This window comes from Oncorhynchus kisutch, linkage group LG8 (assembly GCF_002021735.2).
Source record: "Oncorhynchus kisutch isolate 150728-3 linkage group LG8, Okis_V2, whole genome shotgun sequence".
NCBI classification, from domain to species: Eukaryota; Metazoa; Chordata; class Actinopteri; order Salmoniformes; family Salmonidae; genus Oncorhynchus; species Oncorhynchus kisutch.
The window spans coordinates 37,866,686-37,933,513 of NC_034181.2; the positions used below are offsets into that span (position 1 = coordinate 37,866,686).

Below are 66,828 nucleotides of genomic sequence, written 5' to 3' on the forward strand. Positions count from 1 at the left end.
CACTCAGATGAGACTAAATAAAGTGACGATTAAATATTAACTGCTACTGATGTAAAAGATTACTAAGTCTTTAAGAGTTTATTCAGAAGATAACAGCTCTATAAACATACCTTTCGTAGTGCCCCGACTTCCTAGTTAATTATTTACCTGATTAGCTTAATCAGGTAATATTAATTACAGAGAAATTATTTTATAGAATAGCTTGTCATATCACTCAATCCGGCATAGCCAAAGACATAACACTGTGTTGGGTTGCGAACACAGCTGTCCACTTCCCCCTCGGTGAGGCCAGTCCAGCCCCCTCCATCTGAGGCTCTCTTTGCAGGTTCAGACCCCCTGCTTTGTCTAAAAGTGGTTCCCATCGGCACCTGCAACAAGTGAATAAGGGGATCATTACTCCTTAGATTTCTTTCATACAGTGGCCTACATGACATTCCCCACTGGGCACAGACGTCAATTCAACATCTATTCCGCGTTGATTCAACATAATTTGATTGAAATTATGAAATTGATTCAACCAGTGTGTGCCCAGTGGATCAACTTTGCTGTCCAGAAAAGGGCAACAATTGTCCCTCATGCTTTCCACTACTCTGAAGCTATGCATCTAATATTTGAATGTGACATTGAAAACCATAATAAAACCATGAACATAAGCTAAGCTTGTACAAAAACACAGGATATCTGAAACCAGTATTCTGTGTTCAGTGTGCTTGGAACGGGATGATATGGATATGTCTTTAGCATGGGTAAACATCTGGTCTCTACAGCTGCAATAACACACTGCTATTTTCTCTGCTCAAAACATCATTGACTGATGATTACATCAGCATGTCAGTTTTAAAGTACATTGCAATGGGAGAAACAAATCAACCCAAGTCTAACATCTGCATCTTTAAAGTAGGTTATTCGTATCTTTATATTTGAAACTAGTAACTCCAGATAATTTCATTAAATCAAAAACATAGCATGCATTCATTGTGAAGTTGAGGTGACATTGACTGCTAATGTTCAGTGATGTACCACCATTTATTGCCTGCACAATTATAATGATCATGCTCTCCAGTAACAAATGATACAAAAGAAACTGGTAGTTACACAACATTTGTCCAACAACCTGCTATGAACGACTATCCTCATTTTCTATACTCATATCTTTGATTATGACTTATTGAGAGTATCTATTCCAGGTGTGTCTCACCGGTTCAGAATGATGACTGGAGCAGAGACGGTTGGAATTGCTTTGGGTTTCTACTCTGAGGATTTCAGAATGAAAGTTTCTGCCAGGGAACAGCTAGAGAGCTAGAACCATTCGATATCGCAAGATAATCATCTTTCTCTGCTGACAGATTGACATCCAAGTCAGAATCCAATCAAATATTTGGTGTGGTTCTTGTAGCCCTATTCAGAGAGGCAAAGGGTCTGTTGACTGTTTTAAGATGTGTTTGAGTGAAGTGATGGTCAGATCATTATGAATTGTGTGGATGATGAGTGACCTTTTCCCCGTCAGTGATTTAGCAGAGTACGTTTTGACATTCAACAGTCATGAATTGGAGACATTCACTAGAACAACACGTTTAACATAGCAATAAAGCCAGCTGGCTACCAAGTAGTGCCACACGAGAGTTGGGTTCAACAGGGTCTGGCTCCAGCGGATAAGTGGACTAGCTAGCTAGTGTTCTACTAGCAAGGGTGTACTAGCTAGCTAGTGTGCATGTAGTAATGCCAATGGGTGTCGTACTGTTACAAGTACCAGCGGGAACGGCATGTAGTTGGTGTGGTGTGTACGTAGTGTGCGGTTCTGTGTTATGAACTATAGCCCGTTACCATATCATATGTGATTGAATATTATCTGCTGTTGTCCTTTGTGGGTGTATGTGACTTGAGACATAGCTGACTTGAGACATTGTCAACAGTTTCAGGGCCATGGGCCTTTCTCGTGATGGAAAAATACAGAATAACATAAAAACAGGAACTGTACGGTCTTTTGTTAGATAACAGGAGCCAGGTGTGTGATAACTGTATCAAGAGTATGAGCGCATAGATATTCTACACAACTACAACGACTGACCGCCGAAGCGCCTAGGGGGCTGGGACCAGCTCGTGGGCCAACAATCAACGATAGGCTGAGTGAGTTTAAACCACGCCCAGTCTCTACTCTGACAGGCCGGCTCGGAAGCAGGAACTACTACTGTCAGAGTATTGTCAGAAGATATCTTTAGGGTGTTGGCCAGTTCTCGGTTCTACCCTGCGTGGTGTTACAGCGGACCCGTATATACGAAAATTGCATTTACCACTTATTGCTTAGCTAATAAAAAATACATAGTATACAATCGGTGACTCAGTGTCATATTTATCCTGATACCTGATTCGATTGACGCAAGCAACCCTTAACAGTAGTTACTGCAGTCCTCGGATATATATTATTGGGCTAGCAAGCCCAAATAACAAGATCAGTTACTATGGTGGCTAGCATCAGCAAAACGATTACTACTAGCTAGCATGCTAGCAACATAAAACAACAAAGTAAACAACACATTTTGCAACAATCACAAGTTCATCACAGTTTTGATTATATAGCTTCACATGTTTGTCTTTTTTAACATGTCATTTGCGGGGGATACTTGCCGATACAGACCAGAATTGAATTGACAGGAAAGCTTGATCAGATTAGTGTTTTGTTTTTTACTGCATTGGCTTCATGGGTAATGAAGCCAGGAGGCTAAGCTTCACCTCAGTGGATTCCTGGAGTAGCTGCACCCTCTACTGGACACTTGGTGACCCTAGCCAGACCTGTCAATTCACACTTTGTAACATCATTAACAAATCATACAAGCATAGCTAATTGCCTTCAACACACTATACATAATAATGAATACTCTATGCATCACATTGAAGAAATGTATAATTAGTGTGTGTATGTTGAAATAAATATTGACTCAGTAGCCTTCAAATTAGCAATAAAAAAAAAACCTGTCATAATCTTTGTAAAATAAACTGGTTTTGATAGTGTGTGGAACACAAGCCTAACAAATACAATACCACACAGAGGTTATATCATAAAACCACAGCTAATTGCCTTCTGAGGTCAAGTGTTAAAAATAAAACATATTTCAAAGAAAATTCCACCACTTTATAAGGTAACCGGTTATACTTTTACTCCCAGACTGTCAGAATAATTGTGTTTGCAACAATAACATCAAATATCTTAAACAACAGTCCAAAACAACATATAAGCCTGTCAGTGGCATGTATTCATGGATGCCAAGGGAAGCCAGGCTTCCCCAAAACATTTACCAAGAAAAAAACGAAATCATTTATCTTTCGTCTCTGTGTTTCATAATTTTCCTTCAATTCACAAGTCTGAATGTACAGTCGTGGCCAAAAGTTTTGAGAATGACACAAATATACATTTTCACAAAGTCTGCTGCCTCAGTGTCTTTAGATATTTTTGTCAGATGTTACTATGGAATACTGAAGTATAATTACAAGCATTTCATACGTGTCAAAGGCTTTTATGGACAAATACATGAAGTTGATGCAAAGAGTCAATATTTTTAGTGTTGACCCTTCTTTTCAAGACCTCTGCAATCCGCCCTGGCATGCTGTCAATTAACTTCTGGGCAACATCCTGACTGATGGCAGCCCATTCTTGCATAATAAAGTTTGTCAGAATTTGTGGGGTTGTGTTTGTCCACCTGCCTCTTGAGGATTGACCACAAGTTCTCAATGGGATTAAGGTCTGGGGAGTTTCCTGGCCATGGACCCAAAATATCGATGTTTTGTTCCCTGAGCCACTTAGTTATCACTTTTGCCTTATGGCAAGGTGCTCCATCATGCTGGAAAAGGCATTGTTCGTTACCAAACTGTTCCTGGATGGTTGGGAGAAGTTGCTCACTGTATGTGTTGTCTTGGGCGCCCTGAAGCCTTCTTCACAACAATTGAACCACTCTCCTTTAAAGTATTTTTGTGCAAAGCAATGATGATGGCACATGTTTCCTTGAAGGTAACCATGGTTGACAGAAGAAGAACAATGATTCCAAGCACCATCCTCCTTTTGAAGCTTTCAGTCTGTTATTCGACCTCAATCAGCATGACAGTGATCTCCAGCTTTGTCCTCGTCAACACTCACACTTGTGTTAACGAGAGAATCACTGACATGATGTCAGCTGGTCCTTTTGTGGCAGGGCTGAAATGCAGCGGATTTTTTTTGGGGGGGGGTGATTCAGTTCATTTGCATGGCGGACTTTGCAATTAATTGCAATTCATCTGATCACTCATCATAACATTCTGGAGTATATGCAAATTGCCATCATACAAACTGAGGCAGCAGACTTTGTGAAAATTAATATTTGTGTCATCTCAACTTTTGGCCACGACTTTCTCACAGGAGAAAGCATTTGAGTGAGCGAAACACTGCCCCTCTGTCTCTCTATGCGTAGCTCACCTATCCGATGCTGTCTGGTCAAAAAGAGTATGGCATTGTCGCCACCCTTAGCATTGAATGCAAGGAAAGCGAGTGAACACTTGACCTCCCTTGATAAAAAAAATAATAGCCAATCAGCATTGAGCTAAACTGTGAATGGTCCTGGCGCACCAAAAAAAAAGTGTAAAGGAAACCAGTTTAACATCAAGAGCCAAACATCATTGAGAGAATTTGTTTTGATTGCTGCATCACGTTGTGTTGTTATCCTTCGGTGACGTTTTATGAATTAGCCATGGATGGAGATAGGGATTTGGACTTCTCTGTACTGGCCGATGATCACAATGGTGATTCTGATCCAACCATAAATTCACACATTGTGCCCCTGGCTTGAGAGGATGGAAGTTCAATATGTAGCTAGATCTAGTAGGCTGATGTTAACTAGCTGGCTCATCATTGCCCATGAAAAGAAGTTAGGCTAGCGAGCAGGCGTTTTAGCCAGGTAGCCTAGGACAACAAACTAGAAGTGAGTACTGTATGACAGTCCGCTTTACACACTCTTGGAATTCTCTCAACCAGCTTCATGAGGTAGTCACCTGGAATGCATTTCAATTAACAGGTGTGCCTTAGAGAGATTAAAGTAGATGTCACGTGTCAAAATTTTGATTGATGACCCTATGTGAACCTATGTGAACTCTATGTGAACCCTATGTAGTGATGACGTGTGCATGTCTTCTGGTCAGGCAAGCCTGGTTAGGTGGGGGCTATGGGGTGAGTAAGGGTCCATTTGACAGGCCGTTAATGATTGATGACCCAAGCCTGATTTATGACCCTATGTAATGATTTATGACCCTATGTCATGTAGAAGGGTGCATGCCCAGGGGGGTTGGTGGGGTTGAGTAAGTGACCATGTGTCAGGTCAACCTGTTACTGTTTCTCACGGTTTGGGTTGGTTAAGGCCCCTTATAAAGCCGCTGAACAATACCTGTTTAAGAGTGCACAAGATCTTAAGAATAACCATGGAATTTGGGATCGGTACCAAAGCAGTGATGACGGTAACAACTGAAACAGGCCTTCGGGTTGCCCATAGAGCAAGGGCAAAGTATCAACCAGCAATATATGATGCGCCAAAAAAACGTTTTTTAAATGTGTATAGAACCCAAATACCGCCAGCAAATGCTCTGACAGATCAAGTGTTGATGTCTAATGGCCAGCAGTGGGGGTATCGGTTTGATTACCTGGCCTGTAGAGTGACCCTCTATACGGTAGATGAAGGAGAAGAATATACAGACCAGACTGTAGGCTTGGAATATGGTGTTGAAGACTGGTCGGTTTTTCGCAAGGTTGTGTGTCCTGAACTGAGCCTTATCACCAAGGGGTATAGTGTGTTCACGGGCCACGAGACCCGTTGGGAAGGTACCCCTGACTCCTCAGGACAAATATTTCACAGGGTGAAAATACAAAGAAAGAATGGCCGACCGTGCGGCAGCGTGGAGTTCTATATCGGCACCGAGGCAATCCGAAACCACAACCTTAGGGGTGGTGGCCTGACTGGGGATACCCGACTGCGTCTGCTTATTCCTTTTAAGAGTTGGGATGTACTGGAATTGAAAATGTTGCAACCGTTGGATGCTCTCTTTGTACAGAGCCAACAGCGTCAGAGCCTTGTTCATTTAAAGAAGTGCATAATATATACGAATCGTAAAGATTACGATGCAAAAGAGCCTCAAGAAGATACAGCGTCAGAAGAAAACTAAGTAAGCGGATGCTTTAACCCCGCCCCCCCAGATACCCAATGGCCTTGTTCTACAATAAAAAGAAAAAAGCAGCCAGTTCTTCATTTCAGCATACACCATGGATCTCCAGACCATCTACGAGGAAGCCACTACGTCATGGGGGCCCGACACTAAAGACTCTATGCCACGAAGCCCTACACTCTACGCACCCCTGGCAAGACCCGTGACACCCCCGACATTTACCCAGCCTGAGGATGTGTTTGATGGGGTGGCCAGTACTATTTTTGTGGATACAATCAAGGCCTCTGTAGCTACACTTTTAAACGTGGTGATTGGCGAATATATACGAGAAAAATGCATCGGCTGTGAGATCAATCATCCCAGCCAGCGTCGTCATCCTTGCCTCTACGACCCTCCTAGATACTACTTTTTCAATCATTTTGAGGAGCTGGTGAAAAGACTGTGGTCCTGCCGTTTTATACCAGCGCTGGTCATCGCCCTGGAGTCTATGGGTATTGCGCCGTCTATCCCTAGAGTTTACGGGGTAACCGAAGCCTTCCTACATGAACTGAAGGAGGCCATCTTCATCCATGAGAAACTCAAAGAAATCCGACACACCCTGGTGGACGACAACAAATACAGGGAAGCTGTGGTGGCTGATGTGATGCTTTTCTGGCTCAATAAATCCCAAGAGACCGAGTGACATTTTGTTTATTTAGAGCTATGGGTAACTATGTGTCTACGATGTTTGAGCGAATAAATACATTTTTTCTTTTGAGAGACCTTACAAATGTTATGCATCAGATTATTGAAAATAAAGTGAACAATGTAAAGTTCTACACAACCCACAATACAGGGGTTATTGTAGAGCGTGTGTTAAAAATGGAGCAAATCATGAAACATGTCCGACATACGGGCGAGAGTTTACAATGGTCACATATGGTATCAAGGCTTGTTGAGGATTCTGAAGAGTCTAGAAATAACTTTGGCTAAGATTTTACATTATTTGTTTGAACCACCCTTTAATGTGAATGTGTATCATATTTGTTGTTTATATACTTATATATCAGACGTGTGTGTTTTAAAAATTCAGCGAAACAAACCTGTAAATCTAAACAATATATACAGGGTGTTGCATGCTGTGATTGTTGAGAAAACGGGGACTTGTATCTTGCAACAAATCCTGAATTGTCTGTATACGTAATAATTGTTGCATTCTTAAAATAAAAATTCACAAACTGAAATGTTGTCGTTATATGAAAGTGGCTCATTACAGTTATTGTACCTCAGAGAGGCAAGAAGGATGGCTGAGCAGCTGTTGAAAAACATATATTATAATCCCTCTAACCCCGGGTCTTATGGGGGTAAAGAGCGTTTACAGAGAGCTATAGTCGAAGAAACAGGTAGTCTGTTAAGCGATGCTAAAGTGAATGAATGGTTATCAGAGCAAGATGCCTACACTCTACATAAACCTGTAAGAAAACATTTTCCAAGAAATAGAGTTTTTTCTACGCATCCATTATCCCAATTTCAGGCGGATCTATGTGACATGCAGTCCCTTGCCGATAAAAATGATGGAAATCGCTACATGCTAACGGTTATAGATATTTTCTCTAAATTAGCCTATGTAAGGGTGTTAAAAAATAAGAGCGGGGCAGAGGTGACCAGGGCCTTTGAATCGATCTTGAAGGCAGGAGGCGCACCCAAGAAAGTGCAGACGGATGGCGGAAAAGAATTTTTTAATAAAACATTTCAGAAGCTAATGAATAAGTATAATATAGTACATTTTGCTACAGGCTCTGATTTGAAAGCTTCGGTTGTGGAACGCTTTAATAGGACTTTGAAAGAGCGGATGTGGCGCTATTTTACAGCTCACAACACCAACCGATATACAGACATAGTTCAGGATTTAGTAAACGGGTACAACCACAGCTACCATAAGACTATACGTATGAAGCCCTCGGAGGTCTCTTCGGAAAACTCTTTTCAAGTCTTTAAAAATATGTATGGTTTGTTCCCACTTCGCCGTAAGAAAAAAATGACTTTTAAATTCCTAGTGGGTGACTTGGTGCGTATATCAAAGTTGAGGGGTGTTTTCGACAAAAAATACGAACAAGGCTTTAGCTCGGAGTTGTTTACCGTTACCGAATGTCTGCCACGCATTCCGCCGGTCTACAAATTAAAAGATTATGACGGGGATCTTATAGAGGGATCTTTTTATGAGAAGGAATTACAGAAGGTCCAGTTGGGTAAAGACAAAGTCTTTCACGTGGAGGAGATTCTAGATCAGAAGAGAGAAAAGGGAAAAAAATGGTTACTGGTCCGCTGGAAAAACTGGCCTCAAAAGTTCAACAGTTGGGTATTGGAGCAGGATGTGGTGGAGGCAACGGGGCTTAATTTAAACCCCTAGTCATGATAACTAGCGCATCATTCGCGTGTACACAGTTGGGCATCATGGAACACAGCGGCTTCTACCTGACTCTCCCCAGTAATGCGTCGGCACAGATATATCGTAATAATCAGAGTTCGAAGTATACAACCAATTTTCCAAAGCCTATAGAGTTATCAGAGGCTTGGGAAGTAGGTCTCAGCGAGATTACATACCCCCATAGTTGGTATAATATCAAAGCTAAGGACCGTGATTTTTATTGCAAAAGGTTCTCGGAACCTGCGAAACTTATTAAGCTTAAAAAAGGTTTCTATAGAACCGTCGACAGGATCGTCTCAGAGTTGAATGAACACCTAACCCTGAACAAGATGGAAATATTCCTATTCTACAATCCAATCCATAAAAGGATACAAATCTCAGGGCCTGCTAACGGAGGTATAAAGACCAGCGGTAATTTATCCTACATGTTGGGGATGGGTCCCAATAAATGGACGTATGTGAACGATAAATTATTCCCATTCCCTGCGGATATACATGCAGGCTTTTACAACATATTTGTCTATACCGACATCATAACCTATCAAAGGGTCGGAGACAGCTGTGTGCCCCTCCTGCGAACAGTTCATATAGACGGCAAGGATGGGGACATCGTCACTGTCAATTATGACAAGCCGCACTACGTACATGTCAGCAAGAACTATATTGAAAACATTCTGGTTGAGCTTAAAACGGATCAGAACGAAAACATTGAATTTACTTATGGTAAAACGATTGTAAAACTCCACTTTAGACCCACCAAAACCTCTCTACATATATAATAGCTGTATTATATTTATAAACATAATACAAATAAAAGTGTTATGGAGCACCATCAGCTCGACCCTAACCGTTATGTTTCATACTATGTGGATCAAGTGGGTAATGGACTACCAGGATATCATGGAGCGCCGACAATGTATGGTTCGGGGATAGGAGGTATATTCCGTAACCTCTTCAGGATGGTTTTACCGTTTATGAAGAGAGGCTTCAGCATAGCCAAACCACATTTAAAATCAGCGGCTAAAAATATAGTAAGTGAGGTTGTAGCCAATGCTATGACCCGAAGGGCGTCACCAGAGGTGGAGCATCAAGAAGGCTCGGGGCTTATGATATTGTCTCGAAGGCCAAAAAAGAGACCCCCTGGTTTAAGGCGTAGGCCGGCACCTAAAAAGCGGCGGTTAACTGTTAAAAGAACCTCAGTAAGTCAAAGACGGGGTAAAGTGAGGAGGTCTGTACCAAAACAGGCTAAAAGAATACTAGGAAGTATTTTCTAAAAGAATAAGTGACATGGCTCTTTTACATCGAATGTCCTCTGAAGCTATAAAGACAGAACTTGATCTTTTCACGGCACCGTTAACGCAGCATTCAATAGATAGATCCAGTTATGTGGAGATAGCCCCTCTCTCTGCTATTACCGATAACGGGCCTATCGAATTTTTCATACCAGGCCATGGTGACAACTATCTGGACCTCAACAACACCTTGGTGCATTTACGTCTAAAAGTGACCAAAAGAGATGGGTCTAATATTGCAGACGATGCCAAAGTGAGTCTCATTAATTACCCCTTGGCCACCATTTTCTCCCAAGTTGATGTGACTTTGGGTGAACGCCTAATCAGTCAAAGCAGCGCTACATACCCTTATAGAGCCATCATGGAGTGTTTACTAAACTACTCCGAAGACACTCTCAAAACCCAATTTAGCGCCGGGCTGTTTAGCAAGGATACTGCAGGAGCCTCTATGGAATCGACAGACCCTTCCACCGGTGCAAACAAAGGACTAGCGGCACGAGCTCGCTACTGCGCCGAATCTCGAGAGTTTCATTTGCTAGGCCCTATACACTCTGACATTTTCTTTCAAGAACGGTTACTCTTAAATTCGGTTGATTTAAGATTAAAATTAACCAGGGCCAAGGATGATTTTTGCCTGATGTCTCCCCAAGACGGGGATTTTAGTTTGAAAGTGTTGGGGGCAACCCTTTTTATTAAAAAAGTATCTGTATCTCCGGCCGTGCGCCTGGGTCACTCACATGCTTTGATGAAAGGAAATGCCCTTTACCCTCTCCAAAGAATTACCATGAAAACCTTTAGCATACCTGTGGGCAGTAGAATCTGCAGTCAAGAAAACCTATTTCTAGGCCCTTTACCTAGATATGTGGTTATAGGTCTGGTTGATCACGCCTCTAATACGGGCAGTTTAGATAAAAACCCCTTTAATTTTCAGCACTTCAATGCAGAGTATGTAGCGCTCTGTCAGGACGGACGTCAGGTTCCGGCGAAGGCTTTCCAACCACAATTTAATAACAACATATCTGTGCGAGAATTTTACAATCTATTCCTGGCTACAGGGCGACATCTAAAAGATCTCTCTTTACCTATTGACAGAAATGATTTTGCAGAGGGTTACACATTGTATGCTTTCAATTTATCACCTGATGATGACACCTCAGGAAATCTGTCTGTGGTGTCCCAAGGTAACCTCAGGCTGGAAATGCGTTTCCGTACACCTTTAGCCTGTACAGTTAGCATGATTGTTTACGCATGCTCTGATTCAATCTTGGAAGTGAATGCCCGAAGACAGGTCTTAGTGGATTATTATTAAGGACCTTTGAACAAAGACATGAATACCCAAGAGTTGGACGGGCTCATGAGCCGCTTGATTGGAAAACAATTTTGTGGAGTGTTGGCTTGTGATGAATTACCTATTGAGATATGGCCTGAGAGGCCTGCAATGTTTATTGTCAATACCCATCCTAAACACATGCCTGGTGAACATTGGCTAGCTATGACATTAGAACAGGAAGGTGGACGAAAAATCTCAACTTTTTTTGATTCCTATGGCTTTCCCCCCGGTTTTTCACATTTCCCTAAATCTATTAAAGATTTTTTGACCCTAAACGGTACAAAGATCTACTACAACATCAAACAAGTGCAAGATAACCTTTCCACTACATGCGGTCACCACTGTGTATTTTACCTGTGCCAAAGAGCCCGGGGAGTTTCTTTTGAAGATGTTATGTCTCTTTATAAGGATGATTTAAGAAGTAATGATAACCTTGTATCTTGTTTTGTTAGAAAATATCAAAAGTGTTCAAATGTGTGTCCTTTAAGAACGCGTAATCAAGGCGTATGCTCACGTCATATGTTTCAAGAATGCCACAAATGTTAACTTGCTTATTTTTCAAATAAAAAATTTATTGAATTTAATCATAGTCATTCAAAAGTCATTTTCAAAAGTCTAACCACGCCGAGAGATCGGGTTTAGGAAAAGGTCCTGAGACGTTCATGGGAGTAAATGAGTTAGCATCATCGCTTTCATAGGGGGACGGTGTCGTTGGGGCATCTTTAGGGGTGCTGTATCTCGTTGAAGGCTTTTGTTTTAAAGCTTGAATCTGTTGACGAAGCTTATGGTTGGGTACACCGGAGAGGGGGATGTTGAGGATTGCCAGGGCCTTAAGAAACTGACGCCAGCCGGGAGGCCTTCGGTCATCAGCAACCTTGTGGGCAGCCGTGGTACTTTTAAGCAAGTCCTGCATATGGGACCCCCTAACCACAGAGCCCTGAAGGATAAACTCTCCAGAGTCGTTCCAAGCAGCTATCCCCTTTGAGTCTTTTATCTTGTTCATAATGTATTTAACATTCTTCCTGTTACGTAAAGGCACATGTGTCAGTAGGTCATGCATAACTTTATCTTCAAATGGCATTTGAGCTTCACCCGACATATTATCTCCACTAGGTAAGATCGACGGTACAGGCCTTACAGGGGCATGGCTATCGTTAGGTTCGACATCTGTTAAAGGGTCCGGTAGGGAAAGGGTTAAATGGTTAGTCTCTCTCTCCCCTTGCTTTACCCGAGTCAAATACCTTTGCATTAGGTTTGTGTATTTTTGAATCTTATCATAGGGGTTCAATCCTTTTCGGTTCAAAACATCCTTCATGGCCGTATCCAAATCATTTTCCGCTGTTTGTCTGATATCTTCAGGACCCTGCATTTGTTTTTTAAGTCTATCCAACTCTTGTTGAGGCACCAAGTACATTTTAGTGGCCATCACACCACGTGTTCAACCCCCACGTCTGGCCGCAATAAGGCTGGTGATGAAGGGCACGGCTATACTGAGTAAAGGTAGAAGAAAACCCCCAGACTGTTGTATACTATGTCTTTTCTTTTGAAGACTGGCCCTTTTATTGGCAAAGAGTTTGATCGCTGTCTTTTGTCTCCTTAATTTTTTCAATTGGTTCAGGGTGAGTGGAATGCGTCCTTTGAGAAGATTCAAAGCAATCTCACATAGGGCTAATATGAGATCTGAAGAACAGCGACCCAAGATGGCCTTCCGTTCTTTAGCTGTAGAACCTACTAGCCTTCTCAAGAGGGGGAGGTTTCTTTTTAAACGCAGAGACATAGCGTTTACTTTTTAGGAAGGTATGCAGCAGGCCTCTCCCCCGGAAACAGCCCTGTACGTAGCCTAAGGTGTTCTGGAGTATTTGCTTTTAAATCCACGATTAAATAAGAAAATGGCTCTTTGGTAGCGTCCTCATAGCTCTCCATAAAGTATGATTTCCGTCCAGGGTACATCTGCTGAGCTAGAGTGCTAATTTGCAGTTTGTCTCTAGGATTTTTAAACAATACCATGTAGTTGGCATTCAAGCTAATGGTCCGACTATTTTTACCTTGGTGAAACACATTCTGGACCAAGTAAAGCACGGACAGGTTTCTATGATGAGTATATTGGGTAAAAGCTCGTGCAATTTCAGGGTGTTCGCTACCAGCAAATAGCATATCGTCCAAAACCAGCAGATTATTTACATGTGGGGGGAGAAGTTCATCATCAGACAGAGAATCGGGTATTCCTTCAACAAACTTGATTTTTATTGTCTTCAATAATTCATCATACAGAGGTTGGTAACATGAATAACACCATACAATATTGTCAGGCTTTTGAGATAACACATGTTCAGAATTCTCTAAAATACTTTTTACAAAAAAAGTTTTACCACTGTTTGAAGGGCCTGCAATTAATGCTGAAAAAGGCAATTGTAGACGGGGGTCAAAACCCTCGACAGCAGTCATAATATCTTAAGCTTTAAGACACACTGGGGCTTGTAGCATAAGTCAGTAGCCAAAGGGCAATGTGGTACCGTCAGGCAATAGCTGTCTCTTGTCATAGACTACCCTGAATCTTTTAGTGAGTGGTGCGTTTCTTAGATGGAACCCCTTTTTATCCCTCACTATTTTGTTGTAGGAGCTCAAAATCTCCAAGTCACTATTCTTGTCCTTTACGAACCCCTCGACCAAGCGCGTGATTGATTCCAAGTTTACACGCGGTGCATTTTCATAGTTTTGAGTCACGCCTTTGGCTTTCAACACCACGTGATTGGCTTTAGTCCTAAAAGCATAGCTTTTTGGACCACATGAGGACCATTCTGTAATATGGTCACCCTCTTCGAGTTCACTCGTTAAACCCCCAAGATAGTTGCTAAGTGGGGGGGTCCAATCCCCCGGTTTGCTTACATAGACCACAGAGTCTGTGTCGTGGTAAAGAACCCGCCTCTGAAGCTGTTCCATGAGGGTGTACAGTTCAAGGCGGCCATAGGCTGTGGTAAATGCTGCAAGAAACACATTTACATTACCCGGGGGTAGAACCCACTTTTGGTGGCGCCTCCATTGCACCAAGGCAATGTCTTGACTCAAGAAGGAAAAATGTGAAATTTCGTATTGGTCCGAAAAAACAAATTCCAAAAATTCTTCGGGGTCTTTAATGATCGAAGTTGTTAGCATATTGCATCTCTGCGCTAATTTCCCCCAAAGGGAGTTCAAGTACAATTTCGACACATTTCTTTTGGTTTTGTTGACCTCTATTCTGTCAGGGTCAAGAAGTATGCCTTCTCTGTCATGGTAGTCTTGAATGTACTGGTCTTTACTTTCTTGATCTGTGACCGATGCAGGATAGCCTGAAGCCATCTGCTTGCATCTCAAGAAGGTTTTGATGTACTCTTTAAAAAGTGTGTCTGATTTCCTGGAAAAGTTCCACACTTCAAAGATTTTGGCCACACGATACCCCTTCTCTAAAGCCTTAGAGAATTCTACAGTGACCCATACACCGGTCAGGGCTCTTTCTTGATCTGTGTGATCACAGGGGTTTTCCTGGTTGTGGTTTTCACAGCATGTGCGACAAAGGGGAAAGAAAAGTTTTCCTTTAGGACCCTTGTAAGGCAACACAGGTATAAACAGCCCCCTAGGAGGGTAGACAGTCGCTTTGATTAAACCAAAATAATTTTGGGGTTCGTCAAAGTCGCTGTGAATAATTTCAGGATGCCCTATAGGATAGAATGAGGAACTCATTACATGAGGATATAGGGATGTAAAATCTACATAGCCTATTGTCTCGTCGGGTTGAGCTACATAACGCAATGTCAAAGCATTGGTCCGGCCTCCAAACAAGGCCTGTCGCGGTTCCAGGGGCTCTGGAGGGTCATAATGGGTAAGGAAGGCCTTAACACTAGGATCTGCCTTTTTGAGGGCTGTCCATTCGTGCTCCCACAAAACCACAACTTTTAACCCGTAAGTAGCCTTTAAAGAATTCAGTTTGTCTTGAAACTCTTGGTACATTTCCCCAAAAGTATTTTGGGTTAGGACACACAAGGCATGGGGGACAAAGCATAATTTACAACCGTGGAAGAAACAACCGTTGTACTCATACACTGTCTCAACCCCGTCAATCTGTGTGTATCCATCTACATGGTAAGGCCCAAAAGCCTTCTCCCCCCGATTCAAAGCATGTTGGATAAAAATATCTTTATCCTGGGCCAAGTACTCCAACCATTGAATGGAACCACTAGAGTAGGCCTTGAATTGGCGTCGGTAGTTGTCTGGCGATGGGATAGCTATAGATTCAGGAGTTAGATAGTGTGTACGATAGGTTTTCATGCACGCTGATGCAATAGTTGTACAGCTCCAGGGGTCAATGCCCGCATCTTTGATTACCTCTTCTCTGAATCTGAGGCATCCTTCACAAAGTATAACAACGTCATTGTCACAGTATGATTCCATCTCTTTATGGAAATCAAAAGTGCCATGTCTTACGGTCTCGTACCATGTCATGAATCTCTCACGCTCTTTGGGAGACATTTGATCACACCCGTACATTTCGGGGGCTGGATAAGATCCTATATAATGTAGATTCTCCTCAGATGTGAAGAAATGAGGGAAATAGCCTTTGACAGAGTTTTCAAAACCCAAGGCCTCTGGCATTTGAGCCAATCTCATGGGTAAGAAGCTTAAGCTGTCAATGTATCTCTGTTTGAAGGTGGGGTCAACAAAGCATAATATTTTACTCCCTTGAGCTATGACACTGGGGGCCACGCCTTGCTGTATCAAAGGGTTCAGAAGCAGATAGGCGTCATAGGCCCTAGCATTGTGAGCTATAAACGTGAAGTTTCTGTACTGGGCTTTTCTAAAATGTTTTAGAAAGAGCCGGGCACAATTGGGTCCCTCGGCCGACCATTTTTCACCCTTGAAAGTCATGGTTGACACAAAAATAGGCAAATGAACCCCTGATTGCTGATTTGTCTCAAAATCATAAAACACATATTTCTCTGTATGTTCATCTTCAGCCAAGGGCTGAATGTAACACTCATGTGTTACTTCTTGAACCGCTTCCGCGTCTCTGCTTTTCAAAGGACCTTTACAGATTGGGCAGTGTATAATTCCACAAACATGAGGTTTAGGGCTATCTATTTTAAGGTTGTAATTGCAATGACATTTTGGACATTTCTTGTTAATGTCACAACTGCTTACAGATTTACATGCCTTGGGATGCCATGTTTCAGTTTTGTGTTTTTCGTAACAGTAGGCCGAACGACATGTGCGGTGACAATCCGCACAGGGGGTCAAGTTTAGCGGCTGCATAGGGCATTGTTTATCCAGACATACTGAACAGTTGTAACGGCACGAGTGCCCCCCCATGCGTGTGTAGCCGGTATGACAGGCTGGACAGACATATGGAGCGCCTAAAAAGGCTGTGATGTTAGTTACGGCATAGTAATGCTCATTTTGCACATAAAAGTACATAGTCTTAGGATGTGGTTCGGGTATATTTTGGAACTTGAGGAGAGCGTCATTAGCCCTACTGTGGTACAAAACCACAATCTTGATGTTCAGAAAGTTTTCAAATTTGACTATGTCTGAGAAAGCCACAGCATCCTGTATACCGAGACCCACCGCAGTTTGTAGCTCTCGAGCTTTTTGTAACGCGGCTTGATCAGTACATCCTGGGCTGAGTAAGTGGGCCAAACCTATGGCAAAACATAGCTTATTACCTGGATTGTGAACGTTTATGAGATAGGCCCTTTTATTGCTTATGATTTCGGACTGCATTAAACTCTCGAGCTTTCGTCTCTGACCCCCGCCCCCTTGTGGTTGTCGTACTAATTGTACTACAAGTTCGAGGGTCCTATCTGCTAGCACGTTTAAATTTGACTGAACAAGGCGTTCTAGCAGTTTAACAAATTGTTCAAGCTCTGCTTCACCATTCTGTAAAATAAGCGATACCTTGCTCTGTAGACTGTCTCCACAAATTTCCAACTGTAAGAGATCCCTAGGTTCGCTATAATCTCTAATCCTAGCTAACAGTTCATTCAAAGTGTCCATAAGCATTACGTAAAACACAGCATATTCCCGAATCTGACCCCCCCATGCGAAATTGAAAAACTGGCGAACCTCAATATTGCTGAATTTATTTCGACGCAAAACATGTACACTTCGATCAAGACCTCCCCCCTCCAGATTTGCTAGGCAATTGTCCAACTGTTCAAAAACATCGTATTGGGTTTCAGACTCTTCGGACATTGGTGTTAAAGGCTGATTTATAGGTGTCTGGGGTGCCGAATTAAACCTAGCGCTCTCGTTCTGTACACTGATCTCAAGACCGCCCCCCTCCAGATTTGCTAGACATTTGTCCAACTGTTCAAAAACATCATATTGACTTTCAGACTCTTCGGACAATGTTGTTAAAGGCTGTCTTAGAGGTGTCTGTGGGGCCGAATTAAACCTAGGGCTCGCGTTAAGCTGGGTAATTAGAGATATGATGGTTTCGGGAATCTGTGTTAACATGTTTTCCTCGGAAGGCCCTGACTCATTCATACGTGTAATAATGTCTATGAGTTCGGAGGGAATCTGTGATAATAGATTTTCATCTATTGTCATTATGTCAATTACCCCCGAATCATTCATATGGTTAACTATATCTTGGAGCTCTGTAGGGATCATGGCTAAGAGGGTTTCAATTGTCTCACTTTGGTCTATAGGGGGCGCCATCTGTCTAATTAAGGATGTGTGTGTGTGTGTGTGTTTACATGTGTGTTTTTTAACGGCGGTATTTGCTTGTTTTAGCCCTAATGTTTTTTAACATACGGGGTAGCTCGCTACGCCAGAATGACACATCCTGATTGTATTGATGCTCGAGTAGAATACACATGCGCCTCTGGAGTAGAGCCTTTCGTGATTTTAAACCCAGGGTAAACGCTTTGAAAAAACGTTCTTGGTCTATTTCAGAATCTGCTGTTTCCCCCACAGAATTGGCCGATTCAAGAAGGTTGGCAGCTTCACAGAACATCAAATCGTCTACCTCAGAAATGTCATTTAAATCTTTGAAATCATCAGGTTTCGCTGTTTTCTTGACTGGTGTCTTTGGAGCCTCCTCGGGGATGCTTGTCTGGGCATCCTCCGATGTTTGTGCGTTGTCTTTATAAGCCGGTGAGGAGTCTGAAATAAAAATAATACATACAAAAATAGGTTATTAACCCTAAAATATGTTAAAAATGCCAAATACATTTCAGATATAAGCCTATATATTAACAATACATTAATTAAATACCTCGGCTTTTTTGACGAGGGCTGTTCTGAAGAAGCTCTGAAACCAGGGGCTGATGTCTTTGTTCAACCTGTATTACAGCATCTGCAGGTTCGGTAGATGGTGAGCCTGAAAAAAAAAAAAAAAAAAAAAACAGCATTAGGCCTTGTTTTAACATATTCCGGCATAAAAAAAATATATAAATATTAAAATAATAATATATATAAATAATAATATATAATTGATTCATACCTTGTCCTTGGAACGACGTCTCGTGAATATCGGCCAAGTAGAATTGTTCGGGTGAAGCGGAACTGTGGATCTGAGCACTAATTATCCTTTGGTGTTTAGAAATATGGGGGACAACGTTGTCCTGGCCAAGGGGAGTTGACCTGCCGTTTAAAGTCTCTGTTCGCTGCTTTTGTGTAAATACATCCTGGGAGTAGGGCAGAATTGTCTCGTAGTCATATGCTTCGCAGAAACCGTTCAGGCTCCATAGGGCCTCGTTTAACCTTCTAGGCTTTAGGTCCTCTGTAAACATATAAAATAACTTTTAATATAAGATGCCCACACTTTTTGTTTTTAAGGTATAAATATTTTTATGTATGGAATTCTTGGAGCTTACTTACGTTTACAATTCAGGGTAGGCGTTTGTTTGTCTGCACTTTGTTCCGGAGCCCCATTGGATGGTTCGAGCTCAGTTATACCTCGGAGTATCTGCGTGAATGCTTCAGAATCTATAAAACATTCGACAATATTAAAGCTATAATCACTTTAGCTAATATTGCCTTGTTATACGGTAAGCATACTGATCCTAATGATTGTTTAATATTTCTATAACATCCCACGCTTTTCAAACAATTCCCCACAACAACCAAATCTAATAAAGATTTATTTCAAGAACTCACCTTGCGATAGATCCATTAGACTGTTTTCCCCGATTATCTTTTTTAACGCTTCAGTCCGATAACGATTCTTGGAGTTTCTGGAGGTGCTGTTTGCATCGGAACTAAAACGCTGCTAACATTGCCCATGGTTTCTAGCGCTTTTGTACCCTACGACCTAGAGAAAAACCCCTGAATGATTTTTACATAGCATTTGGGGTTTGTCGTTTTTTTCGGGCTATACCCCCGCCCATGGTATATTTGACACATTTCAAACACATGGTATTGGGTGTGTCTAAACATTAGGATCCTTTTGGATCTTCTAAAATCTCCGGGGTGCTAGCACCTAGATGCAGGGGGTGGGTTGGTCTCGACATCGCTGGGATGAATGACTTTTTAGCCCACCTAAAAAATAGTTTTATGAAAGGCCTTTAAGATTAGGAGTCGTAAGACACAATATTATTGTTGGGGGGTAGGCATCTGTTTTGCAGGCTAGTGTAAACCTTGGTTTCAAACGACTGCAAGGGTATTTTTTTAACAAACAACCCGCCCCCCTTTTTCTGTTTTTGAAACACACACACACACACACACACACACACACACACACACACACACACACACACACACAGCCACTACAGAAAACTCCCTCACGCACATACGCGCGCACATGGCTTTTTCCGCAAGTTTTTTCTCAGGGACAGACTGCGCTAAGAGTGAACAAACGCGAGAGTTCATAACGTGGTGAGATTCTGATTTTAAAACCATTTATTTCATTCAAAATATTTTGTACATACATTTTATATCCTTACATTCTTAAGGTATTTTACGATGCCTTTCTTACAGATCCTGGGAGCTTATGCAACCAACCGCCATTGTCCGTGTCGAGTTCGCCCTCAAAAGGCAAGGCTCTCTTGCTAGGTCCATCAACACTTGGTAAGTTTTCACTCCAGGGGTAGATCCTCCGTCGGGCCTTTTGGTCTTGACTCTGTCTCAAGGAAAGCCTCGCCCAGCGCTTTAACTGTTCCCCATTTTGGAAGAGAATGTCCAGCTTATTCATAAGTGTTGTGAAAATTGGATAATCCACCCATTTAAAACTAAACACAGGAATAAAAAAGTTTACATGTTTGCGTGCTCTGGAAGCTACAGGAGAATTGACAGACTTTGTAGCATTAGCCTTATCATAAAGGTCACAGGCTAAAATTGTCACTTTGTTGTCAGGGCTATAGTCCATTGAAGCAATTCTTAGAGCCTTGAGATCACTGCGGCCGCAGACCTGTTCTTCCAACGCATATCCTGGCACATTTGTACCACTCAGGACCTGTTCAATTTTACAAAGAGCCAGCCTGATGTTTAGCCATTCTCTCATCCCCAGAGCCGGGGGAAAACTCCCAGGTTTTGCAGGATAAAGGGGTTTGGGTCCACGGTCTGTGAATATCTTTACCGTAGAATCCTCCGGGTGGAATATGTAAGACATGTGGCCCTCACTCGTACCCAAAAATCCTTTAAAACATTCTGGAGCTTCACACAGAACTTCTTCAAGGCTTTGGTCACTGGGTTCATGACAAGCCGAGCATAACATCCCTAAAATTGGCATAGGTGTCATTTTTGTTTAATATTCAGGGGGGTTATCATGTACAGTCTTAAACAGGAATTGTTCAGCGCTTTATAAGGGGCATTAACCACCCCAAACCGTGAGAAACAGTAACAGGTTGACCTGACACATGGTCACTTACTCAACCCCAACAACACCCCTGGGCATGCACCCTTCTACATGACATAGGGTCATAAATCATTACATAGGGTCATAAATCAGGCTTGGGTCATCAATCATTAACGGCCTGTCAAATGGACCCTTACTCAACCCATAGCCCCCACCTAACCAGGCTTGCCTGACCAGAAGACATGCACACGTCATCACTACATAGGGTTCACATAGAGTTCACATAGGTTCACATAGGGTCATCAATCAAAATTTTGACACGTGACATCTACTTTAATCTCTCTTGCCTTGTTAAAAGTTAATTTGTGGAATTTCCTTCCCTGTTTGAGCCAATCAGTTGTGTTGTGACAAGTTTGGGGTGGTATACAGAAGATAGCCCTATTTGGTAAAAGACCAAGTCCATAATATGGCAAGAACCACTGAATTAAGCAAAGAGAAACAACAGTCCATTATTACTTTAAGACATGAATGTCAGTCAATCTGGAACATTTCAAGAACATTGAAAGGATAAGTTCATTAGAGTTAACTGCACCTCAGATTGCAGCCCAAATAAATGCTTCACAGAGTTCAAGTAACATATATATCAACTATTCAGAGGAGACTGAGCGAATCAGGCCTTCACAGTCAAATTGCTACAAAGAAACCACTACTAAAGGACACCAGTAAGAAGAAAAGACTTGCTTCGGCCTAAAAACACGAGCAATGGATATTAGACCGGTGGAAATCTGTCCTTTGGTCTGATGAGTCCACATTTGAGATTTTTTGTTTCAACCGCCGTGTCTTTGTGAGACACAGAGTAGGTGAACGGATGATCTCCTCATGTGTGGTTCCCACCGTGAAGCATGGAGGAGGAGGTGTGATGGTGCTGTGCTGGTGACACTGTCTATGATTTATTTAGAATTCAAGGCACACTTAACCAGCATGGCTACCACAGAATTCTGTAGCGATACGCCACCCCATCTGGTTTGCGCTTAGTGGGACTATCATTTGTTTTTCAAAAGGACAACGAGCCATAACACACCTCCAGGCTGTGTAAGAGTTATTTGACAAAGAAGCAGAGGGATGGAGTGCTGCATCAGATGACCTGGCCTCCACAATCACCCGACCTCAACCCAATTGAGATGGTTTGGGATGAGTTGGACCGCAGTGTGAAGGAAAAGCAGCCAACAAGTGCTCAGCATTTGTGGGAACTCCTTCAAGACTTCAACTCCTTCAAGCTTAACTGGGTGGGGGGTGTTGTTAAACCATGGGGGCTGTTTGAATTTCAAATTTGGGAGGTGTTAAACAATGGAGTGTTAATTAATTTACCTGCAAAAGTTATTACACAGGTGCACTTTGTGCTGGGGACAATAAAAGGCCACTCTAAAATGTGCAGTTTTATGCGACAGATGTCTCAAGTTTTGAGGGAGCGTGCAATAATATTGGCAGACGGAAGACAGGGTGGTGCGGCAGGTGCCGCTTCTCATACAAATGCTGTTATTTTATCTAAAACATCAGGTGTACGCCGACCCCAGCTAAGTAACTCATGCAAAGAGTTAAAGCGCAATTATATGTTTTATCTCCAGTACTTTGCCATGATTGTCAGTTATGTAGCTGCTCTACTGATAATCTCAGTGCGTCCTTGCTGGGATGACACAAATCTACTGCAGGAGAAGATCAACACCAAACACATTGGTTCACCGTTCCACGGGAGCGAACAGCACACAGCATACCATAATGTTCTGAATAATGGCCTCGTCCACTGATTGTCGCTGCTGTGGAAGTGGATGAGTGCTATGGTCCCATGGTTTCTCTCGACTCACCCGGCTCCAGGATAGACTTTGACTCTTCAAACATACCCAAGTCGCTATATGCGATCCCTGACTCTGCTTCTGGTACGCAAGCTGTTTTAATTAGTTCCCCGCATCCAGTGCAGGCGGGAGGGAGTGTTGATTGCACTACCGAACTGCCCCTAATCAAAACAGCTTAACACATAAAATTCGACTTTTTTCTATGTGTCAATCACTCTCGAGTCACCTGGGACCCACAAGCTAAGCCCAAGGGACTACTAGGGGGCGCACTTCAACATTTGTAGTGTCATTCCAAAAAGTGATCAAATTCAACATCTACTCACAGACTCCAACCTTGACTTCCTCTGCCTCTCAGAGACGTGGCTCCATAAAACCTCTCCATATGCTGCTTTGATTGTGATTGGCTACAATGTTTTCAGGAGAGACAGGATTGAAGGAAGAGGGGGAGATGTGATGATTTACATTAAAGAACATATCCGATGTAAACAAATTGAGTGGTCATGAGATAATGAACTAAAATGTATTGGCCTGAATGTTACACTGTCTCCCCAAATGTCTTTTACCCTTATTGGAATGTATAGGCCACCTTCCACCAAAAGTGTGTTTTTTGATCAGTTTAAGGTTTAACCTCTCTACTGTTAGAAAGCCTGATCAACTAAGAATACCTAAGAGTGAATTCAACTATTTTGAAAAGGCTATTAAGGGAATTAACTGGAATGATCTCTTGTCCTATACAGACATGGAAGCTGATAGTCAGGTTATTCTATCCACAATCCAGACTACAATAAATGGTTTCCAAAAGAAAAGAAAATCCAAACCTGGCCAAAAGAGCACTCTTTCTTGGCTAAATGGAGAAATCTGGATATTGATGAAAGAACGAGATTATGCTCTAAAAATAACCCTAAGATCCAAATTAGAGCATGATAGATGCAGGTTTACCATGTTGAGAAATAAGGTGATGAAATAAATTAGACAGGCCAAGGCAAACTTTTTTATTAACATAATTGGTGAAGCAAAATGAAATTCTAAATTGATCTGGGAGAATCTAAAAAAGTTAACAGGGAAAGACCATAGTAACACTGTAAAAAGACTATAAATCATGGTGTATAACAATCTAACACAGGATGCAGTCGAAATAGCAATAGCCTTCAATTCCTACTTTATTGACTCTGTCAGGGTACCGACACAGAACCCCTCCACTCGTTTCATGGGCTCAGTGCTAGTGAATGACGCTCAACCTGTCTTCATCATAAGGGAGGTTTCTGAGTCAAAGGTGATTAGCTCACTAAAGAACTCTAAAGCCAAAGATGTGTTTGGGCTGGACTCTACCTTTCTTAAAAACTACAAAGAGTCACTCATTGGCCCCATTACTAAGGTCACTGTTAGATGAATTTAGTTCTTATGTGTTCATTAACCAATTCAATTAAAACACTCTGTCCATTTCTAAGAATTTGTAAGGTTCTTATTTGCATAAAATGGACAGAGACCAGCCACCAAAATTAGCCAATAGCGTTTATTCTCGAGAGCTCTGGTCATAATACCATGTACATTGGTTTATATACCTCACATTTCATCATAAATGTCCCTCTCAGATACAATGGCAATATAGTTCACAAGCCTTCTCACATTGTTTAACAGGTGGCAGACAATCTACTACAAGCCCAAGGTCTCTCCCCTGGGTAGGGACAGAATGTCCTGTAAGGAACACAGTATTCCAGCCGGTCTGACGATAGCTCCATTTGTTTCTAACAAGGAACAGAAAGTCCTTGTTCTAATTCTTGACTAAAACTACCCACATTATATTCAGTATTATGATTATAATAAGATTTATACATTCATTCAGTAACAGAGTAATATTCTGTTTAGTTAAAGTTCTAAGTTAAATGTATACATCATTTAGTCATTATTCATAAAAATCCCATAACAGTCACCAACACATCTATTGGTCTCGGGGTGTTTCCAAGGGTATGGAAGTCGGTCATAATAACGGCCATTTTTTAAATCAGGCGACCCTGCTGACGTGAGTAACTACAGGCCCATTAGTATGCTACCTGTGGTGTCAAAGGTTGTTGAAAAGTGTGTAGCAGAACAACTGATTGCCCACCTCAACAACAGCCCCTTCACATTACACTCCATGCAGGAGTGTAACACTGTGGAGTGTTACAGAGTGAAACACTCCACAGAAATGACCAACTGCTTCCTTCTGGAAAATGTGAAGTCCAAGATGGACAAAGGCATTGTTGGGGCTGTGTTTCTGGACCTAAGGAAGGCATTTGATACTGTTAACCATGAGATTCTCATCACAAAATTGTCCAAATTCAACTTTTCCCCCGATGCCTTGAGATGGGTGAAATCATACCTTGAAGGCAGAACTCAGTGTGTCAGATTGAGCAATGAACTGTCGCCCACTCTTAGCTATGATGTGGGCGTGCCCCAAGGGTCAATACTGGGGCCCCTCCTGTTCAGCCTGTACATTAATGATCTGCCTTCTGTCTGCACTGGGTCTGAAGTTCAAATGTATGCAGATGATACAATGATATATGTGCATGCAAAGAGCAAACAACAAGCTGCACAAGAACTCACTACTGTAGTGGTCCAGGTTACAAAGTGGCTCAGTGACTCGTGTTTGCATCTCAATGTGAATAAAACTGCATGTTCTTCACAAAGAGGGCAACAGATGCTACTGAGCCAGATGTCATTGTGTCAGGGGAGAAGCTCCAGGTGGTATCTGATTTGAAGTACATTGGCATCATACTTGATTCCAACCTCTCTTTTAAAAAGCATGTGAAAAAGGTAATTCAAATGACCAAATTCAACCTAGCTAATTTCCGATTTATACGAAATTGTTTGACTACAGAGGTAGCAAAACTGTACTTAAAATCTATGATACTCCCCCACTTAACATACTGCTTGACTAGTTGGGCCCAAGCTTGCTGTACAAAATTAAAACCTATTCAGTCTGTCTACAAACAGGCTCTCAAAGTGCTTGATAGGAAAACCAATAGCCATCATCACTGTTACTTCCTCAGAAAGTATGAGCTCCTGAGTTGGGAAAATCTTGTGCAATACACCGACGCAGGTCTTGTATTCAAGATCCTAAATGGCCTGGCTCCCCCTCCACTCAGTATTTTTGTTAAACAGAAAACCCAAACATATGGCAGCAGATCCACAAGGTCTGCCATGACAGGTGACTGTATAGTTCCCTTTTAGGAAAAGCACCTTTAGTAAATCCGCTTTCTCTGTGAGAGTTCCCCATGTCTGGAAATCCATGCCATCAGACACACATAACTGCACCACATATCACACTTTCACAAAATGCATGAAGACATGGCTAAAGGTCAATCAGATTTGTGAACATGGTCCCTAGCTGTGTATTGCTGCTTTCCATGTTGTCTGTTGTCTGTAGCTTGTGAGGTGTGGAAACACTTTGTTGCTTTTATGAATTTTGTCTTGCTGCTTTTTGTCCTGTCTGTATGCTACCTCTTGCTTGTCCTATGTTGCCCTGTCTGTATGATATATCTTGCTTGTCCTATGTTGCTCTGCGTGTGCTCAATACTCATCGATTGTCTATATTGTAATTGTTTTAATAACCTGCCCAGGGACTGCAGTTGAAAATGAGCCGGCTGGCTAAAATCGGCACTTTTACTGAAACGTTGATTAATGTGCACTGTCCCTGTAAAAATAAAATAAACTCAAACTCAATTAGCATCCTGACTGCATGAATGTCCACCAGAGCTGTTGCCAGAGAATTGAATGTTCAATTCTCTACCATAAGCCGCCTCTAATATTGTTTTAGAGAATTTGGCAGGACAGCCAACCGGCCTCACTACCGCAGACCACGGGTAACCATGGCAGCCCAGAACCTCTACATCCAGCATCTTCACCTGCGGGATCGTCTGAGACCAGCCACCCGGATAGCTGATGAAACTGTGGGTTTTGCACAGCCAAAGAATTTCTGCACAAACTGTCAGGGAAGATCACCTGCGTGCTCGCCGTCCTCGCCAGGGTCTTGACCTGACTGTAGTTTGGTGTTGTAACTTACTTCAGTGGGCAAATGCTCACCTTTGATGGCCACTGGCACACTAGAGAAGTGTGCTCTTCATGGAGGAATCATTCTTTCAACTGTACTGAGCAGATGGCGGTTTGCTGATGTCAATGTTGTGAACAGAGTGCCTCATGGTGGTGGTGGGGTATTGGTACGGGCAGGCATAAGCTAAGGACAATGAACACAATTGCATTTCATCGATGGCAATTTGAATGCAATTGTGTCGAGATTCTGAGGCCCATTGTCGTGCCATTCATCCGCCGCCATCACCTCATGTTTCAGCATGATAATGCACAGCCCCATATTGCAAGGATCTGTAGACAAATCCTGGAAGCTGAAAAGGTCCCAGTTCTTCCATGGCCTGAATACTCAGCAGACATGTCACCCATTGAGCATGTTTAAGATGCAAAGGAGATGCGTCGTGATCCACGCCCCTACTTTTTTTTTTAAAGGTATCTGTGTCCTACAGATACATATCTGTATTCCCAGTCATGTGAACTCCATAGATTTGACTGATTTCCTTTCATGAACTGTAACTCAGTAAAGTCTTTGAAATTGTTGCATGTCGCGTTTCTCTTTTTGTTCAGTGTGGCTGGCTAGCCAGCTCATATAATTACCAGAACACATCTGCCAACGTTATTGCGTTTAACTCTAGCCTACTTTTGATTCAACATATAACTAGAAAATGAACGCATCACAAGTTAATCATTTACAAATGATTTACGAGAATGGCAAGCTGATAAGTTTTTAAGTTAACTTTCCTGTTGGAGGAATTTGCTGTTACCCCTACCTCTTTCAGATATACCAAGAAGCAGGCAAAAAGAAGCAGGCGTGGTACATTCGTGGGATCTTGGTCTGTGTATGAAAGGGATTTTACAGTACAAGAGTTAGTCGACTGAATCCGCCAATAGTGTTTTCAGAGTTCAGTATATTCTCATATGTTAGATCAAATCAAATGTCATTTGTCACATACACATGGTTAGCAGGTGTTATTGCGAGTGTAGCGAAATGCTTGTGCTTCTAGTTCCGACCGTGGCTGGTGATACATTTATTACATCCCATGTTTTATTATTAAAGTGGCTAGAGATGAGTCAGTATGTTGGCATCAGCCACTCAATGTTAGTTATGGCTGTTTAACAGTCTGATGGCCTTAATATAGAAGCTGTTTTTCAGTCTCTCGGTCCTCGCTTTGATGCACCTGTACTGACCGCCTTCTGGATGATAGCGGGGTGAACAGGCAGTGGCTCGGGTGGTTGTTGTCCTCACTACCCTCTGGAGAGCCTTACGGTTGTGGGCTGAGCAGCTGCCGTACCTGGCGGTGATACAGCCCGACAGGATGCTCTCGATTGTGCATCTGTAAAAGTTTGAGTATTTTTGGTGACAAGCCGAATTTCTTCAGCCTCCTGAGGTTGAAGAGGCACTGCTGCGGCTCCTCCTTCATCACGCTGTCTGTGTGGGTGGACCAAATCAGTTTGTCCGGGATGTGTACGCCGAGGAACTTAAAACTTTCCACCTTCACCACTACTGTCCCGTCGATGTGGATAGGGTATAAGCATTGGCTAAAACTAGTGTACTATTTAGGGAATAGAGTGCCATTTGAGACGCAAGCATGGTCTTCTCTATATCCCCTTATATCCATATACCAGTCATTTGTTTAATGTTGTATTTGTTTTTCTTATAATTCCCTATTGTAAAGTCTTTGGATCTGAAAAAAATGCTACTAAAAATATGCTGTATTATTTCTGTGATTAGATCCTGGACCTGCTGTGGAGTGACCCCATGCCTCAGAATGGCTGCGTGCCCAGCGAGGTGTGGGGAGGAGGCTGCTCCCAGATGTCACCCGCGTCTTCCTCAACAGACACAACATGCAGCTCATCAGCCGCTCCCATGAGTGCAAGCAGGATGGCCTGCCACAACCGCAGGGTGAGAACAGTCAGGCTGCAGATGTCTAAGGGTTTACATAGGATGGGTAAGACTATGGCCCATATTCAAAAAGTGTCTCAAAGTCAGAGTGTGGATCTTGTATCTCTTCCCACCTGTCAAAATAATCTTCATTCATTATGATCGAAAAGGCAAAACTGATATCAGATCAGCACTACTCTGAGCCGAGCCCAAGAGTTTTTCCTGACCATGTGACCGGATCATGAAAGATTCTAGACCCTCGTTATAAGCTATAACATTGGCTCAGAGTTTGTCCTGGGTCGGTATCCAGAAAGCATCTCAGAGTAGGAGCGCTGATCTAGGATCTGTCCATATAATATTACTCATTATGATCGAAAAGGCAAAACTGATCCAAGATCAACACTCCTACTCTGAGAAACTGTGGATATGGGCCCTGGTCAGGTTACAGTATGTAGCCAGGAAGAACCTCCTGGCCTTGGTAATGGGGTATTTTTAAAGCTAAATCTCTTTGGCCCACACTACGGTATTATCTCACTTGGTAGACGGGAGGAGTTGCAGAGTTAAGAGTTGTAAAGCTTATCACTTACCTGAGTCAACTTAAATGTGTCTGCTTTGGAAGTGCAGTACGAGAGGTTTCTGGTACATGTGCAACAAACTAAAACACTGCTTTACACTGTATGGTAATTATGTATTGTTTACTTCTGAACAACATGTCCTCACCCCGTTCTCTGCCTCCAACTAGTGTGAAGTGGGCAGCAACAGGGGGGCCTACACGAAACTGGGACTAGGCCTTGTGCCTTACTTGATTCAGTATCAGGCTAGCAGTATGACTTCGAGAACTCAACCTGAGGAAAAAGTAAGATGCAACAGACAATGGAAAACTACATTATCTAATAGTTTCCCTGAGAATGTTGCGCTGTGATATTTCACATCCAAGACTGTAATTATATGGAGATTGATATGGCACTACACAAGAGAACGCTTTGGTCTCTTTGTATTAAGGATTAGACAATAACTTGTACACAACTACGCATGCATACATGTTAACAAGATTGTTCACACAAAGTATTTCGATTATTCAATTGACAAGGAAAAAGTTTGATCTGCTCTCCCTGTCTGGCTTACAGTGTGCGGAAGGTGGGAACATTCAGCCCTCAATGTCCTGCTGGAACAGTTGTTTTCACACAAGTCGGACCTCGTCAGTGCCTTTCAAGAGTTTGACAAATACAAAACAGGTGTCATAACCTCAGTATAGCCATGATCAAATATTATTCCAATGGATTAAGAGTTTGTGGGTTAATCCAACCAACACCGGTTTGTGCTCATATTTCATAAGAAATAAACAGACTAAAACATTAAGCAATTCCCTCCTCCCAACACAGGGCAGGTGTCTCTGAATGACTCTGCCACGGCGGTAGAAAATGTGCCTGTCCTGGAGGATGCTGCTCTCCGGTCTGGTCAGCTGAGACCACGGGGGGCATGTTGGACTACCAGGAGTAGTTCTGGGAACTCTCCATAAAAAGCCAAATATGAATGTAATGGCATGTTAAATCTATCATGTAACTTGCATATTGACCCCACTGAGTAAAGATGGCGCCGGAGTGGATGGCTGCCATCTTATCGGCTCTTTACCAACCATGCAATTTTGTTCGTTTTTTCGCGTCGTTCGTTGTTTTGTACTGCACCCATCTCTGACCGAAAAGAGTTTATGGACATTAGAATTGCGATTACTCACCTCACATTAGACTAAGAGTTTTTCTTCAATGAGTCGGACGGGAGGGATATACTACAGACACCGACCAGGCCCAGATCCCAGTCATTCGCTGGAGAAGGAAAAGATCAGGGTGCCTTGTGAGGATCAGGCGACGAGTGGCTAATCTGCCTTTGCCTTCCATCCTGCTAGCTAACGTTCAATCGCTGGAAATAAATGGGACGAACTGAAAGCATGTATATCCTACCAATGGGACATAAAAAAATGTAATATCTAATGTTTCACCGAGTCGTGGCTGAACGACGACATTAAGAACATACAGCTTGCGGGTTATACACTCTATTGGCAGGATAGAACAGCAACCTCTACCTACATGTACATATCACCTCAATTACATCGACGCCGGTACCCCCTGTATATAGCCCCGCTATTGTTATTTACTGCTGCTCTTTGTTTGTTATTCTTATCTCTTACTTTTTGGGGGGTATTTTTCTTAACTGCATTGTTGGTTAAGGGCTTGTAAGTAAGCATTTCACTGTTGTATTCGGCACGTGTGACAAATCAAATTTGATTAGATTAAATCCTAATGAATGTACATACTCCTCTCCCAACAGGCTAATTGTGTTTATGTGTCCTGTCCAAGCATTCTGAGGGAACCCACCTATTATGTCATGACACATCTCTGTTTCAAAAACCTGATGCCATAGAAAATATTGTGTGTCACAGACAACCCTCTCCTTTTCTGCCCATTCAGCACGTCAAGCAGGGTTTGCTGGAGACCCTGTACCGCCAACGTGCAACCTTGGAGACCATCTTCAGAATAGTAGACTTAAACAACTTTGGTAACAATACTGTTTTACTCCACTTTCAGTCCATGTATCGTTTCTTCAGGTAAACGTTTTGATCCCACAAGATGTGACGTCAACCTCCTGTTACCGGTGTTGCCTCGGTAATTTGTTTGGGATGTGTGGTTTGCGTGCGTACACTCCGACGCCGTAGTTAGAAGACAATCACCCTTTAATCCGTCTGTGATGTGTTAAAGCTAATGTCAGCAGCATGTGGTGGCTGACTCTCCAAGTTGAGAATTAACCTACTGATCTCCTAGTGTCACATCCAGCCAACTGAAGCCATTCCTACTACATATCTCTCCCCTCCTCCCACTGGCTCTCGCTCGCTCTCATTCTCCCCCTTTCTCCTGCTTCTCCCTCCCTTCCTCCTCAGCTCTCTTCCCTCCAGGGTTTATCACAATGGAGGGCTTCTGTCAGATATGGGAGCTGCTGAGTGCCTACTTAAAGATGGAGATCACTGACGAGGCCATTTCGGACCTGTCCATCACCATAGACACTAATCGGGAAGGCAACACTGATGAGTTCAAGGAGGCCTTCCTGCTGACCGACAATAAGTCGGCTGGATAGGGGAGCTTCATGGGGACTGCCACTGACCTGACAAAACTGGAGGGGGCCCCCAATATGAGGGAGTAGTGGGGCTGGAGGGGGACCCCAATATGAGGGAGCAGTGGGGCTGGAGGGGTGCACCAATATATGAGGGAGTAGTGGGAATAAGTGAAAAAAGCAGACACTCAAGACCCAATACACCCCAGACCAGGAACTACTACTAGTGGGAGTAGTTCCGTATGGAGAGAGAGAGAGAGGATGGAAGAGACTGCTTGTTCATTACCTCAGGGACTAGGAATCGAGAACAAATCAACCAACAAGCTGCTTTGATCGTTGACGCACATTGAGATACTGACACTATGGAGTGTTACAGGCTAGAAGGTGAATAGAAGCCCATTCATCTCCTTGGTGGTGAGAGAGATGGATGGATATCATGTTCATCATAGGTTGACGGTCAAGAAGACACCACAGAGGGATGTGGTTTGCATTCATTTAGTCCACATGCAGAGGCCAATGAGCAATATACACGTCGTCGTCATTCCAAGCAGAGTAACTTACGCATCATTCTAAACTTTCAAAAATCCAATTGATGCCAGACTCCTAGAAATACATCTGGACTAACTGTGATTGGTGCTTTAGTGATAAAGCGGGGAAAGCCATCAATTTAGTGACACTCTTATTAGTGTACGGACTGTACGGTCATTACCAACAGACACCGGTTCACTGGATGTTGCAGTAGGATTATATCTCCATGGGGACATCGGTCCTTTCTCACAAGAGCAGAACTCCAGCTCAGTGTCACCCTCTGGTTTACTGTATAAACACAACTACAGGAGGACGACGCAGAACCTGCCTCTCCAAATGTTTGCACCGATCACTGTAATGGTCCTAACTTTTACTAAAGACCCATAATTCCTTCCATCATAAAGAAACAAATTTTTAAAAATGCAATTGTTGGGCAACCTTTAACTTTACCAGATGTTTGATTCACTTGTAATTACTGTAAGTTGCTGTTGAGTTATTTGGCATATCGGAAGGTAACATTGGGAATGCATTGGATGTAAACATAAGTGACATTACTTTGAATTAATCTTTTTAACCAAACATGCTAAGCTTGTGTACGTATGGGTAATGAATCCAAGAATATCAGGTAGAGTGTTTCTGTATTTTATTTGTGTGTGTGTGTGTGTGTGTGTGTGTGTGTGTGTCACACATAAAATCTTGATGACATGATAGCAAACTTGGTAATGTAACAATGGAAGTTCTGGAAATCATTTTTTTTTTAAAGTATGTTTGAAGCAACAATGATTTTCTTTTTAGAGGTACAATAGAATACAGGCACTGGAGATCAATAGTTGCAAGTATTTGATCATAATAATCATATAACAATACATTCAAATAAAAATGTCAAACATCCAAAAGGAAAACATTGGTATTAGTAAATAAGAAACACTGCAAGCCGCGCAATGCATTTACATTTTTTAAATATGAATACTGAGCTCTTTACTAGTAACCACCAGATGGCGCACACACTACTTGTTCACGCAGATATATCCAATCAGACAGAAGACAGTTTCAGTACTCGATTACTTCCTTTCCTTAATTATTACTGATAGGCCACACCTCTTTCACCTGTCATGTTCATTCATGTCAGCCGTCAGGAAGGAAATGGGACCATAAGACTTCAGATACAACCATGGGTAGAAGTGCACAATTTGCCCTACACTCCTCCTGCATGAGCCTTACGTGATGAATCAATATTGTTTTATTGCTTGCATGTATGATTTCTGAAGAAAAAAAGATTGATGTTCATTGAATTCCTACATTTGAATTACTAAACTCAACAGGAATAAAAAGGACATGAGAACACTAAAAAAGATAAGCTTACACCCAGGCATTGCAGACAGTGCCCAAACATACCTGAAATTCAGCATGGTGGTATGTCCATTGTCAAAACTATGGTAGAGGATATGGAAAACCATGCCATAAGTGTCCATTTTCAATGTATGTAGGAAGGATATGGATAGGATGGCCTATAGAAATTCTGAGCCTGAGGTCATGTTAGAAGAGGGACAAACAGCATTATTCTATGCTGGAAGCAAGGAAAGGCTTTTTAATGTTTTGAAACTACTGTGTTCCTTGGTTTCCCAGAATCCATATAAGGGCCTGTGGGGGTGGTGGCTGACTTCTAGAGGTAACACACATGGCACAGCCTGCCCGCCGACCCTATTCTCAGTCACAACCCCACAAAATTCTGGTATCTTTCCCTAAATTCCCTGGTTTTCCAGAAATCCTGATTGAAGGATATCAGATTTCCTGCTTATTTGCTCCCAATTCCGGGAATATTTTAACTGGGATTTCTGGAAAACCCAACATTTTTGGGAAAGCTAGAACAGTTTTGCAAGGTGTTACTAAGGAGGAAAACAGTACTATTTTGATAAGTTAAAGCTATAGTTTGTGACCATTTCTTATAGTTAGGATAAGCTGCACAAAGCTCTCCTAAATCCTCAATAACTGAAAGCAGATTCTAAACATACTATGTGAAGGCACCAATAAATACCATGAGCAGAAAAAAAAGTTTAACAACTAGTCTTAATTAAAATTTAAAACAGTATTTAATGGTAATGTTGGTATCGTGTTAAAAGCAAAACACAGCCATCAACTGTATTCTTTGCTACTTTATTTATTTTTTGGCAAATACACTAAAAATGTTTACAAAAGCATTGTATAAACATTTGTGCAGTGTAAATTATCAAAACTAATGTATATTACATTTGAAATAGTTTTTCACCCAACATGACGATTGTCATTTTCAGCAGCAAAAAACTTAAACTCAGAAGTAACATTAAAATGTCTGTTAGATGGTGACTGAGACCTTTAGAAATGTACACAAAATGAAATGTGAAAAAAATATATACAGTTGCCACACTGCTTAACTAAATTGGTTACTTGAAAGCAATTTAAGGAAATAAAAGGATGGTATTACCGTTGTTTTTCCATGAAGGAGGGCTTCATTCATCTATGGGTTAGATTGCTTGTACACGACCCTTGTACCCATCCAGGCACTAAGGCAATCTGCTTGTACACGACCCATGTACCCATCCAGGCACTAAGGCAATCTACCTCCACATGCATACACATTATCAGCCTTCCAATAAAAAAAAAATCACTCCAGTTTGACAAAACAGTACATTGGCTGTACAAAAATGTCTACATAAGCTTATCATCCAACACACACGACCAACTAGGAATTCTCTCTAAGAACATTTGAGAGACAGAAAAATTCAATGTTCAACTGAAATGTGCTTGATGACCAAGTTGAATATTACTAAACAGAAGAAGAAAAAAAATGTTAGGAAATGAAAACGGGACCAAACAAAAAAACATACAAATTCAGAAAAACAAAGACAACATTGAACATATGGATACATAAATTGTGTCAGATTAAAAAAAACATTTAATAAAATGTATTTTTACATAACATTATATTGTTGTGTCAATACATAAAACGTATTTTTTCTCCCGCACATTAGAGCAGCATTTGTGCATAACAAGCAATACAGATCACCCCAGTCTCTTGATATTAACAATAGTTATGGAATTCTTGTCTTGTTGGGAAAAGACAACTCAAACACTGTTGTAAATACACTGCAATTGGATCCTGGCACTGTTTTAGATGGCTTGCATCTGAAATGGCACCCTATTCCCTAAACCGTGCACTGCTTTTGACCAGAGCCCTTTGGGCCCTGGCCTAAAATAGTGCACTGTATAAAAGGTATATGGTGCAATTACTATTAGGTAGGCGGTGGCACAACCGTTATCTCGGAGGAGAGTAGACACAAGCTAGAACAGATCCATGTAGGTTATCTTTGGTCACGCACAGAGGAGCGAATGGACATGAATGATTGGGTACAAAGGTGAATGGGACTAGTCAGTCAGATAGTGTCTCAGGTAAGTGTGTGTGTGTGTGTGTGTGTGCACTGTTAAGCATACAACACACATGGCTCTGGTTCAAGGTCTTATATGTTAAAGTTTAAAAAAAGGATAGTATGATATACTGTGATGATTATACAAGTACAGCCATGCTTGCACAATGCAATAATTGCCTGATAAGTACAGTAGGTTTCAAACTGAAAAGGCCTATTGTGAATTGGTTCTTGATATATAATCATGATATATAAAAATCAGGACCAGTTTATCATAGTACAGCCCAAAGCCATGTCGGACAGACGTCCTTACTGGCACAACCAAACAAACTAATACTTGAACAACTCTCCTTCATTTGTTTACTAGAGTATCCATCTAGACCTCCAGAAATAGTTTCCAGTTTTAACAACCCAAGCCATCATCACCCACAGAAACAAAACTCTCAATATGGACAATTCTTCAGCCACAATGACAAGTGAGGTCAAGTCCTCATCAGTTAACATAAGTGGGTTTAAAAACCATTATACTTGATGTTACAATTTTGCTATCTATAGTTATCTGCTAATTCCAGTAAATGACAGCAAGTTTTGGGCATTGTATCCTATGCTCAAATATTCTTAAACATTTAAGGAGTTCACAGACCAGACTTAACAATTCAGAAGAGTGATCTCAGTTTGTTGGAACAACCCTAAACAGAATATGAGCATGGATGGTTTCTCCACAGAAAAATACAAGCCCATAGGTTATGGTAATTAATTGCAGCAATAATAGATAAAGAATATTCTATCTACCTAAAAGCAAGTAACAAAGGCAAAGTGTCCATCTAGAATTACACCTCAGGAACCAATGAAAAACAACCCTGGGTCAAACCACTGAAATACACCGAAGGACCATTGCATTTTACATAGTCCCCAAAAAATACAGGGCAAGTAATTTTTTTGGAAAGTGCAGGAATCACATTTTGAAGTTGACAATATTATGGACTTAGTACATTTTTTCCAGAAGCGACTGCCAAAAGCCTTGACACGACACAGAGACTAGTGACCAACGACAGCAACAAAAAACACCACATCAAAACATACAGTAAGACAAATAGTGATTCAAGTGTCATGTTTGTCTGAATACCTGAAGCTCCTTGGCTAGCCAGTTGACTCTGTTCGACATAACATGCACAGCAGAAGCAGTGTGCAGGGCCTGACCGTTTATTCTAGAACTTAGTTGTTTTCTTTACAGGGCACCCATCGGTCTTCAACGTGACATGCACCAAATACAACAGGTGTTGTATTACAGTGAAACGCCTACTTACGAGCCCTTTCCCAAAAATGCAGTGTTAAAACACACAACTGTAAATACAAGTAGTATAATATGCTTCTAGCAGGGTACAGTCTATGTGAAGACCTGTTACCTTATGAGGACTGTATTAGCAATCCAAATTGTGCTTATTCTAAGTATCAGTGCAGACACACAACGTGGGTCGACACTTAAAATTAAAAAGTGTTTTAGGCACACCTTTGACTACTTGCTGGATTAGGTCAGAGGTAGCCTAACATTTCCCCATTACGCATGTACAACTAAGATATCCAGCTTTTTACCACATCCACATGAAGAATCAACACACTGAACAATTGTAAGGCAGAAAGTAGGTTCAAGTCTCCCTTGTAATGTAGGTTTTTTCTTCCATTTTGAATATTAGATGAAGGTTTATGGTATATCTACTTCGGCTATAGGTACAATCCCCTAACACCACATAATGGGAAAAGCAGCTATCTACTAATGTCTTATCTTCTGAGGACATTGACATGTCTTCAAAAAGGCTTCCAAAAATGTCAATATGTAAAAAATAAATTAAAAAAAAGCGAAATCTCTCGGTTGTCATACTACACAGTGCCTGCATCAAGAAAATGTAACCCATAGTCCAATCAAAACTGGACACTACAGTGTAAGACATGCACACAGTCACAAATTCTGTTTGATGACAACTTGGGTATGTGATTGCTCAACATAATATGAATAGTTTGGCTCAGTTCATTTCTTTTTTTTTTTCTTCTTTCCCTTCTATAGTTTTTTTCTCTACAAAACGGATATGGTAAGGAAGTACACAGTTTTGTTAGCAAACCCACATTCTGAGTCACTGAAAACTCAGTTACAGGGAGGGAGGGAATAGTACTGGTCATACTATTTAACTTAAGGAGCAAAGGTTTTAATCTGTTGGCTTGTTTTGGAGGTAACCTCACAAACACCGTTACAAAGAAATGTTAGAGGACCTTCTGATCTTCATTGTTCAGGTAAATACTACGGTCAGTCAGTGCTCTTTGCGCCCTGTTGGAAGGCTGATAGTGGTGCCTCAGTGGTTGTTAATCATTGAGAATACTGACTAATATTCTACTTCAAAGTGCAGAAAATACTCACAAAACCTATTGTCCTGGCTGAGATAACTAGTGTTGGGTCATGAAATCAGCGGTGAGCTCGACAGAAAAAAGACAAGTGACATTAGTAGTAGACCGGAGATGTTGTTTTGCACTATGGCAGGAAGAAAGGCCATGCTCAGCAGGAGAGTAGGACAGTCCCCAAAAGTGAAACCCCATGTCCGCACTGCAAAACCCTGCCTTGGTTATAATACCGCTGCTCCACCAGGCTGCTCCACCTGCCCCTCCACACACTGCAGCCTCCATCAACACTTCTGAGCCTCCACAGGAGACATGGCGATGTAGGAGCCGTTCCTCATTGGCTGGTTGGTGTGGTTGTTTTCTGATGGTTCAACCTCTGGTTTGTCGCTGACTTGAGTGTAGGCAGTGTCGTCTTTTGCCGTCTGAAGAGGGAAAAACATTTTGTAAAGGTCATAATAATCCCACCATGAAAACAACACCCATTTATATACGTATAACTAAATTGGAAAAATTTTACACATGAAAATGAAATGTTTAATGCAATGTTATAGAATAAACTAATTGTGGATATATCATGAATCATATATCATAATGTCACTGTACAAACCAACAAACCCAAAATATTTTTCAACTTAAAGAACAAATATAATATGAAGCAGGAATGAGATAGATATACACTAAACAAAAACATAAATGCAACATGTAAAGTGTTGGTCCCATGTTTCATGAGCTGAAATAAAAGATCCCAGAAATGTTCCATACGCACAAAAAGCTTATTTCTCTCAAATGTTGTGCTCAAATTTGTTTATGTCGCTGTTAATTAGCATTTCTCCTTTGCCAAGATAATCCAGCCACCTGACAGGTGTGGCATATCAAGAAGCTGATTAAACAGCATCATTACACAGGTGCAGCTTGTGCTGGGAACAATAAAAGGCAGCTCTAAAATGTGCAGTTTTGTCACACAACACAATGCCACAGGTGTCTGAAGTTGAGGGAGTGTGCAATTGGCATGCTGACTGCAGGAATGTCCACCAGAGCTGTTGCCAGATAATTGAATGTACATTTTTCTATCATAAACCGCCTCCAATGTCATTTTAGAGAATTTGGCAGTATGTCCAACCAGCCTCACAACCATAGACCACGTGTATGTTGTTGTGTGGGTGAGCGGTTTGCTGATGTCAACGTTGTAAACAGAGTGGCCCATAGTGGTGTTATGGTACGGGCAATCTTAAGCTATGGACAACGAACACAACTGCATTTAATCAATGGCAATTTGAATGCACAGTGATACCATGACGAGATCCTGAGGCACGTTGTCATGCCATTCATCCACCACCATCACATGTTTCAGCATGATAATGCACGGCCCCATGTTGCAACGATCTGTAAACAATTCCTGGAAACCATCACATTACATGTCAACTTGGCACAGCCATTGAAGAGGAGTGGGACAATATTCCACAGGCCACAATTAACAGCCTGAGCAACTCTATGCGAAGGAGATGTGTCGCGCTGCATGAAACAAAATGGTGGTCATACCAGACAATGACTGGTTCTGATCCACACCCCTAACTTTTAAATTTTTTAAGTACTCTGATCAACAGATGCATCTGTAGACCGTCATGTGAAACCCATATTAGGGCCTTATGAAATCATTTAAATTGACTGATTTCCTTATACGATCTGTAACAACTTGAAATTGTTGCATGTTGCAATTATATTTTTGTTCGGTGTATGCATGCATATATACTTAACAAAATTATAAATGCTAAATATAAACAATTTTTGTTATCTTTTATTTCAGCTCATGAAAAATGGGACCAACACTTTACATTGCGTTGCGTTTATATTTTTGTTCAGTATATACACACAAAGCATGTGGACACCCCCTCAAATTTGTGGATTCAGCTAAGTCAGCCACACCAGTTGCTGACAGGTGTATAAAATTGAGCACACAGCCGTGCAAACCTCCATAGGCAAACATTAGCAGTAGAATGGGCTAACTGAAGAGCTCAGTGACTTTCAACGTGGCACCGTCATAGGATGCCACCTTTCCAACAAGTCAGTTCGTCAAATTTCTGCCCTGCTAGAGCTGCCCCGGTCAACTGTAAGTGCTGTTATTGTGAAGTGGAAACATAGCGCACAAAAATTGTCTGTCCTCGATTGCAACACTCACTACACAGTTCCTAACTGCCTTCGGAAGCAACGTCAGCACAAGAACTGTTAGTCGGGAACTTCAAATTAGTTTCCATGGCCGAGCAGCCTCACACAAGCCTACGATCACCATGAGCAATGCCAAGTGCTGGCTGGCGTGGTGTAAAGCTCGCCACCATTGGACTCTGGAGCAGAGGAAACATGTTCTCTGGAGTGATGAATCACGCTTCACCATCTGGCAATCCAACGGACAAATCTGGGTTCGGCAGATGCCAGGAGAACACTAGCTGCCCCAATGCATAGTGCCAACTGTAAAGTTTAATGGAGGAGGAATAATGGTCTGGGACTGTTTCAGGGTTCGGGCCCCTTAGTTCCAGTGAAGGGAAATCTTAATGCTACAATGACATTCTAGACGATTCTGTGCTTCCAACTTTGTGGTAACAGTTTGGGGAAGGCCCTTTCCTGTTTCAGCATGACAATGCCCCCGTGCACAAAGCGAGGTCCATTCAGAAATGGTTTGTCGAGATCGGTGTGGAATAACTTGACTGGCCTGCAGAGCCCTGACCTCAACCCCATGGAACACTTTTGGGATGAATTGGAATGCCGAATGTGAGCCAGGCCCAATCACCCAACATCAGTGCTTGACCTCACTAATGCTCGTGGCTGAATGGAAGTCTCCGCAGCAATGTTCCAACAGTGAAAATGCTTCCCAGAAGAATAGAGGCTGTTTTATGGCAGCAAAGGGGGGGGGGGACCAACTCCATATAAAATGACCATGATTTTGTAATGAGATGTTCAACGAACAGGTGTCCACATACTTGTGTGTAAAAATAATCCCTGAAGATAATTTTAAATTATAAGCAACAAGCAAGAATTGCTAACAGCTCAAAGAAAATAGCAAACGAAGCAAAATTAAGACTTACAGTAAAAGAATGAAAAGCTTCAGTAAAATCAATACGTTTTACTTCATTCTAAAACAGAAAGGAAAAAAAGGGGAGGGGTTACAGAAATGTTTTATCATAATACGTTAACTATACAGTTCTTACAGCTTTATTTGATAAAACAAGCTTTATCTGAATACTTTAAAATACCAATTCTGTCTGTGATGTGAACTCCTACTTTGTTCCTCAGCATGAACATGCCGGCAGGCCGATATCTGTTTTGTTGAACCACGTGGGGAAGATACTAAGATAACTCTTATCCGAGTCATGACTGATGGGTGGGGAATGGGGTCATGCACAAGGGGTCAGAACGACTAACCAAGACAAACACAGATAAGTGTTGAAAGTACACTGGCTAACCTACAGGATTACTAGAGTTCAGTGCCTGTACGTCACTGTAGACTGTCATCATTGTGACTTGTCTGCCAATGAGGAACTGCTCAATTCAGATGTATACTTCCTGTTCTGACCTCAGTGGTTTCAATTGTTAGAAAGGCCAGCCGGAATAACATTTGATACAGACATTATAGGAGGTAGGACATGCTGACCATGTGAGTTTTATCATGTAAGTAGTTAGAGGTTACCCCCAGTCACCAGACCAGTGATGTTAATATAGAAGTATAAATGGTCTATAAACAGATAAACATTGAACAAAGCTAACATTAAACCTTTGTTGTGACATTGCACCACTATAGACTAATAACCACTTATGGAATCCTTCACCACAACTGACATTGTGAGTGAAGTGCCCAATTTTAAATTAAAAATGTACAATTTACACTATATTTCAGAAGAAGCCAATGAATATTCTTGTTTGGGGTGTCCTGGGAGTAAGTGCAGGGGTAGAGGGGAGGTCTTACCTTCTTCTGGCGAGACCTGCAGACCAGGAGGACGAAGACTACGAGCAGGATGGCACCCATGCCCACGATGAGCAGAGGGAAGTTGGACACCAGGGTCACGATGAGCAGCAGGGTCCTCATCTGGGTAGCAGAGTCATCGTCGATAGTGGCCGTCTGGGGGAGGTCACTACGGTTATCAACCCGTCTTTACTATTTAATTAACTGGTGTGAGATGCTGCAAACCAGTTATTAACTAGTCTTAATAATAGACCAGTAATAAAGGATTTTCTCTGGCAAAATTTTGAAACTTCATTTGACATTCCTAGGCTGCACGTGAGGCAGACTGAATTTCACAAAATAATGGAGAGAGAGAGAGAGGGAGGGAGGAGATATGTCTTACCTCATTGACAAACATGATAGGGAAAATTGTAACGTTTAGATGTTTGGTTTTGCTGAGGAAGAGAAAATGTAATGAGGACAAGGTTCAACAATGGGTCTTCTCATCCTTCATACGAATCGAGTGGGAAAAGAGCAGGCTTCAAAGTGTGTAAAACTGTTCTGGTCTTTACTTACGGAAAGCCTGGAACTCTGTTCAAAATTATATTGAGCTGGGCTCTCTTGCAGGCACGGATGGGGACCCCAGTGGTCTAGAAATACAAAATAAAATATTCTTTAAAATGCAGTTACATCTTGTCCTTTCCGATATGGAGACAGCTTATTTTAATAATCCACTGGTACTTCATAAAACACACAAATGCAAAAAATGTCACATGGCTATTAAATACGGTCTATTTATAATCAGATTGAGACGATGTAATCAGTATACTCCGTGGCCAGTTTATTAGGTACACCAACCCGTTCATGACAATGGTTCGCTCCTACACAGTGAGTCACATGGCCGTGGTTTGCTATATAAAGCAGGCAAACAAGCATTCAGTTACTGTTTCGATTAAACGTTAGAATGGGCAAAACGAGTAACCTAGGTGACTGAGCGTGGTATGGTCGTCGGTGCCAGGTGCGCCAGTTCCAGAATCTCAGAAACGGACGGCCTCTTGGGATTTTCACACACGACAGTGTCTTGGGTTTACCGAGAATGGTGCAACAAGCTAAACACATCCAGTCAGCAGCAGTCCTGTGGGCAAAAACAGCTTGTTGATGAGCGAGGTCTAAGGAGAATGGCAAGAATCGTGTAAGCTAACAGGCGGGCCAAACAGGAACACAAATCCCAGTTGCTGTTGTGTCATGTTGATGGCAGAGTCAGGATTTGGCGTAAGCAGCGTGAGTCCATGGCCCCATCCTGCCTAGTGTCAACGGTACAGACTGGTGGAGTTGGTGTGGGGAGTGTTCTCCTGGCACATGTTTGGTCCCTTGATACCAATTGAGCAAAGTTTGAACGCCATGGTGCATCTGAACATTGTTGCTGACAAGATGCATCCCTTCGTGGCTAAAGAGGGGTCCGACCCGATACTAGATGGGTGTACCTAATAAACTGGCCACTGAGTTTAGGGCCCATAACAAATCCCACATATTGGCCTTATGACATACATACATGCATACATACGTTAGATAAAATGTTTGTTCATACTGGATTAAGGTCAAGGTAAGTCTCATGCTCCTCCTTGTTGGGGCTCAGTCCTTCAACAGCATTAATGTACATGGCATCGGCCTGATAGAAGTGAGGGAATGACACCACGATAGGGGCACCTATGGACAAGAGGAAGGAGATGGGGGTAAAACATGTGGCCCAGTGCAGTCAAAAATTGTCTGTGTTTTATATACATCTCCACTCTGAGGTTGGAATAATACTATGAAATTGTGAAAATTATGATAATGCCCTTTAGAGTAAGAGCTGTCTGAAAAGAGCACCTGAAATTTCAGCCTGTTTTTGTTGGATGGAATTTTGGCCTGCCTGGTGAAATCACCTGGTGCTAAATTTGTTAGACTAATAAGAGAGTTCCAAACCTCTCTACCAATAACAGCACCTTTTTTTTCTCTCCCCACTCAGACCACTACCAGACGGTCCTAGCAAAATTCTTGCTTGAGAAATTGCTCTTTGCCAAGAGGCTATTTGTTTCTTTTTTACCATTTTAATTGAAAACAAATTGTGTACAGTTGTGTACTTAATTGTTACCCAGAAATGATTTGACATTGAGAAAGGCTGTATTGGACCTTAGAGACAAAAATAAAACACGAGCAACCAATATGATCAACTAACCTATATCCTTATGGACTGCCATCAGGGAGGATTAAGCAAAACAAAGTCAAATGTTTGAAAACTGAGGAAAATGAAATATCTTAAAAGGAAATATCATGGACAGATGTGAGATATTGCTAATGTCTGCTATCTGATATTATAACCCAAGCACAGAGACAGCAGAACAGATAGCAAAAATATGTGTAGAGTTCTTCCTTGCTATTGGAAAGGCAGCCCATACCGGACAGGTTCTGATAAGCCATTGGAAAGGCAGCCCATACCGGACAGGTTCTGATAAGCCATTGGAAAGGCAGCCCATACCGGACAGGTTCTGATAAGCCATTGGAAAGGCAGCCCATACCGGACAGGTTCTGATAAGCCATTGGAAAGGCAGCCCATACCGGACAGGTTCTGATAAGCCATTGGAAAGGCAGCCCATACCGGACAGGTTCTGATAAGCCATTGGAAAGGCAGCCCATACCGGACAGGTTCTGATAAGCCATTGGAAAGGCAGCCCATACCGAACAGGTTCTGATAAGCCATTGGAAAGGCAGCCCATACCGAACAGGTTCTGATAAGCCATTGGAAAGGTAGCCCATACCGAACAGGTTCTGATAAGCCATTGGAAAGGTAGCCCATACCGAACAGGTTCTGATAAGCCATTGGAAAGGCAGCCCATACCGGACAGGTTCTGATAAGCAGACAGTGAAACCATGGCTGTTTTTCATAACCCAAGAGAAAAACCATTTCTTTGAGGTCATAATGACCATTCTGAAGTTCCACAAGGTACTACCTCAGAGACACAATAGAATGTGTTCCATTTCATTATGTGGCACAACTTGAGTGAGTTAACAACCCTCACTAAGGAATATGGAAACGACTCAAAACTGCAATATCTGACAAACGGAATTCAAACTGACAAAAGTAATTAACAAGGGCCGTAGTTCACTTCTAGGCCCGGAGATGACTCCGTCATAACAGCATCCAGACTGTTGAACTTTCTCTGCTGCACCACACCGTGAATGCGGATGTTTAACACATATACAGTACAGGACTTAAAAAGGCATCTACCCACGAGAATTAAGGGTTACAGCAGGGCATTTATATGCCATGTGTTTGTACATGGATTGTTTTAGGAGAGGAAATCATTTCGAGATTAGCCGTATCCTAACCCTGAAGTCCACAGCTATGCAGGCAATTCAAGTGTTTTATAGCCCTCATCCAGAGTTAATCATTCACCATCTACACAATTGTAAAATCTGGATAGTCAAACATGGGAAATTTCTGATATTTACTGCAGCTGGAAGCGCAACTAGAACTGGATTGACTGGGGTATTCTTTTCAGTCCAAAACAATAGGTTATGTTGTTAGTCAACTCAAACAGTGGGTAAGTGGGGGGGTGCATGCTTTGTTATGCAAACCAGGGTTGCAACAGGGTGATGAACCGTCTCGTACCTTCTCGGCAAACACTGACTTTAAGCACCCCGGTGCCAAGGCAGTCCCCAGCTGGTACACAGAAGCCGGCGTTGGTAGGGTTCTCCTTAGGACTCTGCAGGACATCATGTGGAGGGGCGAAGCGGTAGGCTGGGATGCCCTTCACTTCCACATCCTCAACATAAGCCAGGTGGATAGACCTGGAACACAGGGAGAAGTGGGAATAAGGATATGGACACAAGACGTGTAGTAGGACTTTCTCATTATATCAGCATTATGGCAGGAATTTGAAACTCTTCATTCAGTTCTACATGTCATTTCCAGAGAAGAGTGTGAGGTCGGAGGTCTCAAATGTGTCACATACCGTGCTGAGCAGTGGTTAACTATGAGAAGATAAAGTGCAACTGTTTTGACTGAGTCAAAGCTTCCTTTTCATATCATGTGCCGTTTTCCCAGTTTCTCCTCACGCATCGTGGTGTTGGTTGGGCCATGCTCAGCTCACACTTGTTTACCATGATCAGGGCGAGACGTCTTCTACAGTGGTTTATCAGTCTGATAGGGATACGAGTCTGTCGTTTCCAAGAATTCCTGGTTGTCACCTAAACCACAGCCCCTCTTTGTACTTGCTACTTTGACTGTAAACATAAATCATAGACTACCGATAATACAAGATTTGGAGATATGACTGTGACGTACCTGCAGAGGTCAGCAGCGAAGATGTACAGCAGCTCTTTCCTGGACAACAGAGGGTGGAACACACTGCCATCCGTGCCGTTTATCATGTTGCTCTGGTTAGAGGACCACCACGACATTTCACTGTTGATAGGGGAAAGGTAGGGGAAAGGTAGGGGAAATGTTAGACATCAAGAGGACGCATTTGTCTACATAAGGTTATTCTAACATAACGGAACCAAATATTGATTCCATTTAAACTGCCTGGAAGCCATTAAACATAACATTTTGCAATCTGCTCTGTCATGACAGGGAGCAACTGGGAATAACCTTGGACTTTGAATACTTGAATTGGACAGATACCAAGTCATCCCTGTTCATTGAGTAAACCCAATGGCCGGGGCAAGGACCAAAAAGCTAAATTATGACATGAGAAACTTTCTTGTTATCCATTAATCACAACAACACGAAGGAAGAAAAACAGAGGAAAAGGGTCCCTACGTCAGCCCGTTCCATGTGTCTATTCTGCCATATTCCATATAGTCCCGTTCGCCAGTCAGGAACACAAACTCTCCTTCGTCAGTTCCATTTTTCTGGGAGGATAGAGAGAGCAACAATAGTTCAGCGAGACTGTCTTATCAAAACAAACACATCCAACAAACAGGGGGACAGCAGACAGGTACAGAATTAGAAACAGACAAACAAGCAAAGTTAAATTTAGAACATCTTCCTTTATTGCTGTTAAGTGAATTGGGAAGTAATTTCTGTGTTTAAAGTGGCTGGTTGTCGTTGTTGGAAATGTACTGACGAGGAATATTGTGCTCTAGAGGCTCAAATAAAAATGCCACCATTACTGTAGCCTGCCCATCCAGTTCTGTTTTCTCTTTCTCATAATACAGTTTTCTAGGGAGTAGGTTTGGGCGATGTACCGTTTATACTGGGGTATTTCTAAATACGGTATGCTTTTCAATACCATTTTAAAAAACAGGGGGGGGGGGGGGGGGGGTGCTACGCCACTGCTTATAACTAGATTTATAACTATAAGAAATCTAAGATTTCTAAGTATGGAATGATTCATACCCTCATGTCAAATAAAATATATCCAGCTCAGGGCTCCAGTTTTGCATTTGATTTGCTAACTTGCTAGCTAAGTGGCTAGATGTCAAGATCAAGCTTCTTGGTTACAGCAGAGGCATTCAACCTCCTGGATCAAGATCCCCATTGCCTAAATTGTTTTGTGTGCACTTCCAGTAATACCCCGGTATGGTACAGAAACGATATGATAGTATGTAAATATGGACAGCGCCCAACCCTAATGGGCAACATTAAGACTCAGTAAGATTGCCAAACTAACAATAAGAAGTCCCTTCCAGATAAACGCTTTGACAGTTGAGATTTGAACGTTTAGGTCCAGGTAAAATTCTACCCGTCTACTTCTTTCTATGATTTTCCAAAAAATGCACTGAACTTGTTTATTAAATCGGACTGTTTGCTTTTTATTGAGTGAGGCAGAATAGCAGACACAAGTCTCCAAAGCCCCAGAAAAAGAGGAACTAAGCAAGCTTCCTCAGCATATTGTCATTTTCACTCTCATCATGTGATGACCCCACAATACCTCATCCCCGTCTCTCAATCTCTACTAACAGCCGTCAGGTCCGATGACTACAGGATTTATCGAGCAATGTCAACACTTCTATTAAAATCACAATTTCAAGACCGGCCATTAGCAAGGCTATACCTTTAGTGAATGACTGGATTAACAAGGACCAGCTCTGAACTGTAATCTGAGTGACCATATGGTTTATTACAGTATTTCAAGGTTTTTACTGAATACAAACAGTGCTTTACCTTCCACATCAGTCCAAACATCTCGTCCACCTCTGGCTTCATGGCGTGGATTTTGGAGAGCAGGGGGTCCTTGAAGCCCCATAGCACCTCATGAACGGTGCGGGTCATGAAGATTTCCACACCGATGGAGTTCATCCACATGGAGACGAAGGTGCGCAGCAGGAAAGAGTAGGAGTTCAGTTCGTTCATCACCGCCTGTCCAAGGAGAGGAGAGGAGAGGAGAGGAGAGGAGAGGAGAGGAGAGGAGAGGAGAGGAGAGGAGAGGAGAGGAGAGGAGAGGAGAGGAGAGGAGAGGAGAGGAGAGGAGAGGAGAGGAGAGGAGAGGAGAGGAGAGGAGAGGAGAGGAGAGGAGAGGAGAGGAGAGGAGAGGAGAGGAGAGGAGAGGAGAGGAGAGGAGAGGAGAGGAGAGGAGAGGAGAGGAGAGGAGAGGAGAGGAGAGGAGAGGAGAGGAGAGGAGAGGAGAGGGTTAGAGATCATAGGCACTATGCAACACAACCATCACCAACATTTGTAAGTCCATAGCTTTTGTTGCCATCTGGTCTGGTCCTTGTCATTGGAAATTGGATGAAGTCCACAAAAGTGTCTGTGATAAAGTAACAAGCTTATAGGAACAAGTCACCATGATGTCATAATACGGCGTTTAGCATAATGCTTGGAAAGTCTACTGGAATGATGCAGTAAAGCAGGGTTATCAAAATTTCATGGAGGCCCAAGTGTCTGGTTTTTATTTTTTCCTTTAAATTAAGCCCTACACATCCTGGTGAGGGGAGTTCCTTTCTAATTAGTGACCTTAATTCACCAATTAAGTACAAGGGAGGAGCGAAAACCCGCAAACACTCGGCCCTCAGTGGAATGAGTTTGATACTTCAGCAGTAAAGGAATGTCAGTACATTGTTATAGTGGGTATACTGAAACTCTCGAAAGGTTAAAGTTGACCAAAACAAAACAGCTGTGGAATGATTCACACCCTCATGTTTCTATGTGTTCTTAGAAAGGCGCTGCACCATAGTTTATAATAATGATTAGGTGGGTGCTTACATTTGTCCTATTTCACATACGTACAAGTGTGAATTGGAATGTGTTTTTTGCATATCCCACTCTCCCCTTGAAGACCCTCTCGGAGAGTGGGGTCATGGCCAGGGATCAGCCATTATTGAATGCGTCCCTGGAGCCTTGCTCAAGGGCACACCGGCAGATTTGTTTTACCTAGTTGGCTCGGGATTCGAACCAGCGACCTTTCAGTTACTGACCCAATGCTCTTAACCACTAGTTAATCTGCAGCCCAACACACTGTATTGCGGATATACCATGTCCATGGCAGCTAAGATAAAGTGCATATGTGAAGACTACAAGTATGTAGAGGTAACAAGCAGAGACCAAGAGACACACACACTAACTCACCACAGCTGGGATGTTGACTGTCCTCAGAATGTCGACCTCTGGATTACCCCGGGACTTCTCTGGGACGAAGACAAAGCTTTTGGGGTTCAGGGCATAAACCTTGGTTCCGTTTTCGAGGAAAGTCACATTTTCCCTGGGCCTGTATTCCCTGTTATGGAAAGGTGTGAGTAGAAAGGTTGTCATTCCAAACAAATATCCTCCCCCCTCCCCCATATGACTTTCCCAAGACCTGCATCGCCAGCTTCCCATGATCAAACAAACAGATCATAAAACAAATACATAGTGGACCGAATCTGAACTTGAGATATACACACGAAAAACAAATATTAGCAATAACCTTTCATTGGTATCGATATAGGAGTTCCACTGAAGTCTGAGTTACGAGTGTTGATCTCAAGCCCTTTGTGAACTGAGGCCATCTCATTTGAAAGGAGAGCAGTGAGTGTGTTGTCAACCTACCTGTAAGTATAAGGTCCAATCTGGGTGACAGCTGCCTTGCCCCCTGCTAAGAACACTTCAGGGTTGGTCACGTTGAAGAAGTAATACTCCATGTAGACTGGAGGTGGTGGGTTCTTCCACGACTCAAATACTCGGCTCGCCTCAGTCAAGGTCAATTCCTACAACAACAACAAAAAGAGAGAGAAATACAGTTAATGATGGAGGACAGACCAAAACAACAATGATATCTCCAAGCATAATTTGTTTACAGTAGTACATTCCACAGGGATAGAAAGCTATTTAGCCTAAAAATGCAATTTAAAACCATTTCATTCATTTCTTAACTAAGGATATTTTAAGCAATTACATTTTTGATTGCGGCAGCATCATCCACCAACAATCCTTCTCAGGTTATGCCAGGAGAGAGCACACACTGCAATTAATGTAGTGTACACCCTATGCCAACACACCAAAACAGGGTAAGGGGGGAAGGTCCTTCACAGCTGAATAACTGTCATTACAAGCAGAAAACCTGAGTGAAAACTGCCCAGGGGGAGTCTCTGTCGACTTCAGCAGGATGAGAACGATATTTGCATTTTGCTCAGGACAATCTTCAAAAAGCCTAAATTACTACCCACAATAGTGGCAGCATGACAGTTTGAATAGACAATATGGACTAGCATCACTGTCCTATTAGTCATCATCTGAATACAGGAAAGTGGTTAAAGTTAGCCATCATGCCTGGACTAGAAAAGACAGTAGCGTCAACAAGGTAATTCAACTGTAATTAAAACTAACGCAGTGACATTCAACACTTTTGAATGAATGAATGAAGCGTGTTGAAACATGGTTGTCAAATCTGAAGAGCAAATTACTGTTAAGCGGTCTGTTGATCCATAAAATACTGGTAAGTACTCGACGCCAATAGGGCCTACCGTAAAGAGATATCGGTATTACTAACTTCAAGTGAGAAATTTCTCACTTCCCCCGTCCTTTATGTAAGGGGTTCCTGATTGCTTTCTCTGTCCTCTGAGTAAAGTGAGGTGTACTTGGGAATGGCCTTTACCATCATTCACACAGCTCACTCAGCTGAAGTCTCAGAGAAGCTCAGCGAAGCTCGGTGATTGAAAGAGGATGTTTATTTTAAGGTGTGGCCCAACAGGGATGCACAAAAACTCTTGTTTCCTGTCAAGACTTTTGTGCAACCATGATATAAGATGGTAGAATGACTCATTACAATGGAGGTGCATACTCCCTATGGAGTCTTAAATGTTAGAACAGTATTTTGGCTCATACACACACACACACACACACACACACACACACACACACTATACAACTGGGCCAAAGGTGAGAACACCCTAGCTAGAGCACTGAACTGGGGGGCTTACTCCTCAGGGGAAAAACAGAAGCCTATTACTTCATTTAGACTCCAGTCAGTTATGATCATGTTTAAAAACTTTGAGCGGGCATATTGCAGCAGTGAAATAGGCTAGTTTCCAGCACAAGTCTTGTAAACAGGGTTCTAATAAAAAGTTAGGAGCACAACTAGGGATGCACGATATATTGGTGAACATATCGGAATCGGCTGATACGAGCTACAAATGCCAACATTGGTATCGGCGCGACATCAGTTTAACGCCGATGTTAAAAACCGATGTTAAAGCAACTGTGCATTCCTATATAACGTAGGTACATGACGTAATGACGGCACGTAAAATGTTGTGCTACACGTGCAGCACAGCATTCTTAACCGAGCCCACAATGTCTGCTGTGTGGATCAAGCAGTCAACAGTCATTTGAAAGAGTAATAATTTTTCAGCGAGACAACTTAAAGGCGAAATCCATTAAAGCCAAGATAATGGAATTCATTGCCCTTGACAATCAACCGTTCTCTGTCTGGGTGATGTTGGCTTTCGCCAACTGGTCAAGCACCGGTACACACACTACCAAGTGCGCTATTTTTCAGATGTTGCCCTACCGGAGTTACACAGTAAATAATTAATTATGCTTTATTACCAGCGCGGTATTGTAAACGCGTAATTCGTGGCCGGTGTTTGCTTGATTGCCGACTTTTTTGTACAGCTTTGACTGCTACTGTATCTTTTTTGACACCAAAGACCCAAATGGCGTTCCATAGTATGTACAGTGCCTTGCGAAAGTATTCGGCCCCCTTGAACTTTGCGACCTTTTGCCACATTTCAGGCTTCAAACATAAAGATATAAAACTGTATTTTTTTGTGAAGAATCAACAACAAGTGGGACACAATCATGAAGTGGAACGACATTTATTGGATATTTCAAACTTTTTTAACAAATCAAAAACTGAAAAATTGGGTGTGCAAAATTATTCAGCCCCTTTACTTTCAGTGCAGCAAACTCTCTCCAGAAGTTCAGTGAGGATCTCTGAATGATCCAATGTTGACCTAAATGACTAATGATGATCAATACAATCCACCTGTGTGTAATCAAGTCTCCGTATAAATGCACCTGCACTGTGATAGTCTCAGAGGTCCGTTAAAAGCGCAGAGAGCATCATGAAGAACAAGGAACACACCAGGCAGGTCCGAGATACTGTTGTGAAGAAGTTTAAAGCCGGATTTGGATACAAAAAGATTTCCTAAGCTTTAAACATCCCAAGGAGCACTGTGCAAGCGATAATATTGAAATGGAAGGAGTATCAGACCACTGCAAATCTACCAAGACCTGGCCGTCCCTCTAAACTGTCAGCTCATACAAGGAGAAGACTGATCAGAGATGCAGCCAAGAGGCCCATGATCACTCTGGATGAACTGCAGAGATCTACAGCTGAGGTTGTCCATAGGACAACAATCAGTCGTATATTGCACAAATCTGGCCTTTATGGAAGAGTGGCAAGAAGAAAGCCATTTCTTAAAGATATCCATAAAAGTGTCGTTTAAATTTTGCCACAAGCCACCTGGGAGACACACCAAACATGTGGAAGAAGGTGCTCTGGTCAGATGAAACCAAAATTGACATTTTTGGCAACAATGCAAAATGTTATGTTTGGCGTAAAAGCAACACAGCTCATCACCCATCCCCACTGTCAAACATGGTGGTGGCAGCATCATGGTTTGGGCCTGCTTTTCTTCAGCAGGGACAGGGAAGATGGTTAAAATTGATGGGGAAGATGGATGGAGCCAAATACAGGACCATTCTGGAAGAAAACCTGATGGAGTCTGCAAAAGACCTGAGACTGGGACGGAGATTTGTCTTCCAACAAGACAATGATCCAAAACATAAAGCAAAATCTACAATGGAATGGTTCAAAAATAAACATATCCAGGTGTTAGAATGGCCAAGTCAAAGTCCAGACCTGAATCCAATCGAGAATCTGTGGAAAGAACTGAAAACTGCTGTTCACAAATGCTCTCCATCCAACCTCACTGAGTTCGAGCTGTTTTGCAAGGAGGAATGGGAAAAATGTTCAGTCTCTCGATGTGCAAAACTGATAGAGACATACCCCAAGTGACTTACAGCTGTAATCGCAGCAAAAGGTGGCGCTACAAAGTATTAACTTAAGGGGGCTGAATAATTTTGCACACCCAAACAGTTTTATATCTTTATGTTTGAAGCCTGAAATGTGGCAAAAGGTCGCAAAGTTCAAGGGGGCCGAATACTTTCGCAAGGCACTGTATGTCTTGAAGATAATAGCAGTGACATACATACTATGGAACGCCATTTGGGTCAAAAAAGATACAGTAGCAGTCAAAGCTGTACAAAAAAGTCGGCAATCAAGCAAACACCGGCCACGAATTATGCGTTTACAATACCGCGCTGGTAATAAAGCATAATTTGTTTGACCACAACTTCTGTGGTAGCTAGCTTTAGCTTGGTACCTAGCTAGCACCAATACAACCAGCCTGAAAACAATGATCAGTAGAAACTGCAGTCATTTTCACTATTCTTATCAATGATTTAGGAATCCTTGTGAGTAAGCATTAGCTAGATTGCCACTTGTTGTTCACCTATTGAAATTTAACTTAATTTAATGAAAAGAAATAGCCAGCTACTTAACCCTGTAGCCCAAAGCTAACGTTATAATCAGCCAGCTAACTTCATCTGGCTAGTGAAGCTCGACCGGACTGGGTTATGTGTTGTGAAGCTAGCCACAATAAGGAACAATAATGGAATTTGCGGTTTGCCTTCAAACTAAAAGTATGTCAATGACAGGTTTGCAAAAGAATACAAATAGTAGAATTATGTCATACATTTATTTTGAAGGCTAACTGCAAAGTCCACTATTGCGGCTAATACTTATTGTGGCTAGCTTCACATAGATGGGTCAGACCACCATTAATCAAATAAGAATGGTCTTATAAATTAGGGTTATTTTAGACGACACCTAGCTATATAGTTCATTTAAAAATATAAAAAAATATTACATTTATATAAGTATTCAGACCCTTTACTCAGTACTTTGTTGATGCCTTTGGCAGCGATTACAGACTCAAGTCCTATTGGGTATGACGCTACAAGCTTGGCACACCTGTATTTGAAGAGTTTCCTCCAGTCTTCTCTGCAGATCCTCTCAAGCTCTGTCAGGTTGGTTGGGGAGCGTCGCTGCACAGCTATTTTCTGTTCTCTCCAGACAAGTTTGATCGGGTTCAAATCTGGGCTCTGGCTGGGCCACTCAAGGACATTCAGAGACTTGTCCCAAAGCCACTTCTGTGTTGTCTTGGCTGTGTGCTTAGGGTCGTTGTCCTGTTGGAAGGTGAACCTTCACCCCAGTATGAGGTCCTGAGCGCTCTGGAGAAGGTTTTCGTCAAGGATCTCCTGACTAGTCTCCCCGTCCCTGCTGCTGAAAAACATCCCCACAGCATGATGCTGCCACCACCATGCTTCACCGTAGGGATGGTGCCAGGTTTCTTTCAGAAGTGATGCTTGAGATTTAAACCAACAAGTTCAATCTTGGTTTCATCAGACCAGAGAATCTTGTTTCTCGTGGTCTGAGTGCGCTTAGATGCCTTTTGGCAAACTCCAAGCGGGCTGTCATGTGCCTTTTACTGAGGAGTAGCTTCCGTTTGGCCACTCACTGTACCATAAAATGCCTGATTGGTGGAGTGCTGCAGAGCTGGTTGTCCTTCTGGAAGGTTTTCCCATCTCCACAGAGGAACTCTGGAGCTCTGTCAGAGTGACCATCAGGTTCTTGGTCACCTCGCTGACCAAGGCTCTTCTCCCCCGATTGCTCAGTTTGGCCGGGCGGTCAGCTCTAGGAAGACTCTTGGTGGTTCTAAACTTCTTCAATTTAAGAATGATGGAGGTCACTGTGTGCTTGGTGACCTTCTATACTGGAGACATTTTTTGGTACCCTTCCCTAGATCTGTGCCTCGACACAATCCTGTCTCGGAACTCATGGCTTGGTTTTTCCTCTGACATGCAGTGTCAACTGTGAGACCTTATATGGATAGGTGTGTGCCTTTCCAAATCATGTCCAATCAATTAAATTTACCACAGGTGGACTCCAATCAAGTTGTAGTAACATCTCAAAGATGATCCATGCAAACAGGTTGCACCCAAGCTCAATTTCAAATCTCATAGCAAAGGGTCTGAATACTTATGTAATTAAGTATTTGCAAAAAAAATCTTCATCTGTTTTCGCTTAGTCATTATGGGGTATCGTGTGTAGATTGATTAGGGGGGAAAACTATAACCCATTTTAGAATAAGGCTGTATCATAACAAAATGTGTAAAAGGTCAAGGGGTCTGAATACTTCCCGAATGCACTGTATGTAGCATATTTGGTCTATATAAATTCTAGCTACTTTTTAAGCAAACGTTGTACTCTAGAAACTAATATTTAACCCTGTAAAAACATTTGTTTACTATAAAAAGCTAAAATGTTGATACAAAAACAGGTCATTGAAATTAAAGTCATTTGTGGAATATCACATTTCTACACGGTGTAAGAGAGCAACCTATTGAGATACATTAAATTCTACACTGATGTTAAGAGGGTACATTTTGAGTGACGACATGAGCTCTGTCGTTCATTCAATGGTATTGTCATTAATCTTCTAAAGAAGCTATCCTTTTTGCTTTCCTTCTGTGCCGCCAAATGTTCAGATGTACTGGTAAAGTAACCAGGTTGTTAGCTACAAAAGCGAGCTAATGAGGTAACATTACTGGACAAGGTGTAAACAAATGCCCATGAAGAACACTTGAGGTCTAGGGGAAGAAAAAATATATATATATATTTTGGAGGGTATTGTTGCCCTTTAAATTTCAATTGCACACCTCAAGAGGCTGGTGTTTGGCTGGCAGTGTTTCTGTACTGCATGCGCAATAGCAGAGTTTGCAACAAAAAAAAGACGACCTGATTGATACAGATCTTTATGATATAATCATTCAAAAAGGTAAGCCGACTTTACAATTAACATTTAATTTGTTATGTTTTATGAGAAAGCCTTTAGAAATGACTGTTTCAGCATCACTAACTTGCTACACAAAGTGGTCAACAGAGGCATTCTTAAGCCATTACCACTTCAGAAAGTTACAAGAAATACAGGCCGTCTTTAAAATCTAGGCTTTTGACTGAACAAATCTGCACTCACGTTTTTTTTCTCTCTAGGTCACTCGGAAACAACTGCACAGTGAAGCCTATCATTACAATAATTTTTATCTGGGGGGGTGGGATCTTTCACTGGTACTCCCAAAATAAAACATCTCGGAGCATATGTAACCAACATGGTCACACTTTAGAGCCTTGAATGTGAACCAACTCTAATTGAATAATCAATGCTGTACAGCAAATTATGATTGCTATAGAGTCAAATATCGCATTGCATTCAAGAAAAAATATCCAAGTTATTTAGGAACAAGCAACAAAAAGCCTATTTGATACTTTGAAGACATTTCCTTTTATTTTACAAGATCATTTGAGTCACCTGAATGGTGTGAATTAAAAAGTCAAGCCAAAGTAAGCTAGCTATTCCAATGCTGTGTGTTGGATTGAATGTGTTTAAAGCCAAACACTGATTGCGTACAGGATATGAGAGAGTGAGGGAAACACTAACACGCGATTCAGTCATCAGCAGTGTTCTACCAAGTTTCCAAATTTCGCAATCAGTGAAGTTTGTTCTGTTTTCTAGATTAAACTGAGTCCCTTTCAAACAGATACAATTCAAGAGTGACAGTTTCTGTGTATACAACATTTTAACTAAAACCAAGGTCTAGATTAGAAGAATTCTTGTGTTTACCAACCTTGAAAAAAAGAAGGCCACCTAAAGGCTTCCATAGACATCATGTCTACATCATTTATCTCTTAGAAATGCTTAAAGCCTTGATCTCACAAGCAAGCAGGGACAGAGGGTTGCGGTTTATCAATCTTATCATAAATCAAACTCACTATGTGCATGTAGTTGGTGGGTGGGGGTGGGTCACATGATGAGTGGTAAGGACATGAAAGCATAACAACTGTTAGGGTCACTCACAAATAAATTAAAACTTAAGCCAAAATATATGCAGGAGTTGTGGTTAGATAACTGTTCAAGATAATATGAAATTACATTCAGTGCCATATTTCTCTGGTTTTCCCCATCTATGAATTATGAAAGAAACCTGTTTGAATTCAAGTAAACAGGTTTGTCACCCATGAATTTGTTGTGAAGTTTTTTTTACTCTACCCTCCAAAATATAGTGAGGAGCAGCTGAGGGTTTCTTCCTGGAAGAGCAGTCCTCTAGACCTAGATCAGGCCAGGGCTGAAACAACAAGTTAACAGATGACTGCTGTTTGACCAAAAAATATCCTGCCGCCAGGCCAAGGAGTCCGTCAGATTCCATACGTGAATTAAACACTCCTCTCCCATCCACGCCCTTTTACCAGAAGTCCTCTAGGTAGGATACTGGGAAGTTGTTCTAAAAGTGCACCATGACATGAAACAACATCAGATCAGTTTTAGAAGTGGTACAGTTGTGGATGGACAGAACTTCTTTATTTCTTATTTCTCATTTATCTTTTCAGTCACCGGCAATGTCCACATACAACTCGGGCACTCTATTGAAAGTAAAGCGCCTGGTAGGCTGATATTTGATCATTTTTTGTTTGTTTCATTTCTTGATGTTATGTATCCTAGGTCTAGCATGACACTACCATATCCGAAATAAACACAGACGCGAATTTAACAACAGCAATTAAACTGTGGCAGGGAACATTGGGCTGTTTGTGTCTGTATACTCTCCCTGCCAGTTTGACATTTCTGCTGAGGTTCGCAGTTCCAGAAAAATAAATTGAACCTGTTCAGATCTCTAGGACATTTTTGGGGGAGATTCTTTTATAGTGTGGTATTCAACCTTGTCAGCAAAGACGGGGAAGAATGAAATGCAAAGTATTCCAAAAGGAAGCTTGACTCCGAGCCTTCACGAGCTCTCTCCCTTCCCCCCACCAATGCGTTTCCACGCACACGCCTCCCTACCCTCCTCTGACAGGATTCCTACCCTACTACAACCCCTGACTGATAAACCCAATAAGCCACTTGGGAAGCTCATATAAAACTTTAAATCCCAAATCAATTATATTGTGAGACACACATGTAGATAAGATGAATACACTGCAGTTGAAGGTGCAGCAGTTCTAATTCAAATCATCTGTATCGTGTATAATAAAGCTTGGCTAAGTATGATTTAAATGTTATTTATAGTGTGTTTATTGTACGGATGGAATAAAGCAGGTTGCTTGCTCTGAGAGCACCCATCCATGGTGATGGTCTTACCACGACGCACTGTGACATGAGCATACCCCGCATTGTAAATCTGCCAGAGATTCCATCCATAGGCTACTACAATACACTGAGTTTACATGCAGAGCTGTTCAAGAGGTTTGAATCAATGTTGCGGATTTATGAATGATAAAATGTTGCGATCCTACCACAAAAACCATCACTGGTTGGTGGTAAAAAAAAAAATGCAGCACATAAATTGGCGACCTTGGAATGCATGGTATGTTGCACTGACCCATGTTGGGTGGGCTAATGACTGGAGATGGGGATTGAGTGAACTCAATGCTGTAGCTAGCTAGCAAACATCACATTTAAAGCTCCAGCCTGGTCTCAGACTATACGTAGCATAGTAAACCGGGACACTGAAATTTGTATGATGTGTTACATTTGGTATGGTTACATAAGACAGGAGGTATAACTTCAATGTCTAGCAACCCAAAGGTTGCGTGTTCATATCTTATCACAAACAACTTTCCTACTACTTACTACTTTTTAGCTACTTTGCAACTACTTGGAATGGGAGCTAATCCATCCTCTAACCAAACTCCTAACCCCTAGCCTAGTTAACGTTAACCACCTTGCCACCTAGCGAACATTAACCACAACAAACTAGAATTTGTAATATATAAATTTTTGCAAATTCGCAACATGTACGAATTGCAATCCGTAACATATCGTACAAATTGTAATTCATAACATATCACACGAAATAATGATAAACTCCCATAAAGGCACGTTTACTATGTTACGTCTATTCCTGAGCCCAGGTTGAAAACTAGTAACGAGAAGGGATGGGAAATGTGACTCACCGTCTGCTGTTCAGTGCAAAGACAACAGACGTTAACAAGTTAAAGCCACCAGACAACAAAAAAACTATAAAATGCATGTTTGAAGTGGGAAAAAGTTACAACTCACCTTTTTAAGCCGATTGTAAATCATTGTTTGGAAGACTTGAGCCACGACCAATGCGATGCCCACTATCAGTAGATGGGCGCAGAGAATCCCAGTAGCGTAAATTGCACATGATCTCCGAGTCATGATGCTGGCCAGCTATCAAACTAGCTAATTTGGCAAATTTGAAATTATTTATAACACTAACGATAATACTGTATGTAGGTTCTGATCTTTATTTTGACTTTCTTTCCTCGAAGATAGCTGCTACTTCTCACTTTGCCTCATACTCACTACAGACAACGCTTGAAACGAATATAAAACTGCTCGTTGATATGTAGCTATCTACTCGCAAACTGTCTTCGATAATAAGAAATACTTCTACTTAGTGCTGTCAAAAAAAACTGTTATTCTGCCCATACAGTCGGTGCCTAACGGAAATCGACTGTGTTGTTCTGAGGCAGCGGGAGAAATAGCAGCTCACAGTGCAGAGGACGGGCGGAAGACCTCCACTCCCTCCTTGCCAGATTCAAATTAACTCGAACAAGGCGTCGTTTTGGTCTCTGGTGGGCGGTGGGTGTGTTAAAATCAATGACGGTATATGATGTTAAAATGTAGCGTGCTTTCCGTGTGGCTGAGGTCAATGTTTTACTTTAAAGCACCATAATAAGACAGCACAAACTAAAACACGTTCGATATGTTTGCCGTTGATTTTCTCTACATAGTTGGCTAATGATTTGTATTTGGATACGTTCAACCATGCAATGATTTTAAAGTAAACTTAAGATTCTGACAATTTTATACCAGTTCACTTTCATATGAAACTGCAAGTAATATTATGAAGTAGTGAGGCTAACAACGTGAATGTGCTGAAGGGAGCTTGTGAATGAATTGGCGTCGCATGCTCATTCACATATCACCAGCTAACTTTATAAACTGAGTGTTGAGTGTAGCCTAGGCCTACTAAAGCCACTGTTTAGCAGGGTGGCATATACTATTGCGACACTATGAAACATTTAAATAAAAAAAACAGTGCATCTGAATTGAGGAGTTAGCCAAATGAATGTATACACGATACTGCCTTCATACATGTTTAGGAGTAACCGACTGTTACTTCTCAAAATTAAATTCCGCTATATCACCTCATCGTGTCTCTTTAAATAACTACAACATAAACATGAATAATGTCTGGTTCAGAGAACCAACGATAGTTGACGTGAACCGTTAGTTCACTGAGCAGTAAATCCTATTGGCTAACAACCTCCCGGACCACCATCCTAAGACCACCCCCAGTGGGTTATGATTGGACAGACGAGGTTGAGTTGTTGCAGAATTTGATCGACTGATTTCGGGGCGGGGCTCGTTTAAAGGGGGAATGGCAAAGTGAATCAGATGTGCTCAGAGAGCTGACTGGAAAGTCTCCAGACTACTCAGTCAAGCTAATGTCGAGAGGGAAAGAGAAAATGCTAAATAAGTACAGACACATATCTTGCAATAATTCCTACCTTCAGCAAATAGTTATCCTCTGGTTCTCCCTTGTTAAATGTTATACAATTTCCCCCATCTGTACAATCTGTACTATGCTTCCCATTGATTATTGCCTCTGCACTAATGACAAAATGCAGATACATTTACACTACCGTTCAAAAGTTTGGGGTCACTTAGAAATGTCCTTGTTTTTGAAAGATAAGCACATTTTCTATCCATTAAAAGAAAAGAAAATTGATCTGAAATACAGTGTAGACATTGTTAATGTTGTAAATGACTGTTGTAGCTGGAAACAGCTGATTTTTTAAATGGAATATCTACATAGTTGCTGATAATTGGCCTCTGTAGCCTATCACTCCTGTGTTCCAAAGGCACGTTGTGTTAGCTAATCCAAGTTTGTCATTTTAAAAGGCTAATTGATCATTAGAAAACACTTTTGCAATCATGTTCGCACAGCTGAAAACTGTTGTGCTTATTAAAGAAGCAATAAAACTGGCCTTCTTTAGTTGAGTATCTGGAGCATCAGCCGGTTCAATTACAGGCTCCAAATGGCCAGAAACAAATACCTTTTTTCTGAAACTCATCAGTCTATTCTCGTTCTGAGAAATGAAGGCTACTCCATGTGAGAAATTGCCAAGAAACTGAAGATCTCATACAATGCTGTGTACTACTCCCTTCACAGAACAGTGCAAATTTGCTCTAACCGGAATAGAAAGAGGATTGGGAGGTCCTGGTGCACAACTGAGGAAGAGGACAAGTACATTAGTGTCTAGTTTGAGAAACGGACACCTCACAAGTCCTCAACTGGCAGCTTCATTAAATAGTCCCCGCAAAACACCTGTCTCAACGTCAACAGTGAACAAGCCTTTTTGAGACTGCTGGAATTATATTTTGGACAAACGTGTTCATTTGATTAATTGTTCAGCAGTCTTATGGTTTGGGGGTAGAAGCTGTTAATTAGCCTTTTGGATCTACACTTGGCGCCCTGGTACCGCTTGCCATCCAGTAGCAGAGAGAACAGTTTATGACTTGGGTGACTGGAGTCTTTGACAATTCTTAAGGTCTTTCTCTGACACTGCCTAGTATATAGGTCCTGGATGGCAGGAAGCTTGGCCCCAGTGATGTACTAGGCCGTACACACTACCCTCTATAGCGCCTTACGGTCGGATGCCGAGCAGTTGCTATACCAGGCGGTGATGCAACTGGTCAGGATGCTCTTGATGGTGCAGCTGTATAATTTTTTGAGGATCTGGGGACCCATGCCAAATCTTTTCTGAGCTAGCCATTAAAAAAGTATGGTCCGCAGATCTAACTAAATCTGTACAACCCTTTAACTGGAACAGAATATGGCATCCCGTAATCTGAACCATCAATTTATAACTTTTACATTTGTTCACAGACTGTATTTAATACCAAGGAAACGTTTTACGATGAAATTGGCCCCATCTCCCAACTGTTCACTGTGTCCCTACATCAGGTAGGCACATTCCTTCATATGTGGGAGTGCCCTGCAGTTAAACGCTTCAATACTTTGTATCTACTATGTTATTTAACGATGATAGCCCATTGAATATCTCAATACATTTTTCCTTGTCCCTGTGGGGTAAAAGCTAAACGGTGATTACTTTCACATTGCCCACATTTGGAAACTCCAGCGAGAGTGGGTTGTGGAAGGTCTTCAATTATTTGTCAATTAAACACATTTTTATTTGTAACCTTCATTTACGGCCTACCCCGGTCAAACCCTCCCCTAACCCGTACAACGCTGGGCCAACTAAGTCAATTAAACATATGACAAAATATGTCAGCCAGATATTAAAGTATGACTGTAATCACTATAACAAATGCAACACAGTGCTCTCTATTAACGTTAGCTAGCTACGGTGGGAGTGGCTAAGGACTTAACCGTAAACTTAGCCCAAAGGCCGGCAGCTGGAGATATTGAGTCAGATTGTCAGTCATATTGGTATAATTTATAATGTATAATTTTTTGAGGATCTGGGGACCCATGCCAAATCTTTTCACTCTCCTGAAGGGGAAAAGGTGTTGTCGTGCCCTCTTTACGACTGTTTTGGTGTGTTTGGTCCATGATATTTTGTTGATGACGTGAGCACCAAGGAACTTGAAACTCTCAACCCGCTCCATTACAGCCCCGCTGATGTTAATGGGGGCGTGTTTGGCCCCCCTTTTCCTGTAGTACACGATAAGCTCCTTTGTCTTGATCACATTGAGGGAGAGGTTGTTGTCCTGGCACCACACTGCCACGTGTCTGATCTCCTCCCTATAAACTGTCTCATCGTTGTCGGTGATCAGGCCTACCACTGTTGTGTCGTCAGCAAACTTAATGACGGTGTTGGGGTCATGCTTGGCCACGCAGTTGTGGGTGAACAGGGAGTACAGGAGGGGACTAAGCATGCACCGAATGAAGGGCCCCCGTGTTGAGGATCAGCATGGCAGACGTGTTGTTGCCTACCCTTACCACCTGGGTGGCAGCCCATCAGGAAGTCAAGGATCTAGTTGTAGAGGGAGGTGTTTAGTCCCAGGGTCCTAAGCTTAGTGATGAGCTTTGTGGGCACTATGGTGTTGAACGCTGAGCTGTAGTCAATGAACAGCATTCTCACATAGGTGTTCCTTTTGTCCAAGTGGGAAAGGGCAGTGTGGAGTCCGATTGAGATTGCGCCATCTGTGGCGCAAGCCTTTCAAAGCACTTCATGGCTACCAACATGAGTGCTACGGGGCGGTAGTCATTTAGGCAGGTTACCTTCGCTTTCTTGGGCACAGGGACTATGGTTGTCTGCTTGAAACATGTAGCTATTACAGACTCAGTCAGGGAGAGGTTGAAAATGTCAGTGGACCAACTTGCCAGTTGGTCCGCACATGCTCTGAGAACATGTCCTGGTAATCTGTCTGGTCCCGCGGCCTTGTGAATGTTGACCTGTTTAAAGATCTTTCTCACATCAGCTACAGATAGTGTGATCACACAGTCGTCCGGAACAGCTGGTGCTCTCATGCATGCTTCAGTGTTGATTGACTCGAAGGTTGCCTAAAAGGCATTTAGCTCATCTGATAGTCTCACGTCACTGTGCAGCTCGTGGATGGGTTTCCCTTTGTAGTCTGTAATAGTTTGCAAGCCCTGCCGCATCCAACGAGCGTCAGAGCTGGTGTAGTAGGGTTCAATCTTATTCCTGTATTGAAGCTTTGCCTGTTTGATGGTTCATCTGATGGTATAGCAGGATTTCTTATAAGCGTCTGGATTAGTGTCTCGTTCCTTGAAAGCGGCAGCTTTAGCCTTTAGCTTGGTGCGGATGTTGCCTGTAATCCATGGCTTCTGGTTGGCATATGTATGTATAGTCACTGTGGGGCCGACGTCGTAGATGCACTTATTAATGTAGGCAGTGATTGGAACATTTTCCAGACTGTGCTAGCAAAACAGTCCTGTAGCATAGTATCCGCTTTGACTGACCACTTCCGTATTGAGCGAGGCACTGGTACTTCCTGCTTTAGTTTTTGCGTAGGAAGCAGGAATCAGGAAGATCGAATTATGGTCAGATTTGCCAAATGGAGGGCGAGGGAGAGCTTTATATGTGTCTCTGTGTGTGGAGTAAAGGTGGTCTCGAGTTTTTTTCCTCTGGTTGCACATGTGACATGCTGGTAGAAATGAGGTAAAATGGTAAAAAGTTTGCCTCCGTTAAAGTGACCCGGCCACTAGGGGCGCCACTTCTGGATGAGCATTTTCTTGCTTGCTTATGGCCTTAAACAGCTCGTTGAGTATGATCTTAGTGCCAGCATCGGTTTTTATATCCTTCACGTCGGACTCATTAAAGAAAAAACTTTGTCCAGTTAGAGGTGAGTAATCGCTGTTCTTATATCCAGAAGCTCTTTTCGGTCATAAGAGACGGTAGCAGCAACATTATTTACAGAATAAGTTAAGAACAATGTGAAGAAACACACAAAATAGCACAGTTGGTTAGGACCCCATAAAATGGCAGCCACCCCCTCCAGCGCCATTGTAAGAATGCATCTGGCCTCTCCACTGCCTCTCAGCTATTGCTATTTGTTCTTGTGGATTCATATTGAAAATGTATGCAGCTTTGAATGATTTTATGTGTGATATGATTGCTAGTTAGCCTATTGCTGATCTGGACAAATGAGATGGAAGGATAGACAGTTAGACTGGTAGACTATATTGACATGTGGTATAGTAAAATTTAGTGCGGAGAAAAGCGTAGTGCATAAGGAAAGTAACAAAACAGCTTGATATAGGGGAGGGGCAAGCAAGCAGATGAGGAAATTTGGCTAGGATGGAAGCAATTATATTGTACCTGCGGAGTGAATTTAAACCAGGTAAAAAAAACACACTACCCTCCCCTGTGCACCCCCCAAAAAAACATACAACCCTCCCCAAAGCAACAAAAAAAAGTTTGACAACGCTCCCCAATTTTGGAACCCTTGCATAGGAGGGCCTTGCATAGCAGAGAACCAGTATTCTATAGGGGACAGTTATCAAGTTTTTAGGTTCATTTGTTTCACAGTCACACAAGTTAACCTTCAGAAACGGATCACGCCATGTTGAGACTGGATGCCAGGGTGTCATAGCTCAAGCTCATTGCCACCATACGTGGTTTCAGGGACATTTTTCAAACAACCTTTTGGATTATGTGTCATTCACAACTTGTGATAGACAGTTGGGTGTAATAGGACACGGGTGCTTTTAGAGCCCATTGTGAGCATCCATCCTTATTTACAGATAACACCTGCTGCTTGACTCAAGGACATGTATTTACACAGAACTTCCATGGAGTGAATTAGCGGTCAGATAACAGGTTATGCATAGGGAAATGGACAAGTCGGCCAATAAAGTCTCTTATTTTCGTGGCCTGGAAAATTAGGCAAATATTTATAAAGAACAGTCATTGGGTGTTGGCCCTAAAGACTGCCAACACTTTGCATATCTGCCCTGAAATTATTGTTGGCAAAACAGTCAGCCACTCTTATTTTACAATGAGGTAAAATCCAGCACCAAACTAATATAAGTTTCACAAGTAGACCGGCTCCTAAAATGTAATCTGTTTCCCATTGACTATTTAAAAATATATATATTTATATCTAGAGAAATCAGTTAACAACAAATTCTTATTTACAAAGACGGCCTACCCCGGCCAAACCTGTGCCAATTGTGTACCGTCCTGTGGGACTCCCAGTCACGGGCGGTTGTTCTACAGCCTGGAATTGAACCGGGGTCTGTAGTGACACCTCTAGCACTGAGATGCTGTGCCTTAGACCGCTGCGCCACTCAGGATCCCACATTTGACTTCACCATGACTTCATTGTAATTTGGTTTGCCAATAGGTTACATCCTGCTAAAATGCTGTTTGAACAGTATTGGAGGCTACAGACTGAGCTAATATTATGTATAACTTTTCCCATGGACTATAATCAATGGGCATCTTTTGTCTGAATACAGGGAAGGGCATGCAACAACCTTTTGTTGCAACCTCATATTATTAGATGTTGCTTGTTAACAAAAAGGAACTTACTTGGGTGTACTCTAAAATGTTACTAAAGTGTTACTTCAATGTACTAATAGGTAAGTGCTATA

General features: G+C 42.1%; 1 protein-coding gene across 2 annotated transcripts; it reads right to left on the minus strand.

Annotated features, from left to right (window-relative positions):
- Nucleotides 1–34,473: 34,473 nt before the first annotated feature.
- Nucleotides 34,474–60,641, minus strand: LOC109895722 (lysosome membrane protein 2). Of its 2 annotated transcripts, XM_020489654.2 has the most exons (13): nt 59,766–60,641; nt 50,134–50,291; nt 49,675–49,822; nt 48,274–48,468; nt 46,927–47,018; nt 46,450–46,569; nt 45,775–45,953; nt 43,711–43,829; nt 42,699–42,772; nt 42,526–42,577; nt 42,147–42,299; nt 41,269–41,316; nt 34,474–38,613 (listed from the first exon to the last, which is right to left on the minus strand). In XM_020489654.2, the coding sequence occupies exons 1-13, from the start codon at nt 59,886–59,888 to the stop codon at nt 38,476–38,478; spliced, it is 1,599 nt and encodes a 532-aa protein (XP_020345243.1). In that variant the 5' UTR covers nt 59,889–60,641; the 3' UTR covers nt 34,474–38,475. The 2 variants fall into 2 exon arrangements, with proteins under 2 accessions (XP_020345243.1, XP_020345244.1); XM_020489655.2 differs by lacking the exon at nt 41,269–41,316 and having other exon boundaries at nt 59,766–60,282.
- Between the last annotated feature and the right edge of the window lie 6,187 nt (nt 60,642–66,828).

Coding starts and splice junctions, on each gene's coding strand:
- LOC109895722 (XM_020489654.2), bottom strand. CDS start 59,888: ATGACTCGGAGATCATGTGCAATTTACGCTACTGGGATTCTCTGCGCC. Junction 48,469..49,674: donor CAGTCAACATCCCAGCTGTG/GTGAGTTAGTGT, acceptor CTCCTTGGACAG/GCGGTGATGAACGAACTGAA. Junction 42,300..42,525: donor CTATCATGTTTGTCAATGAG/GTAAGACATATC, acceptor GACCTCCCCCAG/ACGGCCACTATCGACGATGA.